This window comes from Salmo salar, chromosome 18, assembly GCF_965601325.2.
Source record: "Salmo salar chromosome 18, fSalSal1, whole genome shotgun sequence".
NCBI classification, from domain to species: Eukaryota; Metazoa; Chordata; class Actinopteri; order Salmoniformes; family Salmonidae; genus Salmo; species Salmo salar.
This window is the reverse complement of record NC_138308.1, coordinates 78,433,633-78,505,721: the sequence shown is the minus strand read 5'-3', so window position 1 is coordinate 78,505,721 and position 72,089 is coordinate 78,433,633. Positions and strand designations below refer to the sequence as shown.

Sequence of the window (72,089 nt, the reverse complement as noted above, 5' to 3'; positions counted from 1 at the left end):
AAGAAGAATGGAAGGCAATGGGAGTTTACTCTCTCGCCTCTGGATTCTCAGAAGAGTGCCCGATCTGTGGCCTTTTTTCTGCCGTCTTTTCTTCACGCAAAAGGCATGGATCTGGGCCTGTTCCAGTGAAAGCAGGATATTCTTCTCGTCAGACTCGTTAAAGGAAAAAGTTTCTTCCAGTCTGCCGTGAGTAATCGCTTTTCTGATGTCCAGAAGTTATTTTCGGTTATAAGAGACGGTAGCAGCAACATTATGTACACAATAAGTTAAAAATAATTTAAACAAAACGCCTAAAAATTACAAAATAGCACAATTGGTTGGGAGAATGTAAAACATCAGCCATGTTCTTCGGCGCCACCTCCACGTATCGACAACAAGCGGACCGCCACCGGACCCCGGCCCCCCGGTATCGTCTCGAGCAGATGGTTTTGCTGTCCAGTAGAGACCTGCCACACCGAGAAGAGTCCCGCAAACTTTCCCCCTGCTTTATTGTCCCTTTCCCTATTTCCAACATTATTTGCCCCTCTGCTGTTTGTCTTCTGTTGCCCCGTACCCTCTGTAATCATCCCACTTTTCATGTCTCACAGCCCTTTGTCTCCTGTTTCTAGGCCCACCCCTATTCCCCGTCTCATCGATGGCCAACCGGTGTGCGCAGTGAGCCGCCTCCTGATGATTCGACCTTGGGGCAGGGGATTTCAGTACCTGGTTAACTGGGAGGGCTATGGCCCGGAGGAGTGGTGCTGGGTCTCTGTCAGGGACATCCTGGACACAGGCCTCATCGCTGAATTCCAACGCCGGCACCCCGGTCAACCAGGTATGCGCCCAGGTAGGACACCTGATAGCGTCCTACCTGCGGGGTACTGTCACACCCTGATCTGTTTCACCTGTCTTTGTGCTTGTCTCTACCCCCTCCAGGTGTCGCCCATCTTCCCCATTATCCCCAATGTACTTATACCTGTGTTCTCTGTTTGTCTGTGGCCAGTTCGTTTTGTTTCGTCAAGCCTACCAGCGTTTTTTCCCGTGCTCCTGTCTGTCTCTAGTTCCTGTTTTCTAGCTTTCCTGGTTTTAACCATTCTGCCTGCCCTAACCCTGAGCCTGCCTGCCGTTCTGTACCTTGCCTTACCACCCTGGATTACTGAACTCTGCCTGCTCTGACCCTGAGCCTGCCTGCCGTTCTGTACCTTTCGGACTCTGCTCTGGACTACTGACCTCTGCCTGCCCTTGACCTGTCATTTGCCTGCCCCCCTGTTTGAGTTATAAACTTTTGTTGCTTTCGAAACTGTCTGCATCTGGGTCTTCTCCTGAGCCTTGAAATTCCAACAGTAATATGTTGCTGAATCTGAGAGCTGCATGTCTGAGATCCGTAGGTGTTTATTCCTTTGTCACTTTGCACTGATAAGCGAAGGTTGCCTTTAAATTCATTGTGGAATGTAGCGTTATTGACAAAAGTTGTCATGAGCTGAGGATTGTCACCCAAGGTTTGCTTGAACCACAAGAAGTGCAGTGACAAGTTGCCTTCATGGAAGCAATGCAAAGTCACTGTGTTTCCTATGTTGGTTGACACAAGGCGCATGGCTGAGGATTGTACTGCAGCTAGAATACACACAAGGACACATATGAATTATATCAATAAAGTACCTGGGTGTCTTCAAACTTAGGGAGTACACCCTATATGCACAGAAATATAAAAGTTGAACCTACCCATCTCCCTGAGAAGTGTAAATATCAGGCAGAGTGTGATGATCATCTTTAAAGTTGTCATCCTCTTTACTAACTGTGTCTTGAGTGGAAGAAGTCTACCTATTTGGTGATTGGTTGAACTGGGCGCTTTGTTGTTGATGCCTTATACAGCCCACCATGGTCTTCACAGGTAAACTGAGAATCACTTACTGTATATGATCAATGCTAAAAGTGGACCAATGCTAATTTGCAACAACTGGCTGGCTGAAAGCTGTCTAATACTCTGTTATAACTCTTATCGCTAATAATTTGCAACAACTGGCTGGCTGAAAGCTGTCTAATACTCTGTTATAACTCTTATCTGGGTCTATGTAAGAACAATTCAGAAATCCAACAACCTTTTTTTCCATCTTGTCAATCATACTTTAAGAACTGATTTACCATCACAGGTTTATTTTAAAATACTTTTATGTAGTTTGTACTTTTTTTAAGCATACATTATATGTACCTGTATGCTCTTGGTATCAACATCAGTTGTGTGCCTTAGATATCTTTGGTTCCACCACATGCAGCAGTTACAGTTTTCCTGATGAGGACTGTAATTAACAGAACATGACTTGATACTGTATGTACTGGATGAATTGGGGTGGAGCATAACGAGTGTATAAGGGGGTAACACCTACAGGATGAAGCAAGTGTATTTTATGTCAGTCTTGCTTTCACTATCATTCACAGAAGAAAGTACTAACTGAAATGTAACACCTGAGTAGGGATCAGAGGTGTACCTGGGTGGGTTGGGCTCTTGGCTGTAGCTTAGATACACCTACTCTACACTCTGTACGTAATGATTACAGTTCAAGAATTGATAAAACCTATGATCTTGTAAGTGATAAGATACTGTCTTAGTCTACCTGGCATGCAGTATGTCAGTGTAGCTGTGTTTCTAATTGTGATGGGCGTGAGCAATGACTAAAGAGAGTAACTGACTGACACCACATAGACATCCTGCTGAAAACCACAGGATGTATGCAAGTTCAGCAGGCCTGTCCAAAGTGTAGATATGCCCTCGTCTTATGCTCACAGTAGACCAAAATGTCCAGGTACCTGTGAACAGCTCACTGAATGCATGATATGTCGGTGGGTTTAGCATGGTAACAGTAGGTTGTCTCTGCAGAAGCAATCTGGACAAACATTCATACAGGTATCTGTATGTACAGAAAACAAGAGGAAGAAGTCAATTTCAGTTGGTATCAGTTGTTTAAATTCATATTTATAAAAAAGAAGGTACATACACAGGGATTTCAGAAAGCAAATCAATTAATTAACATACAACGTTTTAGGCAAGGTCACAGACCATTAATATTAAAAACGCAATATGATCAACTCAGCAATCTCAATGAATATCGTAAATTACAATGCATAAGTGATGATCTTCAGCAGTTACTGCAAAACCTATCTCAAGTATGGTTTTAGCTATATCTATTTCCTGATGAGATAGATGGTGAAGATAGTCAGACAGCAGAGGAGAACTCCAGTTCTTATGATGGAGAGAGGGACCAGGATTTTCATCACTGGATAGTCAAATTCAATGTACAGCTTGGTCCCGTTCCAAAACAGTATCACTCCACTTGAGCCCACACGACAGCAGTAAGTCCCAACATCAGAGAGGCTGAGATTCCTCTTGGGGAGGTTGTAAACACAACTCTGTGTAGGAGACCCAGCCTCAGGGCTCTTCTCATACTGATCACTACTGTCTCCATGGGTGTAAATGTTTCCTGGATGGGATTCTTCTGAGCCATGTCTGAACCAATACACACTGTGTTCTGCTGCATAGTTCTCAGTGTGTATTGTACAGTCCAGAGTCACAGAGTCCCCTGGCTGGACTGACTCCGACAGCAGTACAACGGTAGTGTTTCTGGATCCTGAACCTGATAAGAAGATATGGATCCTGAACCTGATATGTCAGTATATACAGTATGTTTGTTTAAGACCCAAACATGTACAGTGAGGGAAAAAAGTATTTGATCCCCTGCTGATTTTGTACATTTGCCCACTGGCAAAGAAATTATCATTCTATAATTTTAATGGTAGGTTTATTTGAACAGTGAGAGACAGAATAACAACAAAAATATCCAGAAACACGCAAGTCAAAAAATATATAAATTGATTTGCATTTTAATGAGGGAAATAAGTATTTGACCCCCTCTCAATCAGAAAGATTTCTGGCTCCCAGGTGTCTTTTATACAGGTAACGAGCTGAGATTAGGAGCACACTCTTAAAGGGAGTGCTCCTAATCTCAGTTTGTTACCTGTATAAAAGACACCTGTCCACAGAAGCAATCAATCAATCAGATTCCAAACCCTCCACCATGGCCAAGACCAAAGAGCTCTCCAAGGATGTCAGGGACAAGATTGTAGACCTACACAAGGCTGGAATGGGCTACAAGACCATCGCCAAGCAGCTTGGTGAGAAGGTGACAACAGTTGGTGCGATTATTCGCAAATGGAAGAAACACAAAAGAACTGTCAATCCCCCTCGGCCTGGGGCTCCATGCAAGATCTCACCTCGTGGAGTTGCAATGATCATGAGAACGGTGAGGAATCAGCCCAGAACTACACGGGAGGATCTTGTCAATGATCTCAAGGCAGCTGGAACCATAGTCACCAAGAAAACAATTGGTAACACACTACGCCGTGAAGGACTGAAATCCTGCACCGCCCGCAAGGTTCCCCTGCTCAAGAAAGCACATATACTGTAAGTAGAACACAAAGTAATATTTGATTACACAAATACACAATTTTGTATCCAGTGTCGTTGTATCCAAACAGTAAAGTGGAAAAAGCACTCAAGATATTCCCGCAGTTGCAGTCCATAAGTAACTAGTTATTTTCTCTGTAAAGTTGTATGTTGTACCTTTTACAATAAGAATGTCTCCTCCAAATTCCACCATATTAGAGTAAAAACTTCCACAATAATATGCTGCTGAATCAGAAAGCTGTAAGTCTGAGATCTTTAGGTGGTTTATTCCATTGCCACTTTCCACTGAGACATGAGGGTTACCCTTAACCTCTCTCAGGGAGGTGGGACGAAATCGTCCCACACTATTCAACAGCCAGTGACAAATCAGAGCGCCATATTGACAACCACAAAATGTCATAATTCAAAGTTCTCAAACATAGGACTATTTCACACCATTTTATAGATACACTTCTCCTTAATCGAACCACGTTGTCCGATTTCCAAAAGGCTTTACAGCGAAAGCAAAACATTAGATTATGTTAGGAGAGTACATAGACACAAAAAACCACACAGCCATTTCCAAGCAACTAGCATGCATCACAAATATCCAAAACACAGCTAAATGCAGTACTAACCTTTGATGATCTTCATCAGATGACACTCCTAGGACATTATGTTATACAATACATGCATGTTTTGTTCAATCAAGTTCATATTTATATCAAAAACCAGCTTTTTACATTGGCATGTGATGTTCAGAACTAGCATACCCACCAAAAATTTCTAGTGAATTTACTAAATTACTCACGATAAACGTTCACAAAATACATAACAATTATTTTAAGAATTATAGATACAGAACTCCTTCATGCAATCGCTGTGTCCGATTTTAAAATAGCTTTTCGGCGAAAGCACATTTTGCAATATTCTGAGTACATAGCTCGGCCATCACGGCTAGCTAATTTGACACCCACCAAGTTTGGGACAACCTAAACTCAGAATTACTATTAGAAAAATGGGATTACCTTTGCTGTTCTTCGTCAGAATGCACTCCCAGGACTTCTACTTCAACAACAAATGTTGTTTTGGTTCAAAATAATCCATAGTTATATCCAAATATCGGCGTTTTGTTCTTGCGTTCAGGTCACTATCTGAAGGGTAACACGCGAGCGCATTTCGTGACAAAAAATTCAAAATATTCCATTACCGTACTTAGAAGCATGTCAAACGCTGTTTAAAATCAATTTTATGCTACTTTTCTCGTAAAATAGTGATAATATTCCAACCGGGCAACGTTGTATTCATTCAGAGAGAGAAAGAAAAACATGGAGAAGTCTCGTGAACGCGCATCTCAGTCTCACTGTCCCCAGGCTGACCACTCACAAACTCTGCTGCTGTTCTTTGCCCAGAGACAACAGACACCCCATTCCACTTTCTGGCGCCTTCAGAGAGCCAATGGAAGCCTTAGAAAATGTCACGTTACAGCACAGATTTTGTATTTTCGATAGAGATGCAACACAAGGACAACAAATTGTCAGACAGGGCACTTCCTGTATGGAATCTTCTCAGGTTTTGGCCTGCCATATGAGTTCTGTTATACTCACAGACACCATTCAAACAGTTTTAGAAACTTTAGAGTGTTTTCTATCCAAATCTACTAATTATATGCATATTCTAGTTTCTGTGCAGGAGTAGTAACCAGATTAAATCGGGGTACGTTTTTTATCCGGCCGTGAAAATACTGCCCCCTATCCTAGACAGGTTAACAGCGAGTAGCAGCAGTGTAAAAAGTAAAGGGGAGGGGGGGTGTCAATGCAAATAGTCCGGGTGGCCATCTGATTAAATGTTCAGCAGTCGAATGGGTTGGGGGTAGAAGCTGTTAAGAAGCCTTTTAGACCTAGACTAGGTGCTCCCGTACTTCTTGCCGTGCGGTAGCAGAGAGAATAGTCTGTGACTGGCGTTTTTGACAATTTTTCGTGCCTTTCTCTGACACCGCCTAGTATATAGGTCCTGGATGGCAGGAAGCTTGGCCCCAGTGATGTATTGGGCCATACGTCCTACCCTCTGTAGCGCCTTACAGTCGGATGCCGAGTAATTGCCATACCAGGTGGTGATGCAACTGGTCAAGATGCTCTTGATGGTGCAGCTGTAGAACTTTTTGAGGATCTGGGGACTCATGCCAAATCTTTTCAGTTTCTGAGGGGGAAAGGCATTGTTATGCCCTCTTCAATACTTTCTTGGTGTGTTTGGACCATGATAGTGTGTTGGTAATGTGGACACCAAGGAACTTGAAACACTCGACCCGCTCCACTACAGCCCCATCAATGTGAATGGGGACGTGTTCAGTCCTCCATTTCCGGTAGTCCACGATCATGTCCTTCGTCTAGCTCACATTGAGGGAGAGGATGTTTTCTTGGGACCACACTGCCAGGTCTCTCACCTCCTCCCTATAGACTGTCTCATCATTGTCGGTGATCAGGCCTACCACAGTAGTGTCGTCAGCAAACTTAATGATGGTGTTGGAGTCGTGCTTGACCACACAGTCATGGCTGAACAGGGAGTACAGGAGGGGATTAAGCAAGAACCCCTGAGTGGCCCCCATGTTGAGGATTAGTGTGGCAGATGTGTTGTTGCCTACCCTTTCCACCTGGGGGCAGCCCGTCAGGAAGTCCAGGATCTAGTTGCAGAGGGAGGTGTTTAGCTTAGTGATGTGGGCACTATATGGTGTTGTGGGCAGTATGGTGTTGAATGCTGAGCTGTAGTCAATGAACAGCATTCTCAAGTAGGTGTTCCTTTTGTCCAGGATGGAAAGGGCAGTGTGGAGTGCGCTTGAGATTGCGTCGATTGACCAGCCTTTCAAAGCACTTCATGGCTACCGAAGTGAGTACTTCGGGTCGGTAGTCATTTAACCTCTATGGGCTAGGTGGGACGCAAGCGTCCCACCCGTGGTGCACTCCATCAACAGCAGGTGCATTTCAAGAGCGGCAAATTTGAATCCAAATAAATGTCAAAATTCAATTTTTTCAAACATACAACTATTTTACACCCTTTGAAAGATAAACATCTCCTTAATCTAACCACGTTTTACGATTTCAAAAAGGTTTTACGGCGAAAGCATAAATTTAGAGTATGTTAGGACAGTACATTTACAAGAGTTGTGTGTAATGTTGTGCCAATTCAAAGACAGGCGTCACCAAAACCATAAAATCAGCTAAAATTATGCAGTAACCTTTTACAATCTCCAACAGATGACACTCCTAGGACATTGTGTTAGACAATGCATGCATTTTTAGTTCTATCAAGTTCATATTTATATCCAAAAACAGCGTTTTACTGTGGCGTTGATGTTCAGGAAATCGTTTCCCTCCAATAACCGGCATTCAAGTCAGCACCACAAATTAAATAATTAAAATTAGAAAACATTGGTAAAATATTATATTGTCATTTAAAGAATTATAGATTTGCATCTCTTGAATGCAATCAACTTGCCAGATTTAAATATAACCTTACTGGGAAATCACACTTTGCAATAATCTGAGCACTGCGCCCAGAAAAATACGCGTTGCGATACAGACTAGCCGCCATGTTGGGGAGATCTAAAATCGAAAATACTATGTAAATAATCCATTACCTTTGATTCTCTTCATCAGATGTCACTTCCAGGTATCACAGGTCCATAACGAATGTAGTTTTGTTCAAAAAAGCTCATCATTTATGTCCAAAAATCTCCGTCTTGTTAGCACATGATCTAAGCCCGCCGGACTTCACTTCATGAACGAGGGGAAAAAATATATTTACGTTCGTTCAAACATGTCAAACGTTGTATAGCATAAATCATTAGGGCCTTTTTTAACCAGAACATGAATAATATTCAAGGTGGACGCATGCATTCTCTTTTATAACGTATTGGAACGAGGGTACCCAACATGAACTCGCGCGCCAGGTGTCTAATGGGCCATCATCGTTCCATGGCTCTTGTTCGGTCAGATCTCCCTCCAGAAGACTCAAAACACTTTGTAAAGGCTGGTGACATCTAGTGGAAGCAATAGGAAGTGCCAAAATATTCCTCAGCCCCTGTGTTTTTCAATGGCATAGGTTTAAAGGTAATACAACACATCAGGTATCCACTTCCTGTCAGAAAATGTCTCAGGGTTTTGCCTGCCAAATGAGTTCTGTTATACTCACAGACACCATTCAAACAGTTTTAGAAACTTTAGGGTGTTTTCTATCCATACATAATAAGTATATGCATATTCTAGTTACTGGGTAGGATTAGTAACCAGATTAAATCGGGGACATTTTTTTATCCAGCCGTGCAAATACTGCCCCCTAGCCCTAACAGGTTAAGCAGGTTACCTTTGCTTTCTTGGGTAGAGGGTCTATGCGGGTCTGCTTGAAACATGTAGGTATTACAGACTCGGTCAGGGAGAGGTTGACAATGTCTGTGAAGACACTTGCCATTTGTTCCGCGCTTGCCATTTGTTCCGCTCACACATTGAATTAACCCAGTTTCATGACTAAAACACGTAATGCACCAACAGTTTAAGTATATATTGTGCACAATGATAACTCTTACCTCCGCACAACAGAGAGGTTTTCTTGGTCATCTTATACAAAACACAACCAAGGACAATGATGATGATGATGACACAAAGAGCCAACGCTACACCCAGACAGTACACCATGAAAACATGGTCCTCCTTACAACCATCTGTGGAAATACAATGATAGAGGAGATTCAGGACATTTTGCTCCACCAGACATTCAATTTATTCTCAACAATGTGAAAGAATATTAGACATTTTCAGAAATATCACTTACGGTCAATGTTCAGCTTGGTCCCTTTCCTGAACAGTATCACCCCACATGAGGCCACAGCACAGTAGTAAGTCCCAGCATCAGAGAGGGTGAGGTTCCTCTTGGGGAGGTTGTAGACACAGCTCTGTGTAGGAGACCCAGCCTCAGGGCCCTTCTCACACTGATCACTACTGTCTCCATGGGTGTAAAATATTCCTGGATGGGATTCTCCTGAGCCATGTCTGAACCAATAGACACTGTTTTCTCCTGCACAGGTCTCAGTGTGTATTGTACAGTTCAGAGTCACAGAGTCTCCTGGCTGGACTGACTCAGACACAGGCTGCTGTACAACAGCAGTGTTTCTGGACCCTGAAACGGACAAAAAGGTTTTCACGTCAGTAAATGTGTTTCCTATTTTGTGTCCTAACTCAACATTTGTTGAAAACAACAGTAATGTCTGATTTTGAGAATACCTCACATTTAATGAAGACGTATATCCAAAACGTAACGTACAAAAATGATCAAGAGTATATTTGCAGAACATTCATTTCTTGTCATTTTCTCTCTAAATTCAGACGTTGTATCTTTAACAATGAGAATGGCTCCCTCTCCAAATTCCACCTTGTTGGAAATAGAACTCCCACAGTAAAATGTTGCTGAATGTGAGAGCTGCATGTCTGAGATCCTTAGGTGTTTTATTCCTTTGCCACTTTGCACTGAGACGCGAGGGTTGCCTTTAAAAACATTTTAGAATGTAGCATTATTGTCATACTTGTAAAAAGTTGTCATGAGCTGAGGATTGTCATTCAAGGTTTGCTTGAACCACAAGAAGTGCAGTGCCAAGTTGCCTTCATGGGAGCAGTGCAAAGTCACTGTGTCTCTTATGTTGGCTGACACTAGGCGCATGGCTGAGGATTGTACTGCAGCTAGAAAACACACAAAGACAAATATGAATTGCATCAATAAAGTTCCTTGGTGTCTTCAAATTTAGGGTGTACTTCCTATAAGCACAGAAATATAAAAATTGGACCTACCCATCTCAATGAGAAGTGAAAATATCAGGCAGAGTGTGATGATCATCTCTGAAGTTGTCATCCTCTTTACTAACTGTGTCTTGAGTGGAAGAAGTCTGCCCATGTAGACAACACTTCAACAGTGGGCTGTTTGGTGACTGGTTGAACTGGACAGGTTATTTTTGTTGATGCCTTATCCAGCCCACCATGGTCTTCACAGGTAAACTGAGAATCCCTTACTGTGTATTATCAATGCTAAAAGTAGACCAATGCTAGTCATTTGCAAAAACTGGCTGGATGAAAGCTGTCTAATACTCTGTTAAAACTCTTATCTGGATAGATAGTCTGTGTAAAAACAATTCAAATATCATCCAACTTTTTTCTTTTTTGGCAATCATGCTTTACCACCTGAATTACCATCACAGGTTTTACATTTCTTTAAATAGGATTTTCATGTAGTTAGTACTTTTTTATTTTTAAGCATACATTATATGTACCTGTATGCTCTTGGTATCAAAATCAGTTGTGTGCCTGAAATGTCTTTGGCCCCACCACATGCAGCAGTTTCATTTATCCTGATGACCTATAGGAGGACTGATATACATAGAACATGACTTGATACTGTGCGTACAGGATGAACATGGCTGGAGCATTATGAGTGTATAAGGGGGAAACACCTACAGGATGAAGCAACTCTATTGTAAGCAGTGGTGGAAAAAGTACCCAATTGCCATACTTGAGTAAAAGTACAGATACCTAAATAGAAAATGACTCAAGTAAAAGTGAAAGTCACCCAGTAAAATACTACTTGAGTAAAAGTATTTTGTTCTAAATATACGTAAGTTTGAAAAGTAAATGTAATTGCTAAAATGTACTTAAGAATCCAAAGTATAAATCATTTCAAATTTCTTATATTAAGCCAACCAGACGGCACCATTTTTAAATTTCTTATTTTTTTTTACATTTATGGATAGTCAGGGGTACACTCCAACAATCAGACATCATTTACAAACACTGCATTTATATTTAGTGAATCTTCCAGATCAGAGGCAGTAGGAATGACCACGTGTTCTCTTGATATGTGCGTGAATTGGACCATTTTCCTGTCCTACTAAGCATTCATCATGTAACAAGTACTTTTGGGTGTCAGGGCAAATGAATGGAGTAAAAAGTATAATATTGTCTTTAGGAATGTAGTTAAGTAAAAGTAAAAGTTTTAAAAAATATAAAAAGGTAAGTAAAGTACAGATAACCCAAAAAACAACTTAAGTAGTACTTTAAAGTATTTTACTTAAGTACTTTACAAAACTGATTTGATGTCAGTCTTACTTTCACTATCATTCACAGAAACATTAAGTGCCACACCTGAGAGTTTAGTAGGGGTCAGAGGTGTACCTGTGTGGGTAGGGCTCTTGGCTGTTACCTGGATATACCTTCCACTTTACACTCTGTAAACTAATGATTACAGTTCAAGAATTGATAAAAACCTATGATCTTGTAAGTGATAAGATACTGTGTTAGTCTACATGACATGCAGTATATCAGTGGAGTTGTGTTTCTAACTGTCATGGGCGTGAACAACGACGAAAGAGAGTAAATGACTGACACCACATAGACATCCTGCTGGAACCACATAGTGAGTGAAAGGTCAACCAGGCCTATCCAAAGCAAAGTGACGGTCTTGTCTTGAGCTCACAGATCAAGGTTGTCTCTGCAGAAGCCCTGTGGACAGACATTCATACAGACATACTTTATGTACAGTACCCAAGAGATGGAAGGAATCTGTTTTTGTCCACATCAGTTGTTTAAATAGATATTTATTCATGCAAAAAGAAGGCGCATTCTGAACACAGGGATTTCAGGAGAGCAGTTAAATCAATTAACACATACAGCATAATCAAGGATGATGATGCTCAATTTAATTCAATGTCACAAGCTAATACTTTTCAAATGCAATATGAGCAACTAAGCAATCTCAATAAATCATAATTTGCAAAGTATAGCGATGATACAGTATCCTACTTTACTCCAAAACCAATCTCTAGTCTATTGACACTGGCCTTAGCTTTGTCTATTTCCTGGTGATGTAGATGATGATGAAGATGATCAGACAGCAGAGGAGAATTCCAGTTCTCATGATGGAGAGAAGGACTAGGATTCTCATCTGTGGATCAACGTCACAATATGAAATAATACAATTGCTCTTTAAACTTCTCTAGGGCCAGTGGGACGATTTCGTCCCACCTACGTAACAGCCAGTGGAATCCCGTGGCGCGTTATTCAAATACCTTAGGAATGCGATTACTTCAATTTCTCAAACATATGACTATTTTACACCATTTTAAAGACAAGACTCTCATTAATCTAACCACACTGTCCGATTTCAAAAAGGCTTTACAACGAAAGCACCCATTTTTCAAGCTAGCATATAATGTCACATAAACCCAAACCACAGCTAAATGCAGCACTAGCCTTTGATGATCTTCATCAGATGACAACCCTAAGACATTATGTTATACAATACATGCATGTTTTGTTCAATCAAGTTCATATTTATATCAAAAACCAGCTTTTTACATTAGCATGTGACGTTCAGAACTAGCATACCCCCCGCAAACTTCCGGTGAATTTACTAAATTACTCACGATAAACGTTCACAAAAAACACAAAAATTATTTTAAGAATTATAGATACAGAACTCCTCTATGCACTCGCTATGTCCGATTTTAAAATAGCTTTTCGGTGAAAGCACATTTTGCAATATTCTGAGTAGATAGCCCGGCATCACAGGGCTAGCTATTTAGACACCCACCAAGTTTAGCCCTGACCAAAGTCAGATTTACTATAAGAAAAATGTTATTACCTTTGCTGTTCTTCGTCAGAATGCACTCCCAGGACTTCTACTTCAATAACAAATGTTGGTTTGGTTCAAAATAATCCATAGTTATATCCAAATAGCGGCGTTTTGTTCGTGCGTTCTAGACACTATCCGAAGTGTAAATAAGAGTCATGCGCACGACGCATTTCGTGACAAAACATTTCTAAATATTCCATTACCGTACTTCGAAGCATGTCAACCGCTGTTTAAAATAAATTTTTATGCCATTTTTCTCGTAAAAAAGCGATAATATTCCGACCGGGAAAGCGTGTTTACGTTCAAAGAGAGAGAAAATAAAAGCATGGGATCCCCTCGGGCACGAGCCTGAGTCTCATAGTACTCTGACCGGCCACTATCCAAACGCGCTAATGTATTTCAGCCAGGGGCTGCCTCGATATCATTCAGCTTTTTCCCGGGTTCTGAGAGCCTATGGGAGCCGTAGGAAGTGTCACGTTACAGCAAAGATCCTCAGTTTTCAATAAACAGAGCCAAGAAGAACAAGAACTTGTCAGAGAGGGCACTTCCTGTAAGGAATCTTCTCAGGTTTTTGCCTGCCATATGAGTTCTGTTATACTCACAGACACCATTCAAACAGTTTTAGAAACTTTAGGGTGTTTACTATCCAAAGCCAATAATTATATGCATATTCTAGTTACTGGGCAGGAGTAGTAACCAGATTAAATCGGGTACGTTTTTTATCCGGCCGTGTCAATACTGCCCCCTAGCCCTAACAGGTTAAATGACATAGACTGATCAGGTGAAAGCTATGATATCTTACTGATGTCACTTGTTAAATCCACTTCAATCAGGGTAGATGAATGGGACGAGACAGGTTAAAGAAGGATTTTTAGGCCTTGAGACAATTGAGACATGGATTGTGTGATTCAGAGGGTGAATAGGAAAGACAAAAGATTTAAGTGCCTTTGAACAGGGTATGGTGGTACGTGCCAGGCGCATCGGTTTTTGTCAAGAACTGCAACACTGCTGAGGACAGACGATTTTTAAGCGCTATGCGCATCAGCACCTGGCGGTCCCGTTCTGTGAGCTTGTGTGGCCTACCACACAGCGGCTGAGCATTGTTGCTCCTAGATGTTTCCACCTCACAATAACAGCACTTACAGTTGATCGTGGATACTCTAACAGGAGAGAAATTTGACTAACTGACTTGTTGGAAAGGTGGCATCCAGTAACGGTGCCACGTTGGAAGTCACTGAGCTCTTCAGTAAGGCTCATTGGCTGAAATAGCCAAATCCATTCATTTGAAGGGCTGTTGTGGTGGATCATTTCTTTGCTATCAAATGAGGAGAGACAAACTTATCACACAAGTCAGAGTTATACTTAAACTAAATCTTTAATCACTTATTATAAGGGAGCAGGTCAATACAACGCACACATATAAAGTGAATCGATTGAGTGCTCTACAATAATGATGGCTGGTCATGGCTGGTTGACGATTCACGGTCAAATGATTCGTTGAGAGCCCCGAGACAGAAGTACAAAGTTATTTTATAACCAAGATACACCTTTTTCAACCTACATGACGAACAATAGATATATAGAATGGGTCACAAGGTTAAGATTTGTATGAAAGATATAATACATAGCAGACAGTATCTGCTGTGTCAACAGTTTTCATTGTGTAGAGACCAGTGTCTGGCCCTCCGACTCCAAACTGGAGCCATCTCTCCCTGGTACGGTATAGAACAGAAACACTCATGCTCTGGAATGCTCTTTAGGTTTTATCACCCAAAATACATCAGAAATTTCCTGTCAGTGTTATCTCCCAGAGGCCCATCCTCAGTAGAACACACACACACAATAGTTAACAGAACACTCTATTCTGTTGCATAACACAACCATTTGATGCAATAAAAGTATTATAACATAATCTTGCAGTTGTTCCACCATACTGTCCACATACTTTTGTATATATAGTGTATGTACAAGAGTGAACATGAGAAGTGTAAACACCTACATAATGAAACAAGTACATGCCGGTCCTCCATTCCTTGTATATCATTCACAGAAACATTTACTTAGTGTAACACATGAGCGTGCATGCCTGATTGGATACCTCAGCCCCTCAGCTAATGTGACACACTTTATCTAGTCTGTTTTACTCTGTGGTTAGTGTGGTTCTAAAAGGAAGCAATCTATCAGAAGGAGGATCCTACATTTTTTGGTCTTATTCTGACAGAGGAACCTGCGGTTGTCTTTGTGCTTCAGAAGACATGTCTGTTTGAGAATGTACTGAACGTTCTCCCATGACATCATCACAAAATGGCCCCTCCCCCTGGACCACAAGTTAGAATAGATGGTGCTGCATCACACATGAGGTGCTTAACTCAGAGGGTTCACATAGGGTTCATTAGTAGTTATTTGTGGTTTGTAACTGATTTTGGATAACTAAATATATATTAGAGTCAGTTTTATAAATAACTGTTTTGTTGTGGCTGTAAGCTGTCATGGGAAACATGAACAACAAGTAAAGATAGTGAGAACAACAGTGACACCACATAGACATCCTGCTGAAAACCACATAGAGACACAGAGACACATAGAGCAGGTAGGAGGGTCCTGTGCGCATAAAGCCAGCAGGCCCACCTGACCAAAGCGTAGATATATCCTCGTCTTGGGCTTACAGAAGACTGCAGAGTACCTGTGAACTTGTTGTGTGGGGGTGGGTGTGATTGACATTCTATCAACACAACTAAACGAAGTCAACACATTACAGAGGAGAGATGAATTGAATAAATAGGTTGTCTCCCATACTTATTCAACTACTCCCTGGAACTCAATACAAAACTACACGTCAACATGAGTCATTGTCATCGTCATATAGAGACACATTTTTGGCCCATTTCATTTTGAGTGATTGTGTTGCTCCTTCTGGTAACTAAGGTACACTTTATAGTAACTTAGTTGATGTTAGTAGTAATGATCCAGTGATGATGACTACCTAGCCTGTTTGATGCATGTGACTCCATGATTCTGAAATAGATTTATAACATGATACAGATGTGTAATATGTAAGTACTACATTATATATTACCTTGTTATAGATTCGTAACAGCCACACAGTGTCTTTGTTGTGCCTTTGCTGACAGATAATATGACTACAGACATGAGCAATCACAGGAAAATATTTTATCAACGATTCTTTATAAAATTAGTGAACAATTTGAAAATGTTCTTGACTTCTAAAAGTTGCTGTGACTCTACTGATGAAGCTGTCACTGGGGACTTCCATAAACACTGCTGCTCCCTATTGAAAGATAAATGAATTGCAATCCTGAAATGTGGAATTATACATTAAGATTTTGTCAATAGTTTCTGAAAACGGCCAAATCACAATGTGTAATTCATATTTAAATCAGTCTCTCAACAATTTACTGTTCAAATGATAATATTTGTATTTTTAGTTCATGAAGAGTTGTACTCTTAGTGACATGGATGTTTGTGGTTTAGATGCAATGAGGTGTGTGTAGAGAGCACGTGGTGAGGACTGACAGTCATTGCTGGGGGTTAGAGATGAATTTAGCTGAGTGTTAAATGTAGGGTATTCAGAACACCACAGAGATGTTTTCAGGATACAATTAAATAAGAGTTTCAGACAAACTAAAACACCAGTTAATAGATGCATATTCACAGTGCATTATGCAACCAAAAATAGCTTTGTTACATTGAGCATCAGCCTAATATGGTTCTTGCAAACTGAATCTGTGCATGAAATTTAAGGACAGAGAAAAATATCAAATCAAACAATATCTCTATATGAAAGCAGTTGAATGTTTAATTTGATCTAAAATGCACAACAGTATCAATGTTAAAAGGAGCTTGACAGCATACAAGTAATTGTAACACACAATGAAAAAGCCATAGTTATACATACAGTGTAGAAAACACAAAATCAAAGCAAGTTATTAAAGGTCTACGTTTCTGTCCATGTACTTTCTTGTGGCGTCATGGATTGTGTCAGCATCTTGATCCTGAGAGGAAAAACAAAAATAAGTGTTCATCAGACAATAGTATTTATAGTGAAACAACACCTATAGGTGAATGCCTATTTTATGTCTGTCTTCCTGGTTATGAGAACTGGGGAATGAAGGAGTACTTGAGGGAGGGGAAGGGGGGGGGGGGGGGGGGGGGGGGGGCGGCAATGCAAATGGTCTGGGTAGCCATTTGATTATTAGATGTTCCGGAGTCTTATGGCTTTTGGGTAGAAGCTGTTTAGAAGCCTCTTGGACCTAGACTTGGCGCTCCAGCAGAGAGAACAGTCTATGACTAGGGTGGCTGGAGTCTTTGACAATTTTTAGGGCCTTCCTCTGACACCGCCTGGTATAGAGGTCCTGGATGGCAGGAAGCTTGGCCCCAGTGATGTACTGAGCTGTACGCACTACCCTCTGTAGTGCCTTGTGGTTGGATGCCGAGCAGTTGCCATATCAGGCAGTGATGCAACCAGTCAGGATGCTCTCGATGGTGCAGCTGTAGTACATTTTGAAGATCTGAGGACCAATGCCAAATCTTTTCAGTCTCCTGAGGGGAAATAGGTTTTGTCGTGCCCTCTTTACGACTGTCTTAGTGTGCTTGGGCAATGTTAGTTTGTTGGTGATGTGGATGCCAAGGAACTTCAAGCTCTCAACCTGCTCCGCCACTATTTTCCTGGCACCACAGGTCTCTGACCTCCTCCCTGTAGGCTGTTGTGGTTGTCGGTCATCAGGCCTACCACTGTTGTGTAATCTGCAAACTTAATGATGGTGTTGGAGTCATTGCTGTCCGAGCAGTCGTGAGTGAACAGGGAGTACAGGAGGGGACTGACCACGCACCTATGAGGGGCCCCCCGTGTTGAGGATCAGCGTGGCGGATGTGTTGTTACCTAACCTTACCACCTGGGGGTGGCCCGTCAGGAAGTCCAGGATCCAGATGCAGAGGGAGGTGTTTAGTCCCAGGGTCCTTAGCTTAGTGATGAGCTTTGAGGGCACTATGGTGTTGAATGCTGAGCTGTTGTCAATGAATAGCATTCTCAAATAGGCATTCCTTTTGTCCAGGTGGGAAAGGGCAGTGTGGAGTGCAATAGAGATTGCATCATCTTTGGATCTGTTAGGGCTGTATGCAAATTGGAGTGGGTCTAGGGCAGGGCTGCCCAACCGTCTTCCTGGAGATGTACTGTCCTGTAGGTTTTCAGTCCAACCCAAATTTAACATATCTGATTAATCTAGTTAAGGTCTTGTTGAGCAGCTAATAAGTAGAATCAATCAGGTGTGTTAAATTAAGGTTGGACTGAAAACCCACAGGATGGTAGATCTCCAGGAAGAGGATTGGGCAGCCCTGGTCTAGGGTTTATGGGATGATGGGGTTGATCTGAGACATGACCAGCCTTTCAAAGCACTTCATGGCTACAGACGTGAGTGCTACGGGTCGGTAGTCATTTTTGGCAGGTTACCTTAGTGTTCTTGGGCACAGGGACTATGGTGGTCTGCTTGAAACATGTTGGTATTACAGACTCAGACAGGGAGAGGTTGAAAATGTCAGTGAAGACACCTGCCAGTAAGTCAACGCATGCTCTGAGTACACGTCCTGGTAATCCGACGAGCGTCGGAGCCAGTGTAGTATGATTCGATCTTAGTCCTGTATTGACGCTATGCCTGTTTGATGGTTCGTCGGAGGGCATAGCGGGATTTCTTATAAGCTTCCTATCAGGGATCAAGTTATTAAGACCCAGATGCAGACACGTCGAATTGACAATGATTTAATATTCAAACAGGGGCAGGCAATAGACAGGTCAAGGCAGGCAGGGGTCAGTAAACCAGAGGTGGGGCAAAGGTACAGGTCAGCAGGCAGGTTCAGGGGCAGGCAGAGTGGTCAGGCAGGCAGGCTCAGAGTCAGGACAAACAAGTATCAAAACCAGGAGGACGAGAAAAGAGAGACTGGGGAAAAGCAGGAGCTGATACAAAAAAACGCTGGTTGACTTGACAAATAAGACGAACTGGCAACAGACAAACAGAGAACCCAGGTATAAATACACACTGGATAATGGGGAAGATGGGCGACACCTGGAGAGGGGTGGAGACAAGCACACACACAGGTGAAACAGATCAGGGTGTGACACTTCCGAGTTAGAGTCCTGCTCCTTGAAAGCGGCAGCTCTACCCTTTAGCTCAGTGCGGATGTTGCCTGTAATCCATGGCTTCTGGTTGGGGTATGTATGAACAGTCACTGTGGGGATGACGTCATTGATTCACTTATTGATGAAGCCAGTGATAGGTGTGGTGTACTCCTCAATGCCATCGAAAGAATCCTGGAACATATTCCAGTCTGTGCTAGCAAAACAGTCCTGTAGCTTAGCATCTGCTTCATCTGACCACATTTTTTTCCCTTTGGTTGCACATTTAACATGCCAGTGAAAATTTGGTTTAACCTGTTGGGGATAGGGGGCAGTATTTGCACGGACGGATAAAAAACGTACCCGATTTAATCTGGTTACTACTCCTGCCCAGTAACTAGAATATGCATATAATTGTTTGATTTGGATAGAAAACACCCTAAAGTTTCTAAAACTGTTTGAATGGTGTCTGTGAGTATAACAGAACTCATTTGGCAGGCCAAAACCTGAGAAGATTCCAAACAGGAAGCGCTCTCTCTGACCATTTCATGGCCTTCTTGATCATCTCTAACCAAAACAGGGGATCTCTGGCATGACGTGACATTTTCTAACACTCCCATAGGCTCTCAGAAGACGCCAGAACGATGAATGGTGGCTTTGCAGGCCCTGGCTGAAAATCATTAGCGCATTTTGATAGTGGTCGATCAGAGGACAATGAGACTGGAGGCGCGTGCACGAGCCGACACCATGTTTACTTTCTCTCTCTTTGAACAAAAACAACGACTCCCGGTTGGAATATTATCGCTTTTTTACGAGAAAAATAGCATAAAAATTGATTTTAAACAGCGGTTGACATGCTTCGAAGTATGGTAATGGAATATTTTGAATTTTTTTTGTCACGAAACGCGTCGGGCGCGTAACCCTTCTTTACCCATCGGATAGTGTCTTGAACGCACGAACAAAACGCCGCTATTTGGATATAACTATGGATTAGTTGGAACCAAAGCAACATTTGTTATTGAAGTAGAAGTCCTGGGAGTGCATTCTGACGAAGACAGAAAAGGTAATCAAACTTTTCTAATAGTAAATCGGAGTTTGGTGAGTACCACACTTGGTGGGTGTCAAAATAGCTAGCCTGTGATGGCCGGGCTATCTACTCAGAATATTGCAAAATGTGCTTTCACCGAAAAGCTATTTTAAAATCGGACATAGCGAGTGCATAAAGGAGTTCTGTATCTATAATTCTTAAAATAATTGTTATGTTTTTTGTGAACGTTTATCGTGAGTAATTTAGTAAATTCACCGGAAGTGTTCGGTGGGAATGCTAGTCACATGCTAGTCACTTGCTAATTTAAAAAGCTGGTTTTTGATATAAATATGAACTTGACTGAACAAAACATGCATGTATTGTATAACATAATGTCCTAGGATTGTCATCTGATGAAGATCATCAAAGGTTAGTGCTGCATTTAGCTGTGGTTTGGGTTTATGTGACATTATATGCTAGCTTGAAAAATGGGTGTCTGATTATTTCTGGCTGGGTACTCTGCTGACATAATCTAATGTTTTGCTTTCGTTGTAAAGCCTTTTTGAAATCGGACAGTGTGGTTAGATTAACGAGAGTCTTGTCTTTAAAATGGTGTAAAATAGTCATATGTTTGAGAAATTGAAGTAATAGCATTTCTAAGGTATTTGAATAACGCGCCACGGGATTACACTGGCTGTTGAGTAAGCGTCCCACCTAGCCCACAATGACATTGAATGCCCACCTCATATCACACCCCGACCTAACCAAACAGAGAAAAACGGCTCTCTCAGGTCAGGGTGTGACAGTACCCCCCCAAAAGGTGCGGACAACCGGCCGCAAACCTGAACCTATAGGGGAGGGTCTGGGTGGGCATCTACCCATGGTGGCGGCCCCGGTTCGGGGGGTAGCCCCCGCTCCGCCCACTGATCCCTCCTCTTTTGTAACATCGGACAGTGGATCGTGTTCATTGCCGGAGGCTCTGGACTGCAGACCGCCGCTGGAGACTCTGGGCTGCAGACCGCCGCTGGAGACTCTGGACTGGGGAACGTCGCTGGAGGTTCCAGACTGTGGGCCGTCGCTGGAGGTCCCGGACTGTGGGCCGTCTCAGGAGGTCCCGGACTGTGGGCCGTCTCAGGAGGTCCCGGACTGTGGGCCGTCTCAGGAGGTCCCGGACTGTGGGCCGTCTCAGGAGGTCCCGGACTGTGGGCCGTCTCAGGAGGTCCCGGACTGTGGGCCGTCTCAGGAGGTCCCGGACTGTGGGCCGTCTCAGGAGGTCCCGGACTGTGGGCCGTCTCAGGAGGTTCCGGACTGTAGGCCGTCTCAGGAGGTTCAGGACTGGGGACCGTCGCTGCAGGCTCCGTGTGTCAGATTTTAAAATAGCTTTTCGGCGAAAGCACATTTTGTAATATTCTGAGTACATAGCTCGGCCATCAAGGCTAGCTATTCAGACACCCGCCAACGTCGAGGCTCACTACACTCACTAGAAAAATTGGATTACCTTTGCTGTTCTTCGTCAGAATGCACTCCCAGGACTGCTACTTCCACAACAAATGTTGTTTTTGTTCCAAATAATCCATAGTTATGTGCAAATATCTCCGTTTTGTTCGTGCGTTCAGGTCACTATCCAAAGGGTAACGCGCGAGCACATATCGACACAAAAAATTTAAAATGTTCCCATACCGTACTTAGAAGCATGTCAAACGCTGTTTAAAATCAATTTTTATGCTATTTTTCTTGTAAAATAGCGATAATAATCCAACCGGACAATGTTGTATTCATTCAAAGAGGAAAAGAAAAAATGGTGAGGTCTCGTGAACGCGCATCTCCAGTCTCTGAGTCACCAGGCAGTCCACTGACAAACTGTGCTCCAATACTTTGCCCAGAGATAGGTGACGCCCCAATCCACATTCTGGTGGCTTTAGAGAGCCAATGGAAGCCTTAGAAAGTGCCACAAAACCCCACGGATACTGTAGTTTTGATAGACAAGCAAAAGCAGAACTACAAAATAGCAGACAGGGCACTTCCTGCTTGAAATCTTCTCAGGTTTTTGCGAGCCATATGAGTTCCGTTATACTCACAGACACCACTCAAACAGTTTTAGAAACTTTAGAGTGTTTCCTATCCAAATCTACTAATAATATGCATATTCTCATTTCTGGGCAAGAGTAGTAACCAGTTTAAATCGGGTACGTTTTTTATCCGGCCGTGAAAATACTGCCCCTTAGGCTTTTGGAGCCGTCATCGACTCAGTGGGTTTTGTCCAACATGTCTCCGGACCTACTCACTGCCACAGTCATACTCTGGACCTAGTTTTGTCCCGTGGAATAAATGTTGTGGATCTTAATATTTTTCCTCATAATCCTGGACTGTCGGACCACCATTTTATTACATTTGCAATCGCAACAAATAATCTGCTCAGACCCAAAGATTCCTAGATGCCCTTCCAGACTCCCTCCGCCTACCCAAGGACGTCAGAGTACAAAAATTCAGTTTACCACCTAACTGAGGAACTCAATTTAACCTTGAGCAATACCCTAGATGCAGTCGCACCCCTAAAAACCCAAAACATTTGTCATAAGAAACTAGCTCCCTGGTATACAGAAAATACCCAAGCTCTGAAGCAAGCTTCCAGAAAATTGGAACGGAAATGGCGCCACACCAAACTGGAAGTCTTCCGACTAGCTTGGAAAGACAGTACCGGGCAGTATCGAAGAGCCCTCACTGCTGCTCGATCATCCTATTTTTACAACTTAATTGAGGAAAATAAGAACAATCCCAAATTTATTTTGATACTGTCGCAAAGCTAACTAAAAAGCAGGATTCCCCAAGAGAGGATGGCTTTCACTTCAGTAGTGATAAATTCATGAACTTCTTTAAGGAAAAGATCATGATAATTATGAAGAAAATTACAGACTCCTCTTTAAATCTGCATATTCCTCCAAAGCTCAGTTGTCCTGAGTCTGCATAACTCTGCCAGGACCTAGGATCAAGGGAGACACTCAAGTGTTTTAGTACTATATCTCTTGACACAATGATGAAAATAATCATGGCCTCTAAACCTTCATGCTGCATACTGGATCCTATTCCAACTAAACAACTGAAAGAGCTGCTTCCTGTGCTTGGCCCTCCTATGTTGAACATAATAAACGGCTCTCTGTCCACCAGATGTGTACCAAACTCACTGAAGGTGGCAGTAATAAAGCCTCTCTTGAAAAAGCCAAACCTTGACGCAGAAAATATAAAAAACTATCGGCCTATATAGAATCTCCCATTCCTCTCAAAATGTTTTGAAAAAGCTGTTGCGCAGCAACTCACTGTCTTCCTGAAGACAAACAATGTACACAAAACGTTTCAGTCTGGTTTTAGACCACATCATAGCACTGAGACTGCACTCGTGAAGGTGGTAAATGACCTTTTAACCCTTTCACACGTACCATCACACGGGGTGTGATCATTCTACAGTGGTCCCTGAAGCGTATGATCACACCCCGTGTGATTAGAACACTCATTTAGAACACTCATATATAACGGCCAGTTTCGAATAATACAACAATCAGCATTTGAGCTGGCCACACATTTTTCAGAAACTATTTACACAAACATAGTCCTTACAAAGTTATGTCCAGAATGTTAGCAGTTTATTTTTGGATGCAATGTTCAGATATTCACAGAAGTGTATATATAGCACAACACGATCGTCCTAACCGGAAAAATGTAGGCTACATTTGTCCTAGCGCTAACTGAGGAAAGATTGACCCAACACAAGCAGTCATATTTTCTAACTCTCGGCTGACATAAACTACAATATGAATTAGCTAATAGCAATTACTATGTATAATTAATCACATCACGGGTGAGCTCACCATTGATCGAAATAATTAGGTAAAACACTTTCTAGAAATTGAAAGTAATCCGTCGATTAGTTTCAGTGCGCAGCCATGCATTTTTTCCTCACAGATACCGAAGATAATAAGAGAAGACAAGATGAGTTTGGTCTGTTTATAGAATGCATGTTGAAGGGGTGTGTCATCTACTGTCGTTCACAACCCACCATTGATTTCCAGAAGTCCTCAAGAAATGAGTGAACTCTTACTCACCTCATTTTGTTATAACATCTTTGGTCAAACAGATGATTACGTGAAACCCAGAATGCATTGTATGTCAACAAACATGGCTCCATACACATAGCTGGAATTAGCTTAGCTCATCATAATCAGTACAACCTTCAAAACATTATTTTACACACATACTATGCGCCCATTACAATTTATGCAAAAATCGGAACACATGTTTATCACCGGTAATGGAAAAACATGAATAAAATACTAAATATATCAATAATACCACAGAAAACATTTTCTGATAGTGATTTATTGATACAAATGGCGCGTACAGGCAGTCAATCACGGTAACCTCTCACTCCCATTCAGAGCCATTCAGTGTTGTTGTTTAAGTAACAATCACATTCTGGAATGGAGAGAACGTTCGAACATCACGTGCATAAAAAAACTCACGCTGGGGCGACCGTTAGAGATATTTGGAACTCGCGCGTGAAAGGGTTAATGGCGTCAGACCGAGGCTCTGCATCTGTCCTCGTGCTCCTAGATCTTAGTGCTGCTTTTGATACCATTGATCACCACACTCTTTTGGATTGATTGGAAACCCAAATTGGTCTACATGGACAAGTTCTGGCCTGGTTTCGATCTTATCTGTGGGAAAGATATCAGTTTGTCTTTGTGGATGGTTTGTCCTCTGACCAATACTGTACATTTCAGTGTTCCTCAAGGTTCCGTTTTAGGACCACTATTGTTTTCACTATATACACTGCTCAAAAAAATAAAGGGAACACTTAAACAACACAATGTAACTCCAAGTCAATCACACTTCTGTGAAATCAAACTGTCCACTTAGGAAGCAACACTGATTGACAATACATTTCACATGCTGTTGTGGAAATGGAATAGACAACAGGTGGAAATTATAGGCAATTAGCAAGACACCCCCAATAAAGGAGTGGTTCTGCAGGTGGTGACCACAGACCACTTCTCAGTTCCTATGCTTCCTGGCTGATGTTTTGGTCACTTTTGAATGCTGGCGGTGCTTTAACTCTAGTGGTAGCATGAGACGGAGTCTACAACCCACACAAGTGGCTCAGGTAGTGCAGCTCATCCAGGATGTCACATCAATGCGAGCTGTGGCAAGACGGTTTACTGTGTCTGTCAGCGTAGTGTCCAGAGCATGGAGGCGCTACCAGGAGACAGGCCAGTACATCAGGAGATGTGGAGGATGCCGTAGGAGGGCAACAACCCAGCAGCAGGACTGCTACCTCCGCCTTTTTGCAAGGAGGAGCTGGAGGAGCACTGCTAGAGCCCTGCAAAATGAACTCCAGCAGGCCACAAATGTGCATGTGTCTGCTCAAACGGTCAGAAACAGACTCCATGAGGGTGGTATGAGGGCCCGACGTCCACAGGTGGGGGTTGTGCTTACAGCCCAACACCGTGCAGGACGTTTGGCATTTGCCAGAGAACACCAAGATTGGCAAATTCGCCACTGGCGCCCTGTGCTCTTCACAGATGAAAGCAGGTTCACACTGAGCACATGTGACAGACGTGACAGAATCTGGAGACGCCGTGGAGAACGTTCTGCTGCCTGCAACATCCTCCAGCATGACCGGTTTGGCGGTGGGTCAGTCATGGTGTGGGGTGGCATTTCTTTGGGGGGCCGCACAGCCCTCCATGCGCTCGCCAGAGGTAGCCTGACTGCCATTAGGTACCGAGATGAGATCCTCAGACCCCTTGTGAGACCATATGCTGGTGCGGTTGGCCCTGGGTTCCTCCTAATGCAAGACAATGCTAGACCTCATGTGGCTGGAGTGTGTCAGCAGTTCCTGCAAGTGGAAGGCATTTATGCTATGGACTGGCCCGCCCGTTCCCCAGACCTGAATCTAATTGAGCACATCTGGGACATCATGTCTCGCTCAATCCACCAACGCCACGTTGCACCACAGACTGTCCAGGAGTTGGCGGTGCTGCCGGCGGGGGAGTCCCCGGGCCTCCGCCCCTCTCAGGGCTGCCCAGGCGTGGGGGGCTCGGCCGGGGGCCACCCCCGACCTCTGCGCTCCACCCCCCCCGGCACCCGACGCCAGGGTGGCGGGCGCCAGGCGGGGGGGCCCTCAGGGCCTCCGCCACCCCGGAGCATGCCCAGGCGTTGTAGGGAGGTCATACAGGCACGTGGAGGCCACACACACTACTGAGCCTCATTTTGACTTGTTTTAAGGACATTACATCAAAGTTGGATCAGCCTGTAGTGTGGTTTTCCACTTTAATTTTGAGTGTGACTCCAAATCCAGACCTCCATGGGTTGATAAATTGGATTTCCATTGATTATTTTTGTGTGATTTTGTTTTCAGCACATTCAACTATGTAAAGAAAAAAGTATTTAATAAGATTATTTCATTCATTCAGATCTAGAATGTGTTATTTTAGTGTTACCTTTATTTTTTTGAGCAGTATATTTTACCTCTTGGTGATGTCATTCGGAAACATAGTTAACTTTCACTGCTATGCAGATGACACACAGCTGTACATTTCGATGAAACATGGTGAAGCCCCAACATTGCCCTCGCTGGAAGCCTGTGTTTCTGACAAAAGGAAGTGGATGGCTGCAAATGTTCTACTTCTAAACTCGGACAAAACAGATGCTTGTTCTAGGTCCCAAGAAACAAGGAGATCTTCTGTTGACAATTAATCTTGATTGTTGTACAGTCATCTCAAAGAAAACTGTGAAGGACCTTGGCATTACTCTGAACCCTGATCTCTCTTTTGACGAACATATCAAGACTGTTTCAAGGACAGCTTTTTTCCATCTATGTAACATTGCAAAAATCAAACTTTGTGTCCAAAAATTATGCAGAAAAATGTATCCATTCTTTTGTCACTTCTACGTTAGACTACTGCAATGCTCTACTTTCTGGCTACCTGGATAAAGCACTAAATAAACTTCAGTTAGTACTAAACACGGCTGCTAGAATCTTGACTAGAACCAAAAAATTAAATCATATTACTCCAGTGCTAGCCTCTCTTAACTGGCTTCCTGTTAAGGCAAGGGCTGATTTCAAGGTTTTACTGCTAACCTACAAAGCATTACATGGGCTTGCTCCTACCTATCTTTCTGATTTGGTCCTGCCGTACATACGTACATGTACACTACGGTCACAAGACGCAGGCCTCCTAACTGTCCCTAGAATTTCTAAGCAAACAGCTGGAGGCAGGGCTTTCTCCTACAGAGCTCTATTTTTATGGAATGGTCTGCCTACCCTTGTGAGAGACGCAGACTCGGTCTCAACTTTTAAGTCTTTACTGAAGACTCATCTCTTCAGTAGGTCCTATGATTGAATGTATTCTGGCCCAGGTGTGTGAAGGTGAACGGAAAGGCACTGGAGCAACGAACCGCCTTTGCTGTCTCTGCCTGGCCGGTTCCCCTCTCTCCACTGGGATTCTCTGCCTCTAACCCTATTACAGGGACTGAGTCACTGGCTTACTGGTGCTCTTCCAAGCCGTCCCTAGGAGGGGTGTGTCACTTGAGTTGGTTGTGTCACTGACGTGGTCTTCCTGTCTGGGTTTGTGCCCCCCCTTGGGTTGTGCCGTGGCAGAGATCTTTGTGGGCTATATTCGGCCTTGTCTCAGGATGGTAAGTTGGTGGTTGAAGTGATCCCTCTAGTGGTGTGGGGGCTGTGCTTTGGCAAAGCGTGTGGGGTTATATCCTGTTTGGCCCTGTCCGGGGCTATCGTCGGACGGGGCCACAGTGTCTCCCGACCCCTCCTGTCTCAGCCTCCAGTATTTTTTTCTGCAATAGTTTATGTGTCAGGGGGCTAGGGTCAGTCTGTTATATTTGGAGCATTTCTCCTGCCTTATCTGGTGTCCTGTGTGAATTTAAGAATGCTCTCTCCAATTATTTCTTTCTTCTCTCTCTCGGGGGACCATGCCTCAAGCCTACCTGGCCTGATGAATCCTTGCTGTCCCCAGTCCACCTGGCCGTGCTGCTGCTCCAGTTTCAACTGTTCTGCCTGCGGCTATGGAACCCTGACCTGTTCACCGGACGTGCTAATTGTCCCAGACTTGCTGTTTTCAACTCTCTAGAGACAGCAGGAGCGGTAGAGATACTCTGAATGATCGGCTATGAAAAGCCAACTGACATTTACTCCTGAGGTGCTGACCTGTTGCACCCTCAACATCCACTTTGATTATTATTATTTGACCCTACTGGTCATCTATGAACACTTGAACGTCTTGGCCATGTTCTGTTATAATCTCCACCCGGCACAGCCAGAAGAGGACTGGCCACCCCTCATAGCCTGGTTCCTCTCTAGGTTTCTTCGTAGGTTCTGGCCTTTCTAGGGAGTTTTTCCTAGCCACCTTGTTCTACACCTGCATTGCTTGCTGTTTGGGGTTTTAGGCTGGGTTTCTGTACAACACTTTGAGATATCAGCTGATGTAAGAAGGGCTTTATAAATAAATTTGATTTGATACAGTCTGTATTCATTGATGAATCAATAATGAGTTTCTCTTTAAAATGCTTACGCTTTCAAAAAGTTGTGATATTTATCTTCAAATGGTATGAAGTCAGAGTTACTGGTTTGTATTTGTCATCATTTGAGTTGGTTTCTGAGACTAGTAGCACATACAGTGCCTATAGAAAGTTTACACCAACATTGGATTTCTTCACATTTTATTGTGACACAAAGTGGGATAGAAATTGATTTATTTGTCATTTTGTCAACGATCTTCACAAAACACTAAGATTACCTTGTACAAATAAGTGGTAAGAATTGGGCAAGTCATTAAACTCCGGAAATAAAAAACATGTTTATTGAAATATCACACAAGCATAAAGGCAGGTTACAGAGTTCCATGTTACAACCATTATCATCGAAAGGAAGAGTTCAGACATTTGCAAACTAAACATACAGTATTTTGTGCTAAACTTCTTTTTGCAAAAGCAGATGTGTCCAGTCAGTCAACCTCAGCCACTATTGGTGAGGATTTGATACTTCTGAAACCATCCTAGTATCAGCTTTCACACTTGCTGAACAATTATGCTCTGCATCTGAATGATTCTACGTTGATATTAGGAGAGTATGCCAATGCAGTGACAGTCTCTTCAGCTTGGCCCGACTATTACATTTTACAACAAATGAGGAAAGTACAAAATAGCTAAGTCACACAGACACAGTCAAGCTCAAAGTGGAGGTCAGTGGGCTCAACTTAAAATTATGCTGATTGGAGGGCTGTCACATCCTGACTTGATGACTCACACCAGAGTAGATGGTTTCTTCCTCTCTCTGTTCTCTCCTCTGTCTCCTGGACTTCCTGTCAGTGAACTTTAGGCCAGTGTAGTTCAGGCCATCATCGTCACTGTGGAGCTGTGGGGATGAAACACAAACTCACTCAAATCAGACTCTGGGTCAAATCTAGTGCTGTAATCTTTTGCTTTAACAAACTTCTCCAGACTCACTCTTGATACAGTACAATTGATCCTGCTAACCTGTTGGTCTGAGGTGTTGGAATGAGGATTCCCATAGTGGCTTTGTTGAAAAGGGGTCCCTGCTAAAAGACAAACGTCAAAACATTCAATATATTGGAAGACTTTTCTTGTTTACTAATAAAAACACATACTGCTGTGAATGTCATATTTTCTGCTTCAAAATGAAGTAGGCGAGAGAGGAAAGTGATAAAAGGAGGGCGAGCGTTCACCTAACTTTATGATCTATAACTATTATTACTATTGCAATTAGAATGAAAACATTTATTGTACCTGCACAGTGTTCACATCGTGACCTCTTCATTCTCACACAGAGTATAACGTTGACAATCACACTCACAATCACAGCAGTTGTCAGGCAAGATCGAATGATGAGGAAAAGAAGATTACTTTGATCGCCCAACAGGTCTGAAACTTAAAAAACAAGGCTTGATTATTTTCTATTATTCTTTATTCCTCAGTGATTTTGGCATAACAATTAGCTATACAAGTTATATTTGAAATCTAATATGAATTGAAAGTAATAGAATTACATATTCATATTTCCCACCATTTGAGAGACAATGTATGGTATTTTGGTTATGGACAGCTTACCTTCGATGTCCAGCTTGGTCCCGTTCCCAAACAGTATCTCCCCACAGGAGGCCACAGCACAGTAGTAAGTCCCAGCATCAGAGAGGCTAAGGTTCCTCTTGGGGAGGTTGTAGACACAGCTCTGTGTAGGAGACCCAGCCTCAGGGCTCTTCTCACACTGATCACTCCTGTCTCCATTGTTGTAAATTATTCCTGGATGGGATTTTCCTGAGCCATGTCTGAACCAATAGACACTGTGTTCTCCTGCACATGTCTCAGTATGTATTGTACAATTCAGAGTCACAGAGTCCCCTGGCTGGACTGACTCAAACACAGGCTGCTGGAGTACAGACATGCTGTTGGACCGCGAATCTGAGGAGAGTGAGTAAGATCATTGTGTGTACGTTCTATTTTCCTGAGATATTAATTAATTTAGCATTATTTTAACACAATTCAGTACCAACTTTTTTGAAAGCAACTTATATTACCTTTGACAATTAAAACAGTTCCTTCTCCAAATTTGAATTCGCTCACTACCATAGCAACACAATAGTATGTAGCTGAGTCCCCTGACTCCGTCTTGGAGATGGTTAGGTTGAAGCTGTCAAGTCCTCTCTTCACACTCAAACGTTTAGTCTCAGTAAAGTCTTTGTTAAAGTTGTTGGAATAAAGACTATTTTGAGTGTGATAAAATGATGATGCCATGCGAAGAGGCTTCTCTCCAACAGTTTGCTTGAACCAAGAGACTCTGACTATCAAATTAGATCGACAAAAGCAAGTGAGAGATACATTTTGTCCCAGTTGTGTAACTATCAAAGGGTCTAGTTGGATTACATCCTTGTTAAGTGCACAACCTGTGAAGCAAACAAACGAAATAAATCAGACAAAGGTATAGTACAGAATTATACATTATTATCATTATTCAGACTACATAGTCATTCAAATGGATTCAAAAAGACTATGATATACAAAATAAAAGGATCCACATTAATACTTTTAACTTACCCAAATTGGCGTAAAACAAAAATATTGTCCAATATATAATCATAATTTCCTTTCTGAACTGCATAGTGCGTGGGTCTGACAACAGAGCACCTTTTATATGATGCCACTCATGGGGTAATCATTATGAAGTAGGAGGAAACACTGAACTGAGTGATATTATTGGCTGTCTGAACAGGCATAAATCATCTGATTAAAACTACAATCTAACATGTGTCCTGTGGCATACCATAGTTAGACCAGCCCTTCAAATGATGTAAAGTCAGAGTTACTGGTTTGTATTTTTTCATCATTTGAGTCGGTGGCTGAGACTACTGGTACATATGTCCTCTTTGACATACACAGGGGGTTTACATTGTATTTCTCACAATCATGTCTGTAGAAGGCAGTTCAAGGTTTCAGGAGGAAGTGAACTCTGGTGAGTTTGGCAACTTGATGAATAATAATGCTAAAAAAATGAATAATAATGCTATACTTGATGCCTGGTGCAAATAAGTGGTTTATTGAAATATCACAAAAGCATTAAGGCAGGTTACAGAGGTCCATTTTACAACTATTATCATCAAAAGTAGGAATTCATATATTTTCAAAATCATTATATACATTGTGTTGTACACTTCTACAAAAACAAATGTATCGAGTCAGTCAAACTCAACCACTCTTTCTGAGGATTTGAGGCTTCTGAAAACATCCTAGTATCAGCTTTCACACTTTCTGAACAATTATGCTCTGCATCAGAGTGATTTTAAATTTATATTAGGTGAATCTTGGCCCCTGCAATGGCATCCTACAGCAAGATAGAAATGTACACTGCTCAAAGAAATAAAGGGAACACTAAAATAACACATCCTAGATCTGAATGAATGAAATAATCTTATTAAATACTTTTTTCTTTACATAGTTGAATGTGCTGACAACAAAATCACACAAAAATAATCAATGGAAATCCAATTTATCAACCCATGGAGGTCTGGATTTGGAGTCACACTCAAAATTAAAGTGGAAAACCACACTACAGGCTGATCCAACTTTGATGTAATGTCCTTAAAACAAGTCAAAATGAGGCTCAGTAGTGTGTGTGGCCTCCACATGCCTGTATGACCTCCCTACAATGCCTGGGCATGCTCCTGATGAGGTGGCGGATGGTCTCCTGAGGGATCTCCTCCCAGACCTGGACAAAAGCATCCGCCAACTCCTGGACAGTCTGTGGTGCAACGTGGCGTTGGTGGATGGAGCGAGACATGATGTCCCAGATATGTTCAATTGGAATCAGGTCTGGGGAACGGGCGGGCCAGTCCATAGCATCAATGCCTTCCTCTTGCAGGAACTGCTGACACACTCCAGCCACATGAGGTCTAGCATTGTCTTGCATTAGGAGGAACCCAGGGCCAACCGCACCAGCATATGGTCTCACAAGGGGTCTGAGGATCTCATCTCGGTACCTAATGGCAGTCAGGCTACCTCTGGCGAGCACATGGAGGACCCCACACCATGACTGACCCACCGCCAAACCGGTCATGCTGGAGGATGTTGCAGGCAGCAGAACGTTCTCCACGGCGTCTCCAGACTCTGTCACGTCTGTCACAATGTGCTCAGTGTGAACCTGCTTTCATCTGTGAAGAGCACAGGGCGCCAGTGGCGAATTTGCCAATCTTGGTGTTCTCTGGCAAATGCCAAACGTCCTGCACGGTGTTGGGTTGTAAGCACAACCCCCACCTGTGGACGTCGGGCCCTCATACCACCCTCATGGAGTCTGTTTCTGACCGTTTGAGCAGACACATGCACATTTGTGGCCTGCTGGAGGTAATTTTGCAGGGCTCTGGCAGTGCTCCTCCTGCTCCTCCTTGCACAAAGGCGGAGGTAGCGGTCCTGCTGCTGGGTTGTTGCCCTCCTACGGTCTCCTCCACGTCTCCTGATGTACTGGCCTGTCTCCTGGTAGCGCCTCCATGCTCTGGACACTACGCTGACAGACACAGCAAACCATCTTGCCACAGCTCGCGTTGATGTGCCATCCTGGATGAGCTGCACTACCTGAGCCACTTGTGTGGGTTGTAGACTCCGTCTCATGCTACCACTAGAGTGAAAGCACCGCCAGCATTCAAAAGTGACCAAAACATCAGCCAGGAAGCATAGGAACTGAGAAGTGGTCTGTGGTCCCCACCTGCAGAACCACTCCTTGATTGGGGGTGTCTTGCTAATTGCCTATAATTTCCACCTGTTGTCTATTCCATTTGCACAACAGCATGTGAAATGTATTGTCAATCAGTGTTGCTTCCTAAGTGGACAGTTTGATTTCACAGAAGTGTGATTGACTTGGAGTTACATTGTGTTGTTTAAGTGTTCCCTTTATTTTTTTGAGCAGTATATATAATAGCCAGGTCACACTGGAACAGTCAAGATCAATGTGGAGTTCAGAGGAGGGGTGGGTCTTAACTTAGAATGATGCCTATTGGATGACCCTCACATGTCACATCCTATCTCTATGACTCACCAGAGTAGATGGTTTCTTCCTCTCTCTGTTCTCTCCTCTGTCTTCTGGTTGTGGTACTCTTTTTGTCAGTCAACTTCAGGCCAGTATAGTTCGGGCCATCATTGTCACGGTGGAGCTATGAGGATGAACACACACTCACTTAATTCAATCTCTATGTCAAAACTAATGCTGTACTCTTTTGCTTTAATATTCTAATCCAGTCTCACTCTTGATACAGCAATTCTGCTAACCTGTTGATCTGACGTGTTGGCATGAGGATTCCCATACTGGCTTTGCGGAGAAGGGGTTCCCACTAAAAGAAAAAGACAAAACATGTAAAACACTTGAAATCTCTTCTTAAAAGGCTAACATGTCTTATTTTAGATATTATATCAGAGCACCTGTAAATAGGTTGCTGTGTGTTTGAGGGGGTGCTAGTGGCATGAGAAGAGTAAAAACTTTTCATCACTGCAGCATAAAGATGCCTGCGTATGGAATAGATAAATACATTCAACTTAATTTGTCTTGATTATTGTGAAACGCTTTATTTCTCTTATCACAAGTAAGTCATTGTCAAATGAGTCTGTCAAAGAAGCAATGCACCTAATTCATTACAGTTACAGATAATAAAGTTAACAATTAAGGCTGCGTCATTCATCCAGTTCTACTGTCTGATCCCAGAGTGCACCGTCTCTTCCTACGTGTTGCTTCTCTGACTTCTAGACCTGTTCTTGTTGTTGCTCAGATTCAGAGCTACATAATGGAGACTGTCTGCATCTTGGGCCTGTGAAGAACAATCATAAAATTGAGGAGAAAATTACTATATGTTTTTATTGTGACCCCTTTCACTCTTCTTTATATGGTAATTCAACATAAGGAATTCTATTTACCGCTGCATCTGAAGAAGAGACTGCTGGACCTCTTGTCTGAGAGAGGGGTCCTGAAAAGAAAGACAGAAAAGATTAAGATACAACTTCTTCCATTACAGATACATCTGGTGATATCAAAGAAGAGCAACTTCTATGAAGGACTTCACCTGTTACATACATCATACATTTATTTGTTATGGACTTCACTTACCTCTACACTGCAGACACTTTATCTTGTTCATGATGTACATAACGCAACCAAGGACAATGATCAGGATAAACGAGAGACCCAATGCTGCACTCAGGCAGTACACTAAGAGAAGAGGGTCTGCGCCATTGTCTGGGAAAATTATTGCACAATTTCTTATGTGATCTAAATAACTAGTACTGTATGCAGTTTTACACAGTAGATTATACAATAGATATTAACAAAAATGTAAGTTGTTTCACCTGCCCTTGATGTCCAGCTTGGTCCCATTTCCAAACAGTATCTCCCCACATAAGACCACAGCACAGTAGTAAGTCCCAGCATCAGAGAGGCTGAGGTTCCTCTTGGGGAGGTTGTAGACACAGCTCTGTGTAGGAGACCCAGCCTCAGGGCTCTTCTCACACTGATCACTCCTGTCTCCATGGGTGTAAATTATTCCTGGATGGGATTCTCCTGAGCCATGTCTGAACCAATAGACACTATGTTCTCCTGCACAGGTCTCAGTGTATATCGTACAGTTCAGAGTCACAGTCTCCTGTCTGGACTGACTCAGTGTCACGTCCTGACCAGTAAAGGGGTCTTTTGTCATTGTAGTATGGTCAGGGCGTGGCAGGGGGTGTTTGTTTTGTGTGTTTTGGGGTTTTTGGTCTAGGGGATTTTGGTTCTAGTTTTCATTTTCTATGTTCCGTTTTCCAGGTTTGGCCGAGTGTGGTTTCCAATCAGAGGCAGGTGTCTTTCGTTGTCTCTGATTGGAAGTCATACTTAGGCAGCCTATTTTCCTTTGGGTTTTGTGGGTGGTTGTTTTTCGTATAGTCCTTGTGTCCTTACGGAACTGTTGTTTGGCGTTGGTTTATTTTGTTTAAGTGTTCACTAGTAATAAAAAAGAAGATGAGCACGATACCCACTGCGCCTTGGTCTGTCCTTTACGACGCCCCTGACACCCCTGACAAACAGGTTGCTGTACAACGGTTGGGTTTCTGGATGCTGAACCTGACAAAAAGGTTTTGATGTCAGTAAAAGTGTTTCCAATTTTGTGTCCCAACTCAACATTTGTTGAAAACTAAAGCTGCATTAATGTCTGATTTTGCAAATACCTCACATTTAACTAAGACTTTGTATTTCCAAAACATAAAGTGCAAAAATGATCAAGATTATAGCATGCAGTGTGTCAGTGGAACTGTGTTTCTAACTGTCATGGGTGTGAACAACGACTAAAGAGAGTAACTGACTGACACCACATAGACACCCAGCTGGAACCACATAGTGAGTGAAAGGCCAACCAGGCCTATACAAGCAAAGAGACGGCCTTGTCTTGAGCTCACAACAGATCAAAGTGTCCAGGTACCTGTGAACAGCTCAATGAGTGCATGATGTGAGGGTGGGTTTAGCATGGTAACAGTAGGTTGTCTCTGCAGAAACCCTCTGGACAAACATTCATACAGGCACACTTTATTTACAAACCCCAAGAGATGGAAGAAGTTTTTTTCCATATCAGATGTTTAAATAGATTGAACAATGCAAAATTAATGCAAAAAGAAGGTGCATTCTGAACACAGGGATTTCAGGAGAGCAGTTCAATCAATTAACACATACAGCATAAGCAAGGATGCTGATGATCAATTGAATTAAAAGTTGCAGGCTAATATTTTTCAAATGCACCACGAGCAACTAAGCAATCTCTATAAATAATAGTTTTCAATGCATAGCAATGATACAGTATCTCCTACTTTACTCCAAAACCCATTTCTAGTCTATATACACTGGCCTTAGCTTGATCTATTTCCTGGTGGTGTAGACAATGATTAAGATGATCAGACAGCAGAGGATAATTTCAGTTCTTATGATGGCGAGAAGGACCAGGATTCTCATCTGTGGATCAACGTCACAACATGAAATAATAAAATTGCTCTTTCCATAACATAGACTAACCAAGTGAAAGCTATGATCCCTTATTGATGTCACTTGTTAATAAATCCACTTCAATCAGGGTAGATGAAGGGGAGGAGACAGGTTAAAGAAGGATTCTTAAGGCTTCAGACAATTGAGACATAGATTGTGTGATTCAGAGGGTGAATGGGAAAAACAAAAGATGTATGTGCCTCTGAAGAGGTATGGTAGTAGGTGCCAGGAGCACCGGTTTGTGTCAAGAACTGCAATGCTGCTGGGTTTTTCATGTCTAACAGTTCCTGTGTGCATCAAGAATGGTCCACCACCCATAGGACATCCAGCCAACTTGAGACAACTGTGGGATAAATTGGAGTCAACATGGGCCAGAATCCCTGTGGATGCTTTCGACACCTTGTAGAGTCCATGCACAGATGAATTGAGGCTGTTCTGATTGTAAAAAGTTGGGGGGGTGCAACTCAATATTAGGAAGGTGTTCCCAATATTTGGTATACTCAGTGTATGCTGTATCACTCCACTATATTGCTACGGGCATTAGTTGATACCGCAAATCAATATTTGACCAATAGTATGTGGACACCTGCTCGTCGAACATCTCATTCCAAAATCATGGGCATTATGGGCGAAACCCAGGTTTGTCTGTTGGACTGCTAGATAGTGAAGCGTGATTAATCACTCCAGAGAATGTGTTTCCACTGCTCTAGAGTCCAATGGCATTGAGCTTTACACCACTCCAGCTGACACTTGGCATTGCGCATAGTGATCTTAGGCTTGTGTGCGGCTGGTGGGCCATGGACACCCATTTCATTATGGTCCTGACGAACCGTTCTTGTGCTGATGTCGGGTGCTGACATTGCTTCCAGAGCCATTTTGGAACTCGGTAGGGAGTGTTGCAACCAAGGACAAGCTATTTTCATGCACTATGATCTTCAGCACTCAGTGGTCCTGTTCTGTGAGCTTGTGGGGCCTATCACTTCTCGGCTGAGTCGTTGTTGCTCCTAGATGTTTCAACCTCACAATAACAGCACTTACAGTTGACCTGGGCAGCTCTGCCAATGTTTGTCTATGGAGATTGCATGGCGGTGTGCTAGATTTTATACACCTGTCAGCAACGTGTATTGCTGAAACAGCCAAATCAACTAATTTGAAGGGGTGTTCACATACTTTTGTATATATAGTGTATGTACAAGGTTGAAAATGAGTGGGGTAAACACCTACGCAATGAAACAGGTACATTTTATGTCAGTCTTACATTCCTTGTATATCATTCACAGAAACATTCACTAAGTGTAACAGCTGAGAGTGCATGCCTGATTGGACACCCCAGCCACTCAGCTAATGTGACACACTTTATCTAGTCTGTTTTAGTCTGTGGTTAGTGTGGTTCTAAAAGGAAGCAATCTATCAGAAGGAGGATCCTCCTCTATTGGTCTCATTCTGACAGAGGAACCTGCAGTAGTTTTTGTGCTTCAAAAGACATGTCTGTTTGAGAATGTAATGAACATTCTCACATGCCATTATCACCAAATGGCCCCTCCCGCCGGGACCACAAGTTAGAATAGATGGTGCTGCATCACACATGAGATGCTTAACTCAGAGGGTTCTGATAGGGTTAAATAGCAGTTATTTGTGGTTTGTAACTGATTTCAGATAACAAAAAATATATTACAGTCAATTTGATAAAAAACGGTTTTGTTGTGGCCGTAAGATGTCAGGGGAAACATGAACAACAAGCAAAGATAGTGAGAACAACAGTGACACCACATAGACATCCTGCTGAAAACCACATAGAGACACAGAGACACAGAGAGCAGGTAGAAGGGTCCTGTCTGCACAAAGCCAGCAGGCCTACCTGACCAAAGCATAGATACGACCTTGTCTTGGGCTTACAGCAGACTGCAGAGTACCTGTGAATTTGTTCACTGTGTGGGGGTGGGTGTGAGTGACATGCTATCAACACAACTAAAAGATGACACATTGCAGAGAGTGGTCTTGAATAAATATGTTGTCTCCATTACCTATTCAACTACTCCCTGGGACTCAATACAAAACTACACACAAACACGAGTCATATACAGTAGCGAGCACTCTACTACCCATTTTATTTTGAGTGATTGTTTGGCTCCTCCTGGTAACTAAGCTACACTTTATAATAACTTAGTTGATGTTAGTAGTAATGATCCAGTGTTGATGACTAACTAGTCTATTTGATGCATGTGACTCTATGATTCTGAAATGGATTTATAACATGATACAGATGTCTAATATGTATGTAATAAATGTATATATTACCTTGTTATAGATTCTTAACAGCCACACAGTGTCTTTGTTGGGTCTTTATTGACAGATATTATGACTACACACATGAGCTATCATAGGAAAGTCCCTTTTCTACGATTCTTTGTCGAAATAGTGAACAATTTGAACATTTTCACAACTTTTAAAAGTTTCTGCGACTCTGGTGGTGAAGCAGTCACATAATCAAATCAAGTTTTTTTCACATGCACCGAATACCGTGAAATGCTTAGTCACAAGCCCTTATCCAACAATGCAGTTTAAGAAGAACAAAAACACACTATAAAATAACAATAATGAGGCTATATACAGGTGGTACCGGTACAGAGTCAATGTACGGGGGTACAGGTTAGTTGAGGTAATTTGTACATTTAGGTATGGGTAAAGTGACCATGTATAGATAATAAACAGCGAGTAGCAGCGGTGTAAACATAAAAGGGGGGGAGGGGCATTTCATTAATTGTTCAGCAGTCTTATTGCTTGGGGGTAGAAGAAGTTAAGTCTTTTGGACCTAGACTCTGTTACTTCTTGCCGTGCAGTAGCAGAGAGAACACTGACTTGGGTGACTGGAGTCTTTTTACATTTTAGTCATTTAGCAGACGCTCTTATCCAGAGCGACTTACAGTAGTGAATGCATACATTGCATTTCATGCATTTGTTTTTTTTTGTACTAGCCCCCCGTGGGAATCGAACCCACAACCCTGGCGTTGCACACACCATGCTGGCGTTGCAAACACCATGCTCTACCGACTGAGCCACAGGGAAGACTGCTAGGCCTGTCTTTTAATATAGGTCCTGGATGGCAGGAAGCTTAGCCCCTATGATGAACTGGGCCGTACGCACTACCCTCTGTAACGCCATTACAATCGGTTGCCGAGCAGTTACCATAGCAGGCGGTGATGCAACCAGTCAAGATGCTCTCGATGGTGCAGATGTAGAACTTTTTGAGGATCTAGGAACCCATGCCGAATCTTTTCTGTCTCCTGAGGGGTAAAAGGCGTTATCGTGCTCTTATCACAAATCTCTTGGTGTTCTTGGACCATGACCACCACAGCCCTGTCGATGTGCATATGGGCGTGTTCTGCCCTCCTTTTCCTGTAGTCCACGATCATCTCCTTTGTCTTGCTCACCTTGAGGGAGAGGTTGTTGTCCTGGGACCACACTGCCAGGTCTCTGATCTCCTCCCTATAGGCTGTCTCATCATTGTCGGGGATCAGGCCTACCACTGTTGTGTCATCAGCAAACTTAATGATGGTATTGGAGTCGTGGTTGGCCACACAGTCATGGGTGAACAGGGAGTACAGGAGGGGACTAAGCACGCACACCTGAGGGGCCCCCGTGTTGAGGATCAGCATAGCAGATGTGATGTTGCCTACCCTTACCACCTGGGGTCGGCCTGTCAGGAAGTCCAGGATCCAGTTGCAGAGGGAGGTGTTTAGTCCCAGGGTCCTTAGCTTAGTGATGATCTTTGGGAGCTATGGTGTTGAATTCTGAGCTGTAGTCAATGAACAGCATTCTCACATAGGTGTTCCTTTTATCCAGGTAGGAAAGGGCAGTGCGGGGTGCGCTTGAGATTGCGTCATCTGTGGATCTGTTGGGCGTTACGCGAATTGGAGTGGGTCTAGGATTTCCGAGATGATGGTGTTGAAGTGAGCAATGCCTTTCAAAGCACTTCATGGCTACCAACGTGAGCGCTACGGGTCGGTATTCATTTAGGCAGGTTACCTTAGCTTTCTTGGGCACAGGGTCTATGGTTGTCTGCTCGAAACATGTAGGTATTATGGATACAGTCAGGGAGAGGTTGAAAATGTCATTGAAGACACTTGCTAGTTGGTCCAGGCGTGTTCTGAGTACACATCCTTGTAATCCGTCTGGTCCTGCAGCCTTTTGAATGTTGACCTACGGAGAGCGTGATCACACAGTCATCTGGAACAGCTGCTCTCATACATTCTTCTGTGTTGCTTGCCTCAAACGGAGCATAAAAGAAAAGGCATTTAGCCCTTCTGTTAGGCTCGCATCACTGGGCAGCTCGCAGCCGGGTTTCCCTTTGTAGTCTGTAATAGTTTTTAAGCCCTGCCACGTCCGACAAGCATGAGAGCCGGTGTAGTAGGATTCACTCTTCGTCCTTTACTGACACTTTGCCTATTTTATGGTTCGTCTGAGGGCATAACGGGATTTCTTATAAGCGACCTGTTTCGTGTCCCGCTCCTTGAAAGCGGCAGCTCTTTAGCTTGTTGTGGATGTTTCCTGTAATCCATTGCTTCTGGTTGGGATATGTACGTATGGTCACTGTTGGGATGTCGTCGTCGATGCACTTATTGATAAAGCCGGTGACTGAAGTTATATACTACTCAATGCCATTGGATGAATCCCGGAAAAATTTCCCGGTCTGTGCTAGCAAAACAGTCCTGCAGCGCTGCATCCAAGTCATCTGACCACTTCCGTATTGAGCGAGTCACTGACACTTCCTGCTTTAGTTTGTACTTGTAAGCGGGAATCAGGAGGATAGAATTACAATCAGATTTTCCAAATGGAGGGCGAGGGAGACCTTTGTACGCATCTCTGTGTGTGGAGTTAAGATGGTGAAGTTTTTGTCCTCTGGTTGCAATTGACATACTGGTAGAAATTAGTTAAAATGGATTTAAGTTGGCCTGCATTAAAGTCCCCAGCCACTAGGAGTGTTGCCTCTGGATGAGCATTTTCTTATTTGCTTATGGCCTTATCCTGTTGGGTCTAGGGGGCAGCATTTGCACGTCTGGATAAAAAAAATGTACCCGATTTAATCTGGTTACTAATCCTACCCAGTAACTAGAATATGCATATACTTATTATATATGGATAGAAAACACTCTAAAGTTTCCAAAACTGTTTGAATGGTGTCTGTGAGTATAACAGAACTCATTTGGCAGGCAAAACCCTGAGACATTTTCTGACAGGAAGTGGATACCTGATGTGTTGTATTGACTTTAAACCTATCCCATTGAAAAACACAGGGGTTTAGGAATATTTTGGCACTTCCTATTGCTTCCACTAGATGTCACCAGCCTTTACAAAGTGTTTTGAGTCTTCTGGAGGGAGATCTGACCGAACAAGAGCCATGGAACGGTGATGTCCCATTAGACACCTGGCGCGCTACTTCATGTTGGGTACCCTCGTTCCAATACGTTATAAAAGAGTATGCATTCGTCCACCTTGAATATTATTCATGTTCTGGTTAAAAAAGGCCCTAATGATTTATGCTATACAACGTTTGACATGTTTGAACGAACGGAAATATATTTTTTCCCCTCGTTCATGACGAGAAGTCCGGCTGGCTTACATCATGTGCTAACGAGACGGAGATTTTTGGACATAAATGATGAGCTTTTTTGAACAAAACTACATTCGTTATGGACCTGTGATACCTGGAAGTGACATCTGATGAAGAGAATCAAAGGTAATGGATTATTTACATAGTATTTTCGATTTTAGATCTCCCCAACATGACGTCTAGTCTGTATCGCAACGCGTATTTTTCTGGGCGCAGTGCTCAGATTATTGCAAAGTGTGATTTCCCAGTAAGGTTATTTTTAAATCTGGCAAGTTGATTGCGTTCAAGAGATGTAAATCTATAATTCTTTAAATGACAATATAATATTTTACCAATGTTTTCTAATTTTAATTATTTAATTTCTGACGCTGACTTGACTGCCGGTTATTGGAGGGAAACGATTTCCTCAACATCAATGCCATAGTAAAACGCTGTTTTTGTATATAAATATGAACTTGATAGAACTAAAAATGCATGCATTGTCTAACATAATGTCCTAGGAGTGTCATCTGATGGAGATTGTAAAAGGTTAGTGCATCATTTTAGCTGGTTTTATGGTTTTGGTGACCCTGTCTTTGACTTGACAAAACATTACACACAAATCTTGTAAATGTACTGTCCTAACATACTCTAAATTTATGCTTTCGCCGTAAAACCTTTTTGAAATCGTAAAACGTGGTTAGATTAAGGAGATGTTTATCTTTCAAATGGTGTAACATAGTTGTATTTTTGAAAAATTTGAATTTTGACATTTATTTGGATTCAAATTTGCCGCTCTTGAAATGCACCTGCTGTTGATGGAGTGCACCACGGGTGGCACGCTAGCGTCCCACCTAGCCCCAAGAGGTTATACAGCTCGTTGAGTGCGGTCTTAGGGCCAGCGTCGGTTTGTGGCGGTAAAGAGACGGCTACGAAAAATATAGATGAAAACCCTCTTGGTAGATAGAGTGGTCTACAGCTTATCATGAGGTGCTCTACCTCAGGCGAGCAATACCTAGAGACAACCTTAATATTAGACATTGCGCACCAGCTGCTATTGACAAATAGACACACACCCCCACCCTTGGTCCTACTAAATAAACTAAACTTAAGCGCCATTGACTTGATTTGATTTGAAGCAGTCACAGGGACTTTCATATACACTGCTGCTCACTATTGAAAGATAAATAAATTGCAGTCATGCAAGGTGCACTTCTCCATTCACATTTTGTCAATATTTTCTCAAAACTGCTTAGTCACAATGTGTACATTGTCATGTCTGAAATCTGTCTCAACCATATAAATACTATATATTCATCTCAATCCAAGGTGGCGTAGCAGTCAGGCGTTTTTTGTCTTCGTCTTGTCTTGTCCCGTGTATATATCTTTAAATATATATGTTTATCTTTCTTCTTCGCATATATTTTTAATATTTTTCTTAATAACCCCAACTTCAACATACTCTCCTGCAACCCGTCTCACCCAATGTGGTATGGATCTGCTATTTTCTTTACTTTAGAACCGGAACCCCCAACAAAAGTTATCCAGCTAACTAGCTACTAGCTAGTAGTCAGCTAGCCACTGCTAGCGGTCATCAGCTAACCTTTAGCCTGGACAACTCCTGCCAGTCTGCACAGCGCGATTCAACCCAGAGCTTATCGGACTTCTTTTTCTCCATATCCCCGGATTCCTACCGCAAGCTCTGAACCACTTCACCTGGATCATCGCAGCTATCTAGCTGCTATCCGATTGGCTTCTCCTGGCTAACGTCTCTGTCCTGAACTAAGCACCAATTAGCCTGGAGCTAGCCTATGTTAGGCCCATCTCCCAGCTAGCTGAAGAGGATCATCAGCCACTCCTTGGGCTACAATACCTATTTTGCCAATTGGCCAAGACCCCTTTTATTGTCGATACGGAGCCCCGCCAATCCATCACGACTGGACTACCGACGTAATCCGTGAGAGGGGGTTTTCAACAGGCTCCTCTATCGCGATATCCCCTGAATGCCCATCTGCTAGCCTGGTAGCCGCGGCCCGCTAGCTGTCTAGAGCATACCGGACTGTTAGGTGAAGAGGTCCATCAGCCATTTTTTTTTGGCTACTATACCTATTTTGCCAATTGGCCTGGACCCTTTTTTACTACACTGACCCCTGCTGATCAATCATGACTGGTCTGCTGACGTAGCCGCACGAGGGGGCTAGAACAGACTTCTTCCGTCGCAATGTCCCTCTAAGGCCCTTCTGCTAGCCTGCTAGCCCCCGGCCCGCTAGCTGTCTGAATCGCCGTGTCTCCAGCTTGCCCAGCTACTCAATGGACCCTATGATCACTCGGCTACGCATGCCTCTTCCTAATGTCAATATTCCTTGTCCATTGCTGTTTTGGTTAGTGATTATTGTCTTATTTCACTAAAGAGCCTCCAGCCCTGCTCAATATGCCTCAGCTAACCCTCTTGTCCCACCTCCCACACATGCAGTGACCTCACCTGGTTTAAATGATGTCTTTAGAGACATCAATCATACCTCTCTCATCATCACTCAATGCCTAGGTTTACCTCAACTGTACTCACATCCTACCATACCTTTGTCTGTACATTATGCATTGAATCTATTCTACCATGCCCAGAAACCTGCTCCTTTTATTCTCTATTCTGAACGTACTGGACAACGAGTTCTTATAGCCTTTAGCCGTACCCTAATCCTACTTCTCCTCTGCTCCTCTGGTGATGTAGAGGTTAATCCAGGCCCTGCAGTGCCTAGCTCCACTCCTATTCCCCAGGCACTCTCATTTGTTGGCTTCTGTAACCGTAAAAGCCTTGGTATCATGCATGTTAACATTAGAAGCCTCCTCCCTAAGTTTGTTTTATTCACTGCTTTAGCACACTCTGCCAACCCGGATGTCCTAGTCATGTCTGAATCCTGGCTTAGGAAGGCCACCAAAACCATGACATTTCCATACCTAACTATAACATTTTCCAACAAGATAGAACTGCCAAAGGGGGCGGAGTTGCAATCTACTGCTGCGATAGCCTGCAGAGTTCTGTCTTACTATCCATGTCTGTGCCCAAACAATTTGAGCTTCTACTTTTAAAAATACACCTTTCCAGAAACTAGTCTCTCACCGTTGCCGCTTGCTATAGACCACCGACTGCCCCCAGCTGTGCTCTGGACACCATATGTGAATTGATTGCCCCCCATCTATCTTCAGAGCTCGTGGTGTTAGGTGACCTAAACTAGGACATGCTTAACACCCCGGCCATCCTACAATGTAAGCTTGATGCCCTCAATCTCACACAAATTATCAATGAACCTACCAGGTACAACCCCAAATCCGTAATCACAGGCACCCTCATAGATATCATCCTAAAACGCCTGTGGCGTACTGCATTAGCATCGAATAGCCGATATGCAACTTTTCAGGGAAGTTAGGAACCAATATACACAGGCAGTTAGGAAAGCAAAGGCTAGCTTTTTCAAACAGAAATTTGCATCCTGCAGAACAAACTCCCAAAATTTCTGGGACACTGTAAAGTTCATGGAGAATAAGAGCACCTCCTCCCAGCTGCCCACTGCACTGAGGCTAGGAAACACTGTCACCACCGATATATCCACGATAATTGAGAATTTCAAAAAGCATTTTTCTACGGCTGGCCATGCTTTCCACCAGGCTACCCCTACCCTGGTCAACAGCCCTGCACCCCCCCAGCAACTTGCCCAAGCCTTCCCAATTTCTCCTTCACCCAAATCCAGATAGCTGATGTTCTGAAAGAGTTGCAAAATCTGGACCCCTACAAATCAGCAGGACTAGACAATCTGGACACTCTCTTTCTAAAATTATGAGCCGAAATTGTTGCAACCCCTATTACTGTACCCCTGTTCAAACTCTCTTTCGTATCATCTGAGATCCTCAAAGATTGGAAAGCTTCCGTGGTCATCCCCCTCTTCAAAGGGGGAGACACTCTAGACCCAAACTGCTACAGAACTATATCTATCCTGCCCTGCCTTTCTAAAGTCTTTGAAAGCCAAGTTACCAAACAGATCACCGACCATTTCGAATCCCACCATACCTTCTCCGCTATGCAATCTGGTTTCCGAGCTGGTCATTGATGCACCTCAGCCACGCTCAAGGTCCTAAACGATATCATAACCTCCATCGTTAAGAGACAATACTGTGCAGCTGTATCCATAGACCTGGCCAAGGCTTTCGACTCTGTCAATCACCAAATTCTTATCGGCAGACTCAACAGCCTTGGTTTCTCAAATGACTGCCTCGCCTGGTTCACCAACTACTTCTCAGACAGAGTTCAGTGTGTCAAATCGGAAGGCCTGTTGTCCGGTCCTCTAGCAGTCTCTATGGGGGTGCCACAGGGTTCAATTCTCGGGCCGACTCATTTCTCTGTATACATCAATGACGTCGCTCTTGCTGCTGGTGATTCTCTGATCCACCTCTATGCAGACGATACCATTCTGTATACTCTGGCCCTTCTTTGGACACTGTGTTAACTAAGCTCCAGACGAGCTTCCCACAGGCTCCAAGTCAAACCCACTGGCTCCAGGTCATCTATAAGTCTTTGCTAGGTAAAGCCCCGCCTTATCTCAGCTCACTGTTCACCATAGTAGCACCCACCCGTAGCACGCGCTCCAGCAGGTATTTTTCACTGGTCACCCCCAAAGCCAATTCCTCCTTTGGCTGCCTTTCCTTCCAGTTCTCTGCTGCCATTGACTGGAACGAATGGCAAAAATCACTGAAGCTGGAGACTCATATCTCCCTTACTAACTTTAAGCACCAGCTGTCAGAGAAGATCACAGATCACTGCACCTGTACATTGCCCATCTGTAAATAGCCCATCCAACTACCTCATCCCCATACTGTTATTCATCTTTTTGCTCCTTTGCACCGCAGTATCTCTACTTGCACATTCATCTTCTGCACATCTATCACTCCAGTGTTTAATTGCTAAATTGTAATTATGGCCTATTTATTGCCTTACCTCCCTCCTTATCTTACCTCATTTGCACACTCTGTCTATAGACTCTTTTACTATTGTGTTATTGACTGTATGTTTGTTTATTCCATGTGTAACTCTGTGTTGTTGTTTGTGTCGCACTGCTTTGCTTTCTCTAGGCCAGGTCGTAGTTGTAAATGAGAACTTGTTCTCAACTAGCCTACCTGGTTAAATAAATGTGAAATAAAAAATACAAAAAAATCTAAGATGTTTATTTTTACTGCAAGGCTTTTCTCTTGAAGAGAGTGAATTGTACTCTTAGTGACATGGATGTTTGTGGTTTAGATGCAATGAGGTGTGTGTAGAGAGTACGTGGTGAGGACTGAAGGTCATTGCTGGCGGTTAGAGATGAGTTTTCCTGAGTGTTAAATCTATTTAGGGTATTCAGAACACCACAGAGGTGTTTTCAGGATATATCTAAAAAAGAGTTTGAGACAAACTAAAACACCAGTCAATAGATGCATATCCTGTTGGGGCTAGGGGGTAGTATTTTCATGGCCGGATAAAAAATGTACCCGATTTAAACTGGTTACTACTCTTGCCCAGAAACGACAATATGCATATTATTAGTAGATTTGGATAGAAAACACTCTAAAGTTTCTAAAACTGTTTGAATGGTGTCTGTGGGTATAACAGAACTCATATGGCAGGCAAAAACCTGAGAAGATTACAAGCAGGAAGTGCCCTGTCTGCGATTTTGTAGTTCTGCTTTTGTTTGTCTATCGAAACTACAGTATCCGGGGGTTATGTTGCACTTTCTAAGGCTTCCATTGGCTCTCTAAAGCCGCCAGAAAGTGGATTGGGGGGTCACCTATCTCTGGGCAAAGTATAGGAGCACTGTTTGTTAGTGGACTGTTTGAATGAATACAAGGTTGTCCGGTTGGAATATTATCGCTATTTTATGAGAAAAATAGCATAAAAATTGATTTTAAACAGTGTTTGACCTGCTTCTAAGTACGGTAAAGGAACATTTTGAAAAAAATTGGTCACGAAATGCGCTCGCACGTTACCCTTTGGATAGTGACCTGAACGCACGAACAAAACAGAGGTATTTGGATATAACTATGTATTATTTGGAACCAAAACAACATTTGTTGTTGAAGCAGAAGTCCTGGGAGTGCATTCTGACAAAGAACAGCAAAGGTAATCCAATTTTTCTAATAGTAATTCTGAGTTTACTGAGCCCTGACGTTGGCGGGTGTCTGAATAGCTAGCCTTGATGGCCGAGCTATGTGCTCAGAATATTACAAAATGTGCTTTCGCCGAAAAGCTATTTTAAAATCTGACACCGCGATTGCATAAAGGAGTTCTGTATCTATAATTCTTTAAATAATTGTTATGTATTTTGTCAATGTTTATCATGAGTAATTTAGTAAATTCACCGGAAGTTTTCGGTGAGTATGCTAGTTCTGAACATCACATGCTAATGTAAAAAGCTGTTTTTTGATATAAATATGAACTTGATTGAACAAAACATGCATGTATTGTATAACATAATGTCCTAGGAGTGTCATCTGTTGAAGATCATCAAAGGTTAGTGCTGCATTTAGCTGTGGTTTGGGTTTTTGTGACATATATGCTTGCTTTGAAAATGTCTGTGTGATTATTTCTGGCTGGGTACTCTCCTGACATAATCTAATGTTTTGCTTTCGCTGTAAAGCCTTTTTTAAAATCGGACAGTGTGGTTGGATTAACGAGAGTCTTATCTTTCAAATAGTGTAAAATAGTCATATGTTTGAGAAATTGAAGTTTTAGCATTTTTATAGTTTTTGTATGTCGCGCCACGCTCTTCCACTGGCTGTTGAATAGAGTGGGATGCTCACGTTCCACGTTTCCCATAGAAGATATTCACCGTGCATTATGCAACCAAAAATAACTTTGTTACATTGAGCATCAGCCTAATATGGTTGTTGCACACTAAATCTGTGGTCGAAATTTAAGGACAGAGAAAAATATCAAATCAAACAATCTCTCTATATGAAAGCAGTTGAACGTTTAATTTGATCTAAAACGCACAACAGTATCAATCTTAAAAGGAGCTTGACAGAATAAAATTGTAACACACAATGAAAAAGCCATAGTTATACATACAGTGTAGAAATCATAAAGTCAATGCAAGTTATTAAAGACCAAAAGTCTACGTTTCAAGCCATGTTTTGGCTACTCACCCGAGTACACAGTGTCTCTCTCCATGGCGACCCTCTGTCTACTCTGGCATTTACTTTCTTGTGGACGACGTTCAGAGCTGCGCCATGGAGTGTGTCAGCATCTTGATCCGGAGAGGAATACCACAAATAAAATATATATATTTGGTATTAGACTAAAATATTTATAGTGAAACGACACCTTTAGGTAAATGCCTATTTTTAATGCAGAGAAAATACATTGAATCAGCAACAGCTGGACAAGTGTTATGTCTGTCTACCTGGTTATGAGAACTGGGGATTGATGGAGTACTTGACTGAGGGTGCGTTCCTTTAAGACAAACACATGGTGGAATCATCATCATCATCATCATCATCATCATCATCATGCATTGAATTAACCCATTTTCATGACTAAAACATGTAATAATACTGCACCAACAGTTTAAGTATATATTGTGCACAATGATAACACTTAACTCTGCACAGCAGAAAGGTTTTCTGTCTGCTAAATGACTTAAATGTAAATGTAAATGTAAATGTTTTCTTGGTCTTCTTATACAAAACACAACCAAGGACAATGGTGATGAGGATGACACAAAGAGTCAACGCTACACCCAGACAGAACACCAAGAGAAGAATGTCCTCCTTACAACCATCTTTGGTAATACAGACAGTGATAGAGGATTGATTCAGGACATGTTGCTCTACCAGACATACAATTTATTCACAACAATGTGAAATAATGTTAGACATTTTCAGACATGTCAGAAATATCGCTTTCGGTCAATGTCCAGCTTGGTCCCATTCCTAAATAGTATCTCCCCACATGAGGCCACAGCACAGTAGTAAGTCCCAGCATCAGAGAGGCTGAGGTTCCTCATGGGGAGGTTGTAGACACAGCTCTGTGTAGGAGACCCAGCCTCAGGGCTCTTCTCACATTTATCACTCCTGTCTCCATAGGTGTAAATGATTCCTGGACGAGATTCCCACCTTACATACAGATACAGTCGGTATTAATCGATTAATCAATGATGGGGTTATCTTTAAAATGCTTAAGCTATCAAAAAGATGTGCTATTTATTCTCAAATGGTTTATAGTCAGAATTACTTGATTGCATTTTTCATAATTTGGGTTGGTTTCTGAGACTAGTGGTACATACAGTACCTATAGAAAGTCTACAGTAACATTGGATTTGTTCACATTTTATTGTTTTACAAAGTGGGGTTAAAATGGATTTAATTGTAATTTTTTGTCAACGATTTACTCAAAAAACGAATGTCAAAGTGAAAGAAATTCTAACATAAGATTACCTCGTACAAATATGTGGTAAGAATTAAACGTAGGAAATAAAAACATGTTTATTGACATATCACACAAGCATAAAGGCAGGTTACAGAGTTCCATGTTACAACCATTATCATCAAAGGGAAGAGTTCAGACATTTGCAAAATCATTAAACATACAGTATTCTGTGCTACACTTCTTTTTACAAAAGCAAATGTCAGTCAACCTCAGCCACTATTGCTGAGTATTTGAGACTTCTGGAACCATCTGAGTATCAGCTTTCACACTTGCTGGACAATTATACTCTGCATCTGAATGATTCTACGTTGATATTAGGAGAGTATGCCAATGCAGTGACAGTCTCTTCAGCTCGGTCCGACTATTACATTTTACAGCAAATGAGGAAAGTACAAAACAGCCAAGTCACACGGACACAGTCAAACTCAAAGTTAAGGTCAGTAGGGCTCAACTTAATATGATGCTATTGGAGGAATGGACTGTCACATCCTAACTTGATGACTCACACCAGAGTAGATGGTTTCTTCCTCTCTCTGTTCTCTCCTCTGTCTCCTGGGCTTGGTACTCTTCTTGTCAGTGAACTTCAGGGCAGTGCAGTTCAAGGCATCATCGTCAACGTGGAGCTATGGGGATGAAACACAGACTCCCTCAATTCAGACTCTGGGTCAAATCTAATGCTGTAATCTTTTGCTTTAATAATCTTATCCAGACTCTTGATACAGTACAATTGATCTTGCTAACCTGTTGGTCTGAAGTGTTGGCATGAGGATTCCCATAGTGGCTTTGTTGAAAAGGGGTCCCTGCTAAAAGACAAATGTCAAAACATTCACTATACTTGAAACCGTTTCTTGTTCACTAATAAAAAGACATTCTGCTGTGAATGTCATATTATCCACTTCAAAATGAAGTAGGCTTGTGAAATTAAAACAATGTCCAGAGAGGGAAGTGATAAGAGGAGGGCTAGCCTTCACTCTTCTTTATGATCAATAACTATTATTACTATTGCTATTAGTATGAAGACTTTTACTGTACTTGCACAGTGTTCACATCGTGACCTCTTCATTCTCTCACAGAGAAGAACGTTGACAATCACACACAGAATCACAGCAGTTGTCAGGCAAGATATAATGATGAGGAAAAGAAGATTACTCTGATCATCCAACAGGTCTGAAACTTAAAAAACAAGGCTTAAATATTTTCTATTATTTTTTTCCTCAGTGCTTTTGGCATAGAAGTTAGATATAAAAGTTATATCATGTGAAATCTACTATGAAATAAAGGTGATAGATTTACATATTGATATTTCCCACCATTTGAGAGAAAATGTATGGTATTTTGGTTATGCACAGCTTACCTTCAACATCCAGCTTGGTCCCGTTCCCAAACAGTATCTCCCCACATGAGGCCACAGCACAGTAATAAGTCCCAGCATCAGAGAGGCTTAGGTTCCTCTTGGGGAGGTTGTAGACACAGCTCTGTGTAGGATACCCAGCCAAATGGCTCTTCTCACAAGAAACCATCTACTCTGTCTCCATTGATGTAAATGATTCCTGGATGGGATTTTCCTGAGCCATGTCTGAACCAATAGACACTGTTCTCCTGCACAGGTCTCAGTGTGTATTGTACAATTCAGAGTTACAGAGTCTCCTGGCTGGACTGACTCAGACACAGGCTGTTGGAGCACAGACATGCTGTTAGAACCTGAATCTGAAGAGAGTGAGTAAGATAATGGAGTGTATGTAACAGTGTAGGTTCCGTCCCTCTCTTCGCCCCAACCCGGGCTCGAACCAGGGACCCTTGCACAGATCAACAACTGACACCCCATGAAGCATCGTTACCCATCGTGCCACAAAAGCCACGGCCCTTGCAACGCAAGGGGAAACCCTACTTCAAGTCTCAGAGCGAGTGACGTCACTGATTTAAATGCTATTAGCGCGCACGCACCACCGCTAACTAACTAGCCATTTCACATCGGTTACATGTACATTTTATTTTCCTGCTGGATTCATTAATTTAGCATTATAGGAACACACTTAGGTACCGACTTAAGTTACCTTTGACAATTAAAAAAGTTATTTCTCCAAATTTGACTTCGCCCTCTTCCATAGCACCACAGTAATATGTAGCTGAGTCCCCTGACTCTGTCTTTGGTCAGGTTACAGCTGTAAACACCTCTCTTCACACTCAAACGTTTAGTCTCATTGAAGTCCTTGGTAAAATTGTTTTAATAAAAGGTCTTTTGAGTGCCATAATATGATGATGCCATGAGAAGAGGCTTCTGTCCAAGAGTTTGCTTGAACCAAGAGACCAGCCTTCCCTGTGGCTCAGTTGGTAGAGCATGGTGTGTGCAACGCCAGGGTTGTGGGTTCGATTCCCACGGGGGGCCAGTACAAAAAAAAAAAATGCATGAAATGAAAATGAAATGTATGTATTCACTACTGTAAGTCGCTCTGGATAAGAGCGTCTGCTAAAAGACTAAAATGTAAAATGTAAATGTAAATTAGATCGACAAAAGCAATTTAGTGATACACTTTGTCCCAGGTGTGTAACCATCAAAGGGTCTGGTTGGATTACATCCTTGTTAAGTGCACAACCTGTGAAGCAAACAAATTAAATAAATCAAAGACAAAATTATAGTACAGAATTATACAATACTATCATTATTCAGACTACATAGCTATTAAATGGATTAAAAAAGACTGACATAAAAAAAAGTAGAAGCATCCACATGTATTTTTCTTTCTTACCACAATTGGCGTAAAACAAAACAATTGTCCAATATATAATCATCATGTTACCGTCCTTTCTGAACTGTATAGAGTGTGGGGTCTGACAACAGGGCACCTTTTATATGTTGACACTCATTGGGTAATCATTATGATGTAGGCGGAAACTCTGAACTAAGTGGTATTATTGGCTGTCTGAACAGGCATAAAACGTGATAAAAACTACAATCTAACATGTGTCCTGTGACATACCATAGTTAGAGCAGCCCTTCAAATGATGTAAAGTCAGAGTTACTGGTTTGTATTTTTTCATCATTTGGGTCGGTGGCTGAGACTACTGGTACATATGTCCTCTTTGACATACACAAGGGGGTTTACATTGCATTTCTCACTTCATGTCTGTAGAAGGCAGTTCAAGCTTTCAGGAGGAAGTGAACTCTGGTGAGGTTGGCACCTTTTTGACAAAATAAAGATCCTTTGATACCTAGGGCAAATAAGTAATAAGAATAAGGCAAGTCATTAAACGTAGGAAATAAAAACATGTTTATTGAAATATCACACATGTTTAAGGGCAGGTTACAGAGTTCCATGTTACAACTATTATCATGAAAAGGAAGAGTTCAGACATTTGAAAATCATCATATACATTTTGTTTGTACACTTCTACCAAACCAAATGTATCCAGTCAGTCAACCTCAGCCACTATTGGTGAGGATTTGATACTACTGAAACCATCCTAGTATCAGCTTTCATACTTTGGGGGAAATTATGGTGAAGCTTGGCCCCTGCAATGGCATTCTTCATCAAATCAGAAGTGTACAAAATAGCCAGGTCACACGGACACAGTCAAGATCAAAGTGGAGTTCAGAGGAGGGGTGGGGCTTAACTTAGAATTATGCTGATCACAGGAGGCTGCTTAGGGGAGGTCAGCTAGTAACAATGACTGGAATGGAGTGAATGGAATGATATCCATATGTTGGATGTGCTCAATAGCATTCCATTTATTCAGTTCTAGCCATTACTATGAGCCCGACCTCCCCAATTAAAGTGCCACCGGCCGCCTGTGATACTGATTGGAGGACTGCCACATCCTGTCTATCTGACACACCAGAGTAGATGGTTTCTTCCTCTCTCTGTTCTCTCCTCTGTCTCCTGGGCTTGGTACTCTTCTTGTCAGTGAACTTCAAGGCAGTGTAGTTCAGGGCATCATCATCACTGTGGAGCTGTGGGGATAAAACACAGACTCACTCAATTCAGACTCTGGGTTAAATCTAGTGCTGTACTATTTAGCTATAATACTCTTATCCAGTCTCACTCTCGGTAGAGCAATTCTGCTAACCTGTTGGTCTGATGTGTTGGCATAAGGCTTCCCATACTGGCTGTGCTGAGAAGGGGTCCCCGCTAAAAGATTAATAACAAAATATTCAAAACACTTGAAACATACTATGTATGTCATATTTCCTGCTTTAAAATAAAGTAGGCTTGTGAAATGAAAACAATGTCCAGAGAGGGAAGTGATAAGAGGAGGGCTAGCCTTCACTCTTCTTTATGATCTGTAACTATTATTACTATTACTATTAGTATGAAGACTTTTACTGTACCTGCACAGTGTTCATATCGTGACCTCTTCATTCTCATGAAGAGGAAAATGTTGACAATCACACTCAGAATCACAGCAGTTGTCAGGCAAGATAGAATGATGACAAAAATAAGCTTACTCTGATCACCCAACAGATCTGAAACTTAAAAAACAAATATACAGTACTTTAAAATGATTTTCTACTATTTCTTCTCAAACACTTTTACCCATAGACTGGTGATGTTGGCTTAAAAGTTGAGGATCTGCTATCTCTTCACAGTTATATAAAGTGACAAAGCCCTATAGTGCTTCCGGAAAGTGTTCAGACCCCTTCCCTTTTTCCACATTTTGTTACGTTAAAGCCATATTCTAAAATGGATTAAATAATTGTTTTCCCTCATCAATCTACACACAATACCCCATAATGACAAAGCAAAAACAGGTTTTTAGAAGTGTTTGAAAATGTATTAAAAATTAAAAAACATAATACCTTATTTGATATGAAACTCAAAATTGAGCTCATCTGCATCCAGGTTTCCAATGATCATCATAGAGATATTTCTAAAACTTGATTGAAGTCCACCTGTAGTAAATTCAATTGATTGGACATGATTTGGAAAGGCGCACACCTGTCTATATAATGTCCCACAGTTGACACTGCATATCAGAGCAAAAGCAAAGCCATGAGGTTGAAGGACTTGTCCATAGAGCTCCGAGACGGTATTGTCGAGGCACAGATCTGGGGAAGCATACCAAAAAATATCTGTAGTATTGAAGGTCCCCAAGAACACAGTGGCCTCCATCATTCTTAATTGGAAGAAGTTTGGAACCACCAATACTCTTCCTAGAGCTGGCCGCCCGGCTAAACTGATCAATCAGGGAAGAAGGGCCATGGTCAGGGAGGTGACCAAGAACCCGATGGTCACTCTGACAGAGCTCCAGAGTTCCTCTGTGGAGATGGGAGAAGGAAAACCATCTCTGCAGCACTCCACCAATCAGTCCTTTATGGTAGTGTCCAGATGGAAGCCACTCCTCAGTAACATGCACTTGACCACCCACTTGGAGTTGGCCAAAAGAAACCTAAAGGACTCTCAGAGCATGACAAACAAGATTCTCTGGTCTGGTGAAATCAAGATTGAACTTTTTGGCTTGAATGCCAAGCCAAAAAGGAGGAAACCAGGCTCGCTCATCACCAGGCCATTACTAACCCTACGGTGGTGTCAGGATCATGCTGCGGGGAATATTTTTCAGTGGCAGGGACTGGGAGACTAGTCAGGATCGAGGGAAAGATGAACGGAGCAAAGTACAGCGAGATCCTTGATGAAAACCTACTCCAGAGCGCTCAGAACCTCAGACTGGGGCGAAGGTTCACCTTCCAACAGGACAACAACCGTAAGCACACAGCCAAGACAATGCAGGAGTGGCTTCGGGACAAGTCTCTGAATGTCCTTGAGTAGCCCAGCCAGAGCCTGGACTCTGTCGAACATCTCTGGAGATATTTGACAATAGCTGTTCAGCGACACTCCCCATCCAACCTGACAGAGTTTGAGAGGATCTGCAGAGAAGAATGGGAGAAACTCCCGAAATACAGTTGTGCCAAGCGTGTAGAGTCATACACAAGAAGACCTGAGGCGCTTACATCGCTGCCAAAAGTGCTTCAAGAAAGTACTGAGTAAAATGTTCATATTTCACATTTAAATTTGCAAACATTTCTAGAATCCTATTTTTGCTTTGTCATTGTGGGGTATTGTGTGTAGATTGATGAGGGAAAAACATATTTAATCAATTTTAGAATAAGTCTGTAACGTAACAAAATGTCAAAAACTTCAAGGGGTCTGAATACTTCCCGAATGCACTGCTATGTAGGACACCCAGCCTTATGGCTCTTCTCACACTGATCACTCCTGTCTCCATGGGTGTAAATGATTCCTGGACAGGGTTCTCCTGAGCCATGTCTGAACCAATAGACACTGTGTTGTCCTGCAAAGGTCTCAGTGTGTATTCTACAGTTCAGACACAGAGTCTCCTGGCTGGACTTACTCCGACAGACTTCTGAAGAGGGTGACAGAGTAAGATCAATGTGTGTAAATTGTATTTTCCTGCTATATTTATTTATCGCCAATTTATTTGAATTTTATGGTGCAAAATGAAAATCCAAAATTAGGGAAGGAAGTTAAGTTACCTTGGACAATTAAAGCAATTAAAAGTTGATTTTGCCCACTAACATTGCACCACAGTAGTATGTACAGAGTCTCCTAGCTCTATCTTGGTGATTGTCAGGTTAAAGCTACCGTCTTGTCTCTTCACACTCAGACGTTTAGTCTCGTTAAAGTCCATGGTAAAGTTGTAGACATATGAACTCTCTTGAGCGTGGTGAAATGATGATGCTATCAGAAGATGTTTCTCTCCAAAGGTCTGCTTTAACCAAGCAACGATGGTCATCATATCAGATTAACAAAAGCAAGGGAGAGACACAGTACCTCCCATCTCAGTACAAGGGTCTGGTTGAACAATGTCCATAGTCAATGCACAAACTGTAAAATATAAAAATATAAATGGATCAAAAATTATTTCTACCCATTATAAAGACAGTACATCTCTTATACTTTCCATATTCATACTACAACTAATGTAAATGGATTCAAAATACTATGGCATGAAATTATTTGAAAAATAATCCACTTTTAAAATTCTTACTTACTTATCGAAGTTGGTGTAAAACAAAAACATTATCCAATGTCATATCTTCATTGTAATGTCAATCCTTTATGCACTGTATAGTGTGAGGGTGTGACAACGGGGCACCTCTTTTATGATGACACTTTACATGTAGCCATCATACAGTAGGAGGGAACAATGAACTGAGAGACTCTATTGGCTGTCTGAACAGGATTAAAAGCTACAGTCTAGCAAGTGTGTTTACAATAGTTTGAGCAGCTCCGACAGACTTTTAAAGAAGACAATCAAGTCAGAGTTATTAGATCAAGCTGATTAAATGGTGGATGATACACTGCTTATTTATTTGCGAAATGAAACTCATTAAGACCAATTTTCTTTTGATGTTTGGACAAACAGTAAAGGATCATATTCCGCTCTCTAATGCCTCTGGTATTGAGCCCATCCCAACCCAGCCTAGCCCAGAGGTAAAATTAATCCAAAATGTAGTAAGTTTCTCGCCCACAGCATACTGTATACAACCTCCATTTTTGGCTCTTGGTTTTCATCTTAGGCCTCCAACATTAAATAATATTATTAGTGTGGCAATAGCATGGCCTATTAATTTCAGACCTTTGTTGGTTACTAATGCCCTTTTAAATATGGCATAGGTATATTTTTGCCCTTTTTTTTGCCAGCCCAAATCCTCTAATTAACCTCAGTAGTGCCACTGCACAGTGCATGTCTCTTTTAAGTATATTAAGACTCTGTAATACTTTGTCTTTGTAATACATGTCTTCTTTGATATAAGTGTACCTTAAGTATTTGAAAGAAAACAAATATTATTTGTCCAGCTGGTCATTCAACAGTTACAATACTCCAGATGACCAGTAGAAGATCTGTTGTGTCTAGAATATGTCTTGTCATTTACAGTATAAAGGTGAAGGGGGGTAGAGCAGAGTGCGTATGGGAAAACAACTTAATGAAACAAGTCTACTGTATGTCAGTCTCATTCCCTGTATATCCTTCACAGAAACATGCACTGACTGATGTGTAACACCCGAGAGTGCATGTATGATTGGACACCAGTCAACCAGTCAACTTTCCAACCAATACATGACACATTTGATCCACTCTGTTTTTCTCTCTGGTTAGTGTGATTCTTATGAGAAGCAATCAAGAAGGAGGATCTTCCTCTATTGGTCTCCTTCTTACAGAGGAACCTGCAGTAGTTTTTGTGCTGTCTGATTGAGAATGTACTGAAAGTTCTCCCATGACATCATCATAAACTCACCCCTCCCCCTGATCCCATCGATATAGAATAAAGGGTGCTGTATCACACATGAGACAGTTAACTCAGAGAGTTCAAATAGTTTTCATCAGCAGTTCTTGGTGGTTTGTAACTGATTTCAGATAACTAAATATATATTTCAGTCAGTTTAATAAATAACTGTTTTGTTGTGGCTGTAAACTGTCAGGGGCAACATGAACAACAAGTAAAGATAGTGAGAACAACAGTGACACCACATAGACATCCTGCTGAAAACCACATAGAGACACAGAGACACAGAGAGCAGGTAGGAGGGTCCTGTGTGCACAAAGCCAGCAGGCCCACCTGACCAAAGCGTAGATACAGCCTCACCTTGGGATTACAGAAGTCTGCAGAGTACCTGGGAACTTGTTCACTGTGTGGGGGTGGGTGTAAATAGGTTGTCTCCCATTCTTATTCAACCACTCCCTGGAACTAAATATATTTTTTTTAACTACACGTAAACATTTGTCATTGTCTTCGTCATATAGAGATCACTCTACTATCACTTTTATTTTGAGTGATTGCGTGGCTCCTCCTGATAACTTAGCTACACTTTATAATAACTTAGTTGATGTTAGTAGTAATGATCCAGTGATGTAGAATGCCTGGCCTGTTTGAGGCATGTGAATACATGATGCAGAAATGGGTTTATAACATGTTATAGACTTCTAATAAGCATGTACTAACTATATTACCTTGTTTTAGATTATTAACAGCCACACATTGTGTTTATTGGGCACTTGTTTGACAACTATTTCGGCTAGACACAAACTATCACAGGAAAGTACGTTTTCATGGATTCAACATTTTGAACATTTTCACAACTTCTAAACATTAATGCGGCTCTATTAGTGAAGCAGTCACAGGAGCTTCAATATACACTGCTGCTCCATATTGAAAGATAAATGAATTGCAGTCCTGCAAGGTAGACTGATACGTTCACATATTGTCAACAGTTTCTGAAAACTGCTAAATCACAATGTGTACATTGTCATACTTGAAATCAGCCTCTCAACAATATACTGTTCAAATTATATTCAGCTAAGATTTTTATTTTTAGTTCAGGCTTTTCTCATGAAGAGAGCGACATGGTTGTTTATGGTTTAGATGAACTGAGGTGTGTGTAGAGAGCGTGTGATGAGGACTGACAGTCATTGCTGGGGGTTAGAGATGAATTTAGCTGTGTTAAATCTATTTAATGCAGTCAGAACACCGCAGAGATGTTTTTAGGATACATCTAAAAAATTGTTTCAGACAAACTAAAACACCAGATGCATATTTACAGTGCATTATCGAACTAAAAAGAGCTTTGTGACATTGAGCGTAAGCCGAATATGGTTGTTGCACACTGAATCTGTGGGTGAAATTTAAGAACAGAGACAAATATGAATGCAACCCGAACAAGATCTCTATATGAAAGCAGTTTAATGTTTTATTGGATCTACTGTAAAATGCACAACAGTACCAATGTTAATAAATAAATTAGGGACATTTGGGCAATCTTGATACAACATTTTTAATAGAAATAAAACAGTTCATTGGATCAGTCTAAAAGTGCTCATACACAGTGCTCATACACTGATGTCATCTAGTGGCCAAAATCAAAATTGTCCCTGGGCTGGAATAATACATTATGGCCTTTCTCTTGCATTTCTTTTTTTTATTAACTTTTACCAGATCTATTGTGTTATATTCTACTACATTCCTTTCACGCTTCCATAACCTTCAAAGTGTTTCCTTTCAAATGGTACCAAGAATATGTTATTTTAGGCAAAAATTGAAAAAAAAGGGGGTAATCCTTAAGAGGTTTTAATTCGGGATCGGTGTCCTTTCCACGGGACGGTTGAGCTAACATAGGCTAATGCGATTAGCATGAAGTTATAAGTAACAGGAAAAATTCCCAGGACATAGACATATCTAATATTGGCAGAAAGCTTACATTATTGTTTATCTAACTGCACTGTCCAATTTACAGTAGTTATTACAGTGAAATAATACCATGCTGTTGTTTGAGGAGAGTGCGCAATTTTGAACATGAAAAGTTATTAAAAGGAGCTTGAACAGAATACAACTGATTGTAACACACAATGAAAAGCCATAGTTATACATACAGTGTAGAAAACACAAAATCAATGCACATTATTAATTAAAGAGCAAAAGTTGATGTTTCAGTCCATGTTTTGGCACCTCACCCCAGAGTACACAGTGTCTCTCTCCATGGCGCTCCTGTGTCTCCGGGTCTTTGGCTTCTTGTGGATGACATTCAGAGCAGCGTAATGGACCGACGTGAGTGTGTCATCGTCTTCTTGATCCTAAGAGGAATAGCAAAATACATTCCAAAGACATCAGGAAATTACCTGATATCTTGATAGAAGGATCTGTTTGCAGTTCACCCAAAACTGTTATATATCTTTATGGTCTGCATACCTGGTTATGAGAACTGGCGACTGCCAGACCACTTGTCTGAGGGTGCGTTCCTTTTAGAAAAACACATGAAGGAATCATCATCATCATCATCATCATACAATCAGTTTCATGACTAAAACGTATCGTATACCGCACCAACAGCTTGATCATATATTGTGGGCAATGATAATGCTTACCTCTGCACAGCAGAGAGGTTTTCTTGGTCATCTTACACAAAAAACAACCAAGGACAATGATGAGGATGACACAAAGAGCCAACGCTACACCCAGACAGTACACCATGAAAACATGGTCCTCCTTACAACCATCTGTGGAAATACAGACAGTGACAGTGGAGATTCAGGACATTTTGCTCCACCAGACATTGAGTTTATTCAAGGCACCATGAAATAATATCTGAACATATCAGAAGTATCACTTACGGTCAACATGCAGCTTGGTCCCGTTTCCAAACAGTATCACCCCACATGATGCCACAGCACAGTAGTAAGTCCCAGCATCAGAGAGGTTGAGGTTCCTCTTGGGGAGGTTGTAAACACAGCTCTGTGTAGGAGACCCAGTCTCAATGCTCTTCTCACACTGATCACTCCTGTCTCCATTGGTGTAAAGGATTCCTGGACAGGATTCTCCTGAGCCATGTCTGAACCAATAGACACTGTATTCTCCTGCACAGGTCTCAGTGTGTATTGTACAGTTCAGAGTCACAGAGTCTCCTGGCTGGACTAACTCAAACACAGGCTGCTGGTTCACAGACATGCTGTTGGACTCTGAACCTGAAGAGAGTGACGGAGTAAGATCATAGTGTGTATATTGTATTTGCCTGATATATACTGTACATTTAGTGCCATATCCTAAAGTACATTTCTAATTTAATGGTGCAAAATTTAAATCCCAAATTAGGGAAGGAAGTTAAGTTACCTTTTACAATCAATACAGTTCCTTCTCCAAATTTGACTTTGCCCACTTTCATAGCACCACAGTAGTATGTAGCAGAGTCCCATGGCTCTGTCTTGGAGATGGTCAGGTTAAAGCTGTCAACTCCTCTCTTCACACTCAGATGTTTAGTATCAGTGAAATTCTTGGTAAAGTTGTTGAAATAAAAATATTGTCCACTGGAAAGTCTCGATGTCATGAGAAGGGGTTTCTGTCCAAGAGTCTGCTTGAACCAAACAACATCGGTATTCACATCAGTTGGCAAAAAGCAAGTGATAATCACACTAGCTCCCCGGTGAGTAACCATCACTGGGTTTGGTTGAACAATGTCCTTGGTTAATGCACAAACTGTAAATCCAAACAAACATGGATCAAAGATCAAGATAAAGACGTAAAAACATCTAAAATACTTGCTTCAAAGTAATTCAAATGGATTCTAAAAGCCAGTAATATATAGATTGTTTTAAAGGATCTAAATCAAAATGTCTTACCGGAGTTGGCATAAAACAAAAAGATTGCCCAATGTCTGATCATCATTGTAACATCAGTCCTTTCTGCACTGTATAGAATGAGGGTCTGACAACGGGGCACCTTTTATGTGATGGCACTTTACATAGCTTTAATACAGTGTAGGAGGGAACTCTGAAACAAGAGATTTTATTGGCTGTCTGAACAGGAATAAAAAGTACTCTATGGCAAATATGTCATCTGGTTTACCACAGTTTGAGCATAAAAAAGTTTATAGAAGACATTGTAAAGCAAGTCAGTTATTGTATTGAGACAATCAAATAGTGGCTTGATACAGCTGGTTACTTATTTGGGAAATGTTACTTTTATTACATACCAGTTTGGACAAACAGTGAATGATCCTATTCTGCTCTCTAGTGCCTCTGATACTGAGCCCATCCCAACCCAGCCCAGCTCAAAGGTTACATTAATCCATAGTATGTTTTTAGTCTGTCTGACACCTAACTCATACCAAAGACTAAAAATGGGGACCGATAATCTTTGCTAATTAAATCAAAATCAAATTCACTTGTAACATGCTTTGCAAACTAAAAGTGAAATTCTTACTTGCGGACTCTTCCCAACAATGCAGAGAGAAAAAAAAATGAAATTAAAGAAAAGTAATAACATGAGGAATAAATACACAATGACTAACGATAACTTGGCTACATACACGGGATACCACTACAGAGTCGATGTGCAAGGGTACGAGGTAATTGAGATGGGTATGTACATATAGGTAGCAATAAATTGACTAGGCATCAGAATAGAAAATAAACAGTGACAGCAGTGTATGTGATGAGTCAAAAGAGCATCAAGCAAATAGTCTGTGTAGCTATTGGTTAACTATTTATCTAAGTACTTAGCAGACTTATTGCTTGGAGGTAGAAGCTGTTCGGGGTCCTGTTGGTTCCAGACTTGGTGCATCGGTACTGCTTGCCGTGCAATAGCAGAGAGAACCGTATTACTTGGGTGGCTGGAGTCTTTGACCATTTTTAGGGCCTTCCTCTGGGCCTGTTATAGAGGCCCTGGATTGCATGGAGCTTGGCCCCAGTGATTTACCCTAAACCTCAATAAGTCTTGTAATAAATAATGTGGAAATTTAGCAAGTTGAGGTGACTTAACTGCTTGGAGTAACCCTGGATTGTCAACTGTCATTGTTAAACATTCTGATACAACAGTAGCTAAGATGGGGAAAACTTTTAGAAACTTCAGAGTGTTTTCTATCCAAATCTACTAATAATATGCATATTCCAGTTCCTGGGCCCGAGTAGTAGGCCCAGGTAGGACGGTCCTGTGTACACAAAGCCAGCATGCACACATGACAAAAATGTAGATACGACCTCATCTTGTGCTTCCAGAATGCAGAGTACCTGGGAATTTGGTCACTGGGTGGGGGTGGGTGTGAGTGACATTGCCATCAACACAACTAAAAGAGGACAACACATTACAGAGGATAGATGACTTGCCACAATAGGTTGACTCCCATACGTATTCAACTACTCCCTGGAACTCAATACAAAATTACACACAAACACCAGTCATCGTGTTCGTCATATAGAGATCACTTTTCTATCCATTTTATTTTGAGTGATTGTTTTGCTCCAATTTATAACATAGTAGATGTTAGTAGTAATAATCTAGTGATGATGACTACCTAGCCTGTTTGATGCATGTTACTCTATGATGCTGAAATGGATTCATAACCTGTAATTGATGTGTAAGCATTTAAATATTACCTGACATTTTGAACCTTTTGACAACTTCTAAAAGTTGCTGAAACTCTAATGTTGAGCCAGTCATGAGGACTTCCATGTATACTGCTGCTCCCTATTGAAAGATAATATAATACAGTGGTTCAATGTGCACATTAAATACATTAAAACTGCTCAAATACAATGTGCACATTGTCATACTTGAATTATTTTTTTCAACATTATCAACTGTAACATACTCAGCTACAAAGTCTATTTTTAGTTCAGGATTTTCTCATGAAGAGAGTGAGTGGTGCTCTTAGTGACATGGATGTTTGTGGTTTTGATTCACTGAGGTGTGTGAAGACAGTGTGTGGTGAGGACTGATGGTCATTTCTGTGGTTTAGAGATGAGTTAAGCTGAGTGGTAAATCTATTTAGGGCCGTCAGAATACCACAGACATCTGATACAAGATACAGCTTAAAAAGAGAGTTTTAGAAAAGCTTTGTTATATTGAGCATAAGCCGTACATGGTTTTGCAGACTGAATCTGTGGGTGAAATAATCAGCACCTCACAACCCTGAGCTGCACACTTGACTCCCCTTCCCCCATGAGCGTCCGGAACATAAGAGTCTAGCGGGTACCATAAACCTGCCTCTCAAACTCTCTCTGACCTGTGTGACCTGTGCCTTGACAGGTTGTTAGGAAGGTTATTAGGGGGTCAGACATCTGCCCATCTTCTTGACGATACAGGTCACACAATACTTGCTCTCTACCTCAATCAGTGGCCTGTCTCTACCCATCAACAACTTTAGTAAATAACATCTATCTGGGCTTGTGGGATGGTGTGCGTGCACAGTGAGTTATGTGATATTTGTTGTTTGTTCTTTATAGGTGGTTACGATCGTTGTATGCTGCCTTTGTGTATAGCTGTATTGTAATGTGTAGGTAGCATATACATTTTCATACAGTCCTTCCCTTTTTAATAGCCTTGTTGCTCTACTTGTGCTATCAGATAGTATTGTGTACCGTGGATTCATTACCTCTGTTTTAGAACCACTACCATTCCACTACCTTTCCCACTTGTTATTCCCATGTACATTCCTATGTCCATCTCCATATTCATGATCTCCAGTGTGTGTACATACATTTCCCGAGTGTGTCCACTCTTGGACTGCCTTATTCCCCTCTTCCCCTCTTCAGCAAAGATCCTCAGTTTTCAATAAACAGAGCCAAGAAGAACAAGAACTTGTCAGACAGGCCACTTCCTGTAAGGAATCTTCTCAGGTTTTGGCCTGCCAAATGAGTTCTGTTATACTCACAGACACCATTCAAACAGTTTTAGAAACTTTAGGGTGTTTTCTATCCAAAGCCAATAATTATATGCATATTCTAGTTACTGGGCAGGAGTAGTAACCAGATTAAATGGGGTACGTTTTTTATCCGGCCGTGCAAATACTGACCCCTAGCCCCAACAGGTTAAAAGTTAAAATAAGCACTAAACCCGCTGCGCCTGGGTCCCTTTCATACGACGACCGTTACAGAACTTCCCACCACCAACGGACCAAGCAGCGGGCCCAGGAAGAGGAAGGATCCTGGGCCAGGGAGAGAAGGGAGTGGAGGACATTTTGGACATGGGAGGAGGTAATGGCAGGGGACAAGACCCTGCCATGGAAACAGGTGGAGACAGCGAGGGAGGAACGGCGAAAGTGGAGCGAAGAGCAGGCCCAACGTAGGATGCATGAGAGGCAGCCCCAAGAAATGTTTTTTGGGGGGCACACAGGTAGTTTGGCTGGGCCAGGGTTAAGCCCCAAGCCAACTCCCCGTGCTTATCGGAGGCAGCTTGTTACTGGTCAGGCCCTGTGCTATGGGGTGATGCGCACGGCGTCGAGGCCGAGCATTCACAGGCCGGTGTGCGCGGTGCCAGCGCCCCGCATTTACCAGGGGGAAGCGGGCATCCAGCCAGTAAGGGTGGTACCAGTACTGCGCTCAAGACCGCCAGTGCGCCTACACGGCCTAGTGTATCCTGTTCCCGCTCCTCGCACTAGCCCTGAGGTTCGTGTATCCAGTCTGGCACATCCAAAGCCAGCTCCACGCACCAGGCCTCCAGTGCGTCAGCCCAGTCCAACTCGTTCTGTTCCTGCTCCTCGCACTAGCCCTGAGGTGCGTGTTTCCAGTCTGGCACAGCCAAAGCCAGCACCACGCACCAGGCCTCCAGTGCGTCAGCCCAGTCCAACTCGTCCTGTTCCTGCTCCCCGCACTAGCCTTGGGGTGCGTGTCTCCAGTCTGGTACCTCCACTACCAGCCCCACGCATCAGGCTTTCAGTGCGCAGTACCCCGTCCAGAGCTTCCGATGACAGTACCCCGTCCAGAGCTTCCGACGACAGGTCCCCATCCAGAGCTTCCGACGACAGTACCCCGTCCATAGCTTCCGGCGACAGTGCCCCGTCCAGAGCTTCCGACGACATGTCCCCATCCAGAGCTTCCGACGACAGTACCCCGTCCATAGCTTCCGGCGACAGTGCCCCGTCCAGAGTGTCCGACGACAGTGCCCCATCCAGAGTGTCCGGCGACAATGCCCCATCTAGAGATGGCCCACAGTCCGGAACCGAGTGAGACGGCCCACAGTCCGGAACCGAGTGAGACGGCCCACAGTCCGGAACCGAGTGAGACGGCCCACAGTCCGGAACCGAGTGAGACGGCCCACAGTCCGGAACCGAGTGAGACGGCCCACATTCCAGAACCGAGTGAGACGGCCCACAGTCCGGAAGCGAGTGAGACGGCCCACAGTCCGGAAGCGAGTGAGATGCCCTACAGTCTGGAGCTCCCAGAGTCGTCCTACAGTCCGGAGCTCCCAGAATCGTCCTTCTGCCTGAGGTCTACAGCAAAGTGCCTCAGCCAGAGGTATTCAGCGGGGGTGGACAGGTTAGGTGGTGGACTAAGGCCAGAGCCTGAGCCACCTCCACAGTAGGAGGATTGGGGAGGGGGGGTGTAGCACGGGAACCGTCGGGGACGGCAGCCACTCTCCCTTCCCTCCCTTTAGTTTGGGGGGTTTATTTTGTGTTTATTTTTGTGTGAGGTGCATCCGGTGTCTGCACCTTTGGGGGGGGGGGGGGGGGGTACTGTCACGTCCTGACCAGTATAAGGGGTTATTGGTTATTGTAGTTTGGTTAGGACGTGGCAGGGGGTATTGATTTTATGTGGTTCGGGGTTTAATGGGATATGTATTTATATAAGAGGGGTGTTTGATTTATGTGTTCCGGGGTTTTTGGTTAATCTTCTTGTTTTGTATTTCTATGGTTTTCTAAGTTGTGTATTTCTTTGTGTTGGCCTTGTATGGCTCTCAATCAGGAACAGCTGTACATCGTTGTTGCTGATTGAGAGTCATACTTAGGTAGCCCTGTTTCACCTGTCCCTTTGTGGGAAGTTGTTTGTGCATTGCTGTGTGTAGCCTGCATTGTTGTGCTTTTTCTTGTTTTGTGTTTTCAGTGTTCTAAATTAAAAGTTAACCTCTCTAGGGTATGTCGTCCCACCTACTCAACAGCCAGTGGAATCCCGTGGCACGATATTCAAATACCTTAGAAATGCTATTACTTCAATTTCTCAAACATATGACTATTTTACACCATTTTAAAGACAAGACTCTCGTTAATCTAACCACACTGTCCGATTTCAAAAAGGCTTTACAATGAAAGCAAAACATTAGATTATGTCAGCAGAGTACCCAGCCACAAATAATCAGACACCCATTTTCAAGCTAGCATATAATGTCACAAAAACCAACACCACAGCTAAATGCAGCACTAACCTTTGATGATCTTCATCAGATGACACTCCTAGGACATTATGTTATACAATACATGCATGTTTTGTTCAATCAAGTTCATATTTATATCAACAACCAGCTTTTTACATTAGCATGTGACGTTCAGAACTAGCATACCCACCGCAAACTTCCAGTGAATTTACTAAATTACTCACGATAAACGTTCACAAAAAACACAACAATTATTTTAAGACTTATAGATACAGAACTCCTTTATGCAATCGCGGTGTCCGATTTTAAAATAGCTTTTCGGCAAAAGCACATTTTGCAATATTCTGAGTAGATAGCTCGCCATCACGGGCTAGCTATTTTGACACCCACCAAGTTTGGCACTCACCAAACTCAGATTTACTGTAAGAAGAATTGGATTACCTTTGCTGTTCTTCGTCAGAATGCACTCCCAGGACTTCTACTTCATCCACAAATGTTGTTTTGGTTCAAAATAATCCATAGTTATGTTCAAATGTCCTCTGTTTTGTTCTTGTGTTCAAGACACTATCCGAACGGTGATGCGCCGGCTCGTATCGTGACAAAACATTTCTAAATATTCCATTACCGTACTTCGAAGCATGTCAAACACTGTTTAAAATCAATTTTTATGCGATTTTTCTCGTAAAAAATAGATAATATTCCGACCGGGAAAGCCTGTTTTCGTTCAAAGACTCAAAGTTGAAAATGGCCTCGTCTCGTGCACGCGTGCGCCCGTCTCATTGTTCTCAGATCGACCACTTACCAAATGCGCTACTGTTTTTCAGCCATGGGCTGCAAAGTCATCATTCAACGTTCTGGCGCCTTCTGGGAGCCTATGGGAGCCGTAGGAAGTGTCACGTTACAGCAGAGATCCTTTGTTTTCAATAAAGAGAGTGTAGAAGGCCAAGAAATGGTCAGAGAGGGCACTTCCTGTACAGAATCTTCTCAGGTTTCTGCCTGCCATATGAGTTCTGTTATACTCACAGACACTATTCAAACAGTTTTAGAAACTTTAGGGTGTTTTCTATCCAAATCAAACAATTATATGCATATTCTAGTTTCTGGGCAGTAGTAATAACCAGATTAAATCGGGTACGTTTTTTATCCGGATGTGAAAATACTGCCCCCTACCCTTAGAGAGGTTAAAATGAGCACTCAACCCGCTACGGCTTGGTCCCTTTCATACGACGACCGTTACAATATACATATGAGCTGGGTAATGTAAGATATGTTAACATTATTAAAGTGGCATTATTTAAAGTGACAAGTGATCCATTTATTAAAGTGGCTAATGATTTGAGTCTGTATGTAGGCCGCAGCCTCTCTCTGTTAGGGATGGCTGTTTAACAGTCTGATGGCCTTGAGATAGAAGCTGTTTTTCAGTCTCTCGGTCCCAGTTTTGATGCACCTGTACTGACCTCACCCTCTGTATGATAGCGGGGCGATCAGGCAGTGGCTCGGATGGTTGTTGTCCTTGATGATCTTTTTGGCCTTCCTGTGACTTCAGGTGCTGTAGCTGTTCTGGAGGGCAGGTAGTTTGCCCCCGGTGATGCGTTGTGCAGATTGCACCACCCTCTGAAGAGCCTTGCGGTTGCGGGCGGTGCAGTTGCTGTACCAGGCGGTGATACAGCTCGACAGGATGCTCTCAATTGTGCATCTGTAAAGGTTTGTTAGGGTTTTAGGTGACAAGCCACATTTCTTCAGCCTCCTGAGGTTGAAGAGGCGCTGTTGCGCCTTCTACACTACACTGTCTGTGTGGCTGGACCATTTCAGTTTGTCAGTGATGTGTACGCCGAGGATCTTAAAACTCTCCACCTTCACAACTATTGTCCCGTTGATATGGATGGGGGTTGCTCCCTCTGCCGTTTTCTGAAGTCCTCGATCATCTCCTTTGTTTTGTTGACGTTGAGTGAGAGATTGTTTTCCTGACACCACACTCCGAGTGCCCTCACCTCCTACCTGTAGGCTGTCTCGTTGTTGTTGGTAATCAAGCCCACTGCTGTTGTGTCATCTGCAAATTTGATGATTGAGTAGGAGGTGTCATGACCATGCAGTCATGGGTGAAGATGTCTGTATTCAGCCATGACTCGGAGAAACATAGGATATTACAGTTCTTCAGATCACGTTGATAGTCTAGTCTCGAAAGGAGCTCACTCAGTTTATTCTCCAGTGATTGCACCTTTGTAACTAGAACGGAGGTTAGAAGCGGTTTATCCACACTTTGACGTAGTCTTGCAGGCAACCCGCATGCCAGCGTCTATATTTAGGTTGCCTCCTCCATCTTCAAGTGTCAGGATTTGGGCCTGGTCCTGGATAATCAATATGGTATCGCCTCCGACTCATCGAAGTAGAAGTCCTCATCCAAATTGAGGCTAGTGATAGCTGTTCTGATGTCCAGAAGCTCTTTTAATCATAGGAAACCATGGCGGAAACATCATGTACAAGAAAAAGTTAAGATCTGCTCCAAAAAATACACAAAATAGCACAATTGGTCCCTCCAGCGCCATTCCACATAAACATCAGTATTATGCACTCAGTATTATGGAAATAGATTGGGGATACGGCAATGTGATAGACTAGAGTCCTATCAAGGGGGTGTACTTGTACATTAAGCAGTGTCCTGCTACAAAAACAGGATACAGGTTGTGGTTCCTATGAGCTGTTCTGGCTCACAAAAACCAAGGCTCATGCTAGGCTACCTCCTTTTGACAACTAGCTAGAAAATCTCCTGACTTCAGAGTCGATAATGAAAGGGGCTGTGCTTTTTACTGATAGGTTCTCCCCTGTGTCTTTCTCAGTCAAACACCCACATGGACAGCCACACACAACCCCCTGTGTCTTCTATGATACAAGGGTACCCTACGTCTTTGAAAGAAAATAAAAATTATTTTGACAGGGACATTCAACAGTTACTGAAAAACAGCAACCCAGCTTTATGTGTTTACTAGTCTGTGACCAACTGACAGCCAAAGAGTTGACACACACAGGAACTTTATTCACACGCCTAGGAGATGTACATGGGGATGGAAAGTGGGAAAGGTTGTGGTTCTGTAGAAGGAATTAAAATGCAATCAATATACTATAAACACGATATTACAAGAGCTGTAGTAAACAGTAATACAGGAATGTATAAATGGCATATAATCCCTGAAAATGTTTACAGGCCACAAACTGTACAGAGGCATCATACATAATGCAACAATAGTTAACTATTAAGAACAATATAGACATGTCCCACAACTCACTTTGTGCATGCACACCATCCCACAAAAGAGATACGAGTGAGTCCAGCTTTTGTTTTGAAGGACAGAGATGAGCTTGCTGCTCTTTCTGTTACTGTTGAAGGAGACTGAGAGGGGGAGACAGGAATTTGGGATCTGGGACCCAAGATGACTGCCTGTGATCGGCTGACACCACGGTGTGATAAAGCACCTGGCAACCATGACCCCTAGCAACTAATCGGTTTGGCTAGGGCCAGAGGTATGAGGGGCCAGTTTACGACCCATAGCCTAGCCTGCTTGAATCCAGAGGGTAGGGGAGCCTACTGCAGGAGTTAGAAAGTTAAAGAGTTTGTCCCTGGGAGAGGGCTCTGAGAATAATATGATGGGCTACGAGTCAA

The 72,089-nt window shown here is 42.5% G+C and overlaps 2 protein-coding genes, 1 long non-coding RNA gene and 2 pseudogenes across 3 annotated transcripts; all 5 read right to left on the bottom strand.

Moving 5' to 3' along the window:
• Positions 1-3,159: 3,159 nt before the first annotated feature.
• On the bottom strand, positions 3,160-10,255 carry LOC106577723 (uncharacterized; annotated as a pseudogene).
• A 19,272-nt stretch (positions 10,256-29,527) lies between these two features.
• Positions 29,528-34,943, bottom strand: LOC106577722 (uncharacterized). The gene is made up of 9 exons (XM_082964562.1): positions 34,904-34,943; positions 34,714-34,763; positions 34,541-34,607; positions 34,075-34,136; positions 33,845-33,959; positions 30,840-31,205; positions 30,373-30,723; positions 29,782-29,843; positions 29,528-29,659 (listed from the first exon to the last, which is right to left on the bottom strand). Exons 1-9 carry the CDS (start codon positions 34,941-34,943, stop codon positions 29,528-29,530), a joined length of 1,245 nt encoding a protein of 414 aa, XP_082820688.1.
• Positions 34,944-35,138: 195 nt separating this feature from the next.
• LOC106577721 (uncharacterized) lies at positions 35,139-52,947 on the bottom strand (annotated as a pseudogene).
• Positions 52,948-54,093: 1,146 nt separating this feature from the next.
• On the bottom strand, positions 54,094-56,959 carry LOC145861763 (uncharacterized). Its single transcript, XR_014381407.1, has 3 exons — positions 55,169-56,959; positions 54,907-54,968; positions 54,094-54,790 (listed from the first exon to the last, which is right to left on the bottom strand). It is a non-coding gene; the product is annotated as an uncharacterized LOC145861763 (long non-coding RNA).
• Positions 56,960-60,521: 3,562 nt separating this feature from the next.
• Positions 60,522-62,929, bottom strand: LOC106577671 (uncharacterized). The gene is made up of 5 exons (XM_014155990.3): positions 62,459-62,929; positions 61,963-62,313; positions 61,717-61,848; positions 61,541-61,590; positions 60,522-61,425 (listed from the first exon to the last, which is right to left on the bottom strand). Exons 1-5 carry the CDS (start codon positions 62,778-62,780, stop codon positions 61,282-61,284), a joined length of 999 nt encoding a protein of 332 aa, XP_014011465.2. The 5' UTR covers positions 62,781-62,929; the 3' UTR covers positions 60,522-61,281.
• Positions 62,930-72,089: the final 9,160 nt, after the last annotated feature.

Coding starts and splice junctions, on each gene's coding strand:
- LOC106577722 (XM_082964562.1), bottom strand. CDS start 34,943: ATGTACATCATGAACAAGATAAAGTGTCTGCAGTGTAGAG. Junction 34,137..34,540: donor CAACAAGAACAGGTCTAGAA/GTCAGAGAAGCA, acceptor TTTTTCTTTTAG/TGGGAACCCCTTCTCCGCAA. Junction 29,844..30,372: donor GACCAAGCTGGACATCGAAG/GTAAGCTGTCCA, acceptor TTTGTCTTTTAG/CAGGGACCCCTTTTCAACAA.
- LOC106577671 (XM_014155990.3), bottom strand. CDS start 62,780: ATGGTTACTCACCGGGGAGCTAGTGTGATTATCACTTGCTTTTTGCCA. Junction 62,314..62,458: donor AACTGTATTGATTGTAAAAG/GTAACTTAACTT, acceptor CACTCTCTTCAG/GTTCAGAGTCCAACAGCATG. Junction 61,426..61,540: donor TCGCCAGTTCTCATAACCAG/GTATGCAGACCA, acceptor TATTCCTCTTAG/GATCAAGAAGACGATGACAC.